The following is a 72,089-nucleotide window of genomic DNA, read 5'->3' on the forward strand; positions in this document are numbered from 1 at the left end:
AAAGCACAAACTGTAAAACAGGGGGTAAGAATGTTTGTTTAGAAAAGAAGGAGCTTGAACTGTACATACATCTAAATGCTTGCAATGTACAATGGCTCAACACCAGCACTTCTGTCAAAAATGTATATTGTAACATAGAAATCTTAAACATAAACTTAATGACTAGCATTGCACTGACCGTCTACCATTCCATTCCCATGTAAGATTGAATGACTCTAGATTACTTTGACACTGGCACCAGTATTCCACATGTAGAGCCACCAGAATTACTAAAGTAACATTTGCACTGGATTTTTGATGGTGCACTTTTGCTCATGGTGTGTGAGCATCATCAGACCCCTTTGTTTAACAACCTCTGTATTACAGTGCTTCAACCGTGTAGAGCAGATTAAATAAATATGCTTCAAATGTTCATGACCTTGTAGTAAAAAAAAAACATGAATTATATTTGTAAAGCAAAGGCGTATGGGTCAACTATTTTGGAAGAAATCAGCTTACAAAGGGTTACAACTCATAAGGTCCGGTATGTAAAACAGCTGTTAATGCCACCAAATCCCTGTGCTTACTACAGAGACCAATCTGATTTCCCTGGCATGCAAAACAGTTTTAATACCATCCAATCCTTGAGATAAACACAGGGACCAATTTGCATGTGCTCCTTAAAATTTAATTTAGTCAATCCATCTGATAGTCCCACACCAGTTTGTTGAACTACTTAACAACAACCTCTGTGTCAATATGCTAATGTGGAGTTCCTTCTCCATAGCAGATTATATATGCAGTTGCAATGTTTTCTGAGCAAGTGATGATAGTTAAAAAAAAGTTTTACTATTATGAATAGCCTAGACTTTTGAGTTTCTAGTTAGGATTACATATTCTAATAATCAGTCTTTATGCTTACATCTGCTAAATATATATATATATATATATATATATATATATATATATATATATATTTTTTTTTTAGTTGTTTTTTTTTTTTTTTTTTAGTTTTGAAATTGCTATGAATGTAAAATGTCCACTGGGTATGGACCTTCTGCTCATTTTAGCTCCATCATACAGGATTATTTTTAACAGTTGCTATGTGCTGTTCATTCCTGATTAGCGCTACTGCTTAGTTATTTCATATGATCTGATGACGTCTGTTGAAAGTGTTCATCCTAGTAGATGTGGATCAAGGAACCCTTATAATGGTTGATCATTTGGCATTTACTTCGAGTGTCCTGCAGCATTTTATAGGCTGTTTTCTGGACTTCGTACTTTTACCTCTTATACCAAATTATATTTATGCCACTCATGGCTAATCCTTTCTAAGAATGGCACTCATAGTTGGGGGCTTCACATTTTCATAGGAGTGATCCATGAAGAATGACAACACATGGATATGCAAATCTTGGAACTTCAGCACGAATATGTATATGCAAAGGAGTTGTTGTAAACATGCCCCCATTGAAAAAGCGTAACATGCTTAACTCATAAGCGATAGGATGACAAATTCTATGGTGATAGAAGACCTTACATGTATGCATTTGAGTATGATTCATAGACATGAGTCTATAATGAGCATATCTGCATACTATATTTGTAAATAGTCCTGAAGTTATGCCAGTAAGCAGCAGTTTTCCAGGAGAATATGGAGATGCAAGGAAAGATCAGCTGATGCTTGTGCATACCCGGACATTTTACTGAAGAGGTCATTTGGAGAAATGGCTCACTTTGGTTGTTATGCATATGCGGGCATTTTACTGAAGGCACCAGTTGGGTGAATGTTTCATTTTAGTGCTTGATACGTGGACATTTTACTGAAGTGGCCACTTGGGGAAATGTTTCATTTTGGTTTTTCTGTATACCTGGAAATTTCACTAAAGGGCTCACTTGGGTGAATGTTTAACTTTGGTGCTTCTGCATACTAGGTCATATAACTGAAGGGGGTTCTTGAGAGATTGTTTCATTTTGGTGCTTTTGCATGCCTGAACATACTCTTGGGGAAATAACTCATTTATGTGTCAGGGAAGTGATTGTGCATACATGGCCAGACTGCTGAAGTGATTGCTGGGCAAATTAATTTATTCTGTGTAATTTTAGTGCATGTGCATACGTAAGACAAATAAATTAAGGAGTTGATGGGGAAATAATTCATTTGTGTGTCAGAGAAGTGCTTGTGCATACTTGGACAAACTACTAAAAGAAAGGCTGGGGGCAAGTTCACATATTGCAACTCCAATATCAAAAGCGCAGCATCACTTTTAAAAATGGATGTACGTACCGCACGCATGTCAGACTATCAATTGCAAATCTGCCTTATTAGCATACTGCACTTTACAGCATTTCTCATTTCCATCTTATTATTTTTAAGACCTTTTGCATTACCATAAATGGTGTCCATGAATCTTGCCTTTGGTACGCTCATTCATAAATATCAGGAATGACCCTATCACATTTGTGCAAGTGACTATGAATTTCAGCCTCAGTTTTCTTCAGTTAGTCCTGAGCTGGGACCTTCAAGCCCTACCAGGTTTGTGCAAGCAAAACTAAGATTTTCTCATATACAGATGAAATGTGAAATGCATGCATAAAGCAGTATGCTTGGTTTGATGATGGTCTGATTCTTGATTACCACTATTTTGTGTATTAAGTCCGTGTTAAGGTACATGTGCAAGTTTATACTATGCAAATAAAGTTCAGCACAACAGAATGCAAATAAGCTTCCACTATGCTGTAGAAGACCTCCTAAACTCTTAAAATAAAGCATTTGGTTGACTGTGCATTAAAATGTGTGATGTGTGGCCTATCTCCTGGATCCCCAAGTACAGTGGAATTCCTAATGATCTACTAACATTAACTGCAAAGGAAGAACATATGAACTTGCACATCTCTTCACTGGTATCCTGTGCTGGGAGGAGAATAGTCGTGACTGTGTGTACTTGCTCTGCCCTTAACTCCTACTGTTCTGCGGCAGTCCTTCCTACAATGCCTTGCATATTATATTGACCGACTGCTCCAGTGCCTTGGTAGATCAGTGATTTATAAGTAACATGCAAAATGATTCATGTCTATGAATCAAAGAAGGTGTTTGAAGTTATACTAGCCTCAGTGGAGTCTTTTTTTGCATGTTAGCTTTACCAACAAAGGTGCATACTCAAGTTTCAAGTATTGTAATTGCAGTTCTTAGGACAGAGGAATGGGAGTCACAACACCCGACTTAGGCAGGGGTACTTTAAAAGATTACCAATATCAAGGAAGTTGAGAATTCACTGCTCCTTGTCAGAATCACACTTCAGTATCCAAAGTGGTGAGTTATAGCATTGGATCTCACACTTCTTGTAGGAACAATTTCTTTATACGCCATTGTTCTGTGGTTATATGGGTGTTTTCAGTTATTAGTGGTAATTTAGTTATTATCAAAGCATTGCACAGGCACACACACACACACACACACACACACACACACACACACACACACACACACACACACACACACACACACACTGTACCTTTCTACTGTCCAGATATTCACAGAATGTCCAGATTTCTGCTCCATATTTTTGATTTGATCATCATCATAAAATTTGTGGTTTAAATCACTGAGGACTGATGTCACTAAATAATGATGTACATTTGAGTTTCAGACTTCATATCCTTTGGAAGAATGCACATTAACACAAATCTTGTTATTCTAGCAAATTTCTGAGTTTATAAGAGCAATATTAAGAATCTGTCCATATTTTTTGGACCTTTGTCCCCATATTATTTTAAGTTTTGCCCAGATTTTCTACACTAAAAGATTGGGAGATATCACACACACACACACACACACACACACACACACACACACACACACACACACACACACAAATATTGGGTTTCAAACTGTTACAAGTACTTGTAAGAAAATCCTGACATCTTCAAGAAATGCAAGGAATATGAGTAACAGAATGACATGTGTCATTCTGCTCTTACTGAGTTCCTTCTAAGTAACAAATTGCACAAGCAGTTACAATTACTTCTGACCAAGCAGTACAGTTAAAAAAAAGTTTTTTTTACTAGGAATAGTGTTGCATTTTGACCTCATATTTATAATTACACATTCCATTAATCTGTCTTCATGCTTGCATTTCTGTTAGTTAAGTCTCTGAGTATTTATTTTTTTAGTTTTGACATTGCTATGAGTGCAAAAACATCCACTGGGTATGAGTCTTACAATTTTTATAGTCCATCATACAGGATTATTTTTGATAATCACCATGTGATATTCCTTCTTGATTAGAGCTTCTATTTATTTCTTTTATATTTATGTATTTATGTTTGGAAAGACAACGGGACAGTGATTTAGAAATAAATTCTGGTAAAAATTTGCAATCAGTCATCAGTCAGTCAGACTGTTTATAAGGCTGCTAGAAAAATATTCTGCTTGATAGATAAAGCCAACATATTTCAGAGGTGAGGTATAAATTAGCTTAGGAATCTGTCATGCCATCTGGTCTTGTTAATGTGATAGTGTAGGTTTAGGTCTCTAGAATGGGGGTTTGCTTTGCCACTTGTTCTACTTAGGTTTAGGAGTTCAAAGAGTGTTGGGTCATTCATAGCATGGAAAGCTGAACATAAATTACCCCCTAAGGAATCTGTATGACACTGAGTATAGTGACATAACTTTTAATCTACAAGATTAACTAAGGGTAATGAGACCTTAGATCTTTTTGGAGAGGAAACATGCCTTTGTCAAATTTAAGTGGAATGTTATCTATATGGTAAGCACTAGTGATGCTACATTTGCCAAAGGAAACTGCACTTCATTTTTTGGTGTTAAGGGTAAGACCATAATTAATACACCAAACATTTCTTTGGTCCAGCCCTTTCAGGAGAATTTGAGTATCAGAACGGGGTTTAATAAATGATCCCTGTTTACAATTTTCAGCATATCTGGTTATCCCAAGGTCCGTAATATCAGTGTTTATGTCACAGAAATATATACCAAAGAGGAGAGGACTTAGAGGACAGAGCCTTGTGGGACACCACTAGTGACATTTTTTGTCAAGAATAAATACCATCAACCTTAACATTATGGGTTCTGCCAGATACAGTCAATTACCAATCCAGTGAACTATGTATGGCTTAATATTGAGTTGGGAGAATTTCTCAGTAGTAAAAACATGGGGGGGGATAGTGTCAAAGGCCTTGGCAAAGTCTAGATAAGCAGTGTGGACTGTATGTCTCTTATCTATTGTCTCTGTAATCCTTTCAAAGAAATCAATCAGGCTGAGCAGACACAATCTGCCTTTTAGAATGCTGGACTGATGTGTACTTAGGGATATAATGTCCCTGTATCATTGCTTATTTGTTCAGCTATAATACATTCCAAGGCCTTGCAAATAGTAGTGAGACTAAAAGGCTTGTAACTTCTGTGGTCAGTAGAGGGACCACATTGATGCAGGGGTATATCAATTGCCATTCTCCACACCTCATTGAAATAACCAGTGGCGAGACCAAGGTTGAAGAGCTAATGGAATGTTTTTGTTAAATAGGACTTTACACTTTTCAGAAAACATACAGGAATGTTGCTAGGGCCCATGGATGTATTGATTTCAATTTTGGCAGGAGCCAGTAGGACTATGTCCAAATTTATCTCATGAGGGTGAGTGAGAGGGGAAATGGAGGGGAGAGATGAAAGTGTAGGTGAAGTGATGTTGGTAGAAAATATGCCTGCAAGAATATTAGCAATGTTCTTGCATTCAAGGATGGAGGTACCATTTGAAGTAAGTTCAGTATTTTCCATATAGTTCAGCATGGGACTGCATGTCTGAGAGATCTGTAACAGTTAGGAATGACTGTCAAAAAAGAATGGAGAATGGATTTAAATTAACAGATGCAGTGGCAATTGACACAACACCTGTTCTCATACAGAAATGGGAAAAATGGAATTGATGATGATGATGGACTAAAGATCTGGATAGTCCAGTAACAGCAGCAACCCCACGTAAGTCATATCTCCTGAGTCTTGTGCGCTAATTATTAAGCACCCTGACATGACTTGATATGGTCCTCACTACCAACATGGAGTTGGAATGGCAAGCGATTTGTTTATGAATCCAAGGCAGAGGTCAAAGCCAGAAATGGACTGAATTAAGTAATAGACTTATCTGTGAAATCATGTACATATTTCTGCCTTGCAAACCTAGTAGTACTGTCATAACTGGATCTACCAAAAATCTCTGAATTGTGATATTCCAAAAGAATTATTATACTATTGTCATTTGTGAGAATTAATCAAATGGAAGTATTTTTGATGAAATACATAGATCTGAAGTGTTGAAATACAGTAAATCAAAACAATGTGAGAAACTTCTCTGTGTGTAAGATTTTCGGCTCATATATATCTAGATAATAACTGTATATTGTATATTTCCATTCGAAAATCCTTTATTACACACACAGACTGTCTACCCTGCTTGGATTACTTTTGAATACTTAGTAATTTTGTATAATATTTCAGATTATATTTTTTATTATTTTCTGGCTTAGTTTAAGTTTGCTACTTCTATTACCATTATCTGATCTTATTAGTATGCAGTGATTAACTCGATATACATGAATTCAAAATCTTCCACGGAGAAAAGTTTCTTACACGGTTTTGTTTTTGGACCCGCTATACTTGTTTAGTGAGTTGTTTGAGACTTTGGGGATACCACGGAGATTACTTGTTTTTTGAAATATAGTAAATAAAGATCCTACCCTCTTCTTTTTTGGGTACATTTTTCTATAATTTTCTATTAGCAAATGTATTATGCAAATAATCAATAGGATAGGAAATACAGAGAGAACCATGATGGAGGAATTATGAATGACATAAAAAGGAACATATTTGCAATGTACTGACACATTATTCAGCATGGAACTGCATAAGATATTTACTGTTTGTAACAAATATATGCTGTGAATGATTAATTGTCTATCAAAATAAGAACAAAAATATGCATTAAAAGATACATGCAGAATACGATTCAGTCCCTTAAAGATGTTTAAAATGGTTGTTAAAAATCGTATTAAGCTGCATAAGCAAACTTGTTATAAAGTTTGATTGTGGAAGTTAGTTCACAGCTATAATTAACAAAAAAACACTGCTGGAGGAGGGGCAAACTGGAATTGCCATTTTATTTGCTCATCACATCCTATTGATTCTGTGTATGTTAAAGACCAATTATAATATTTCCAAAGCATCGTCTGCAGCCTGCTGAAAATAAATCAACTAAATGAAAACAAAATACATGAATGATAGCCCAAAACACACATTTTTGGTTGTTTTAATGCCTTAGTCATACTATATCAGATAATTTACAGACAGGGAGAAAGGGAAATGTGATACTATGTGAAAATTATAACTCTACAGTCTCCAAAGTTCTCTGATCTCAGTAACAACACTGTACTACAGCCTGCTATAAAACATGTTTGAAGAGATATTAAGTAAAATGGTTCCTTTGACAAACTAGAAACCAGACATTAAAATAATCTATAAACTGAGAGGTTGTCACTGAAAATCAGGATAATATGCATGAAAGCAGTTTGTTTTCTATAATTTCAGGCCCCCATAGTACTGTATAATAAATTATATTCCTCTTAGATTCAGAGCAACTATTTCAGTGTATGCCTAGTGACTTTTTTATTTCAAGTTCAAGACTGGGCAATGTAACTTTAGAAAGGTGGAGGTGGTCTGAATCACATCGGTGGTAATTTCCATTTTATAGATTACAGTGATTATGAATTGTAACTTACCTTACCTGCGTAATGCTAGGAAGCCGTTTACATTACTGTATTTAACTGTCTTGTTGCTAGTAACAGGAAATGGATCAATCCTTTTTTTTATTTTTTAATGATGTCTAAGTGGACAAGGATGTTTTTCAGGGCAAAGTGCTTAGATATGTGGTTGTTAATTGACAGAGGAAGCAAATAATATATGATTTTTGACAGCAGAGATATAGAAAAACAACAATTCTGTAAGAAACTTAAGGAGCCTGAACAAAGAAATCTGTTACAACTTAGGAGGAGTTAAACATATTCTGCTTAGAAATTATAACTAACTAATTTATGGAATAATATGAGATGGCTTGATAAAATAACAAATTAACAGTAAAACAACTTTTAAGTAACTAAGCCAGTTTGTGCAGGATTTATTTACTGTAAGGGATCTGACATTTTCCATATAGTATTAATAAGATCAAATCACATTGTACTTCATCTGTTGTCTAATTTGTAGTGTGTGCAGTTAGGAGGTTGAGGTATTCATTACGTTTAAGATACATAAGGCACAAGTACACAGTATGATAACTCTTTACCTGGTTTAAAGAATATACAATGACAATTGACTATAATACAGGTGTAAGGCCAATTATTTAATTAGTGTTTATCTTCCCTCGGCTTAAGGTGAGCCATAGAAAATGCAAACCACTTACATTCTTGATGAGTTTAGCTGTATGAAATAGTCTGAACTGACAGTTGAAGAATATAGCCAACTAATATAAGAAATATATTGTGTTAGTAGCCTCTATCAGCTATTACCTAGATGTTATGGTTATGCTTTGTGTGACTTAGGAAGAGGAGCCATAGAAAATGCAAACCACTTACATTCTTGATGAGTTTAGCTGTATGAAATAGTCTGAACTGACAGTTGAAGAATATAGCCAACTAGTATAAGAAATATATTGTGTTAGTAGCCTCTATCAGCTATTACCTAGATGTTATGGTTATGCTTTGTGTGACTTAGGAAGATGGCTTTACAGTCTGTTCCATTACTTCAGTCAAACAGTAGAAAACATAATTTTATAACAGATGCTATTCATAGTTTTATATGTCAGTACTAGGCAGACTGCCCTAAAGGGTCTTTAAGCCTAGCCAACAACTTGGTGTCATAAGCAAACTGTGTGCCTCGTGTTAACAAGGTAAGGTAATAATGACCTTACCCATTATGTCAGACCTTCCTACTATTGGCATAGCAGCATATCTAAGAACATTTACCCAAGACACTTTTGCTTTTTGTGATTTCAAACGCCAACCCAGGTTTTAGGGACACTGTAGAAGATGTTCTAATGTATGCTGGATTATTTACATTGCATTATATTAGAGATTTGCAAAATGGACAGCATAATGTAATCAACTGCCTACTTCGGTGAATGGTGTACACTCAATGTGCCTCTTTATTGGGTTTGCTGTTAAATGGACAAAGAACTTTCTATTTAAGAAATAATAAAAAAGAGGGCAGCTTCTTGGCAAAGTACAAATTTGCAGTATGATGCATTGTGCATGTTTTATTATACTGTTAACCATATGCCAAAATATGAGTGTTCTGATGAGAGGTTTACTATATTATGAGAGATAATAGTAAGATTTACATGCAGTATATATTTATCATGGGGTTAATGGGTATCCTTATTCCATAGCTTTGTACTGTTCTGCTGCCTCACAGGTGAAGTGTCTAGATATTGTGGAGGAAGGAATGTACTGAGACCTGCTCTCTGGAGAACTGTCTGACCTAGCAAGGACATATGATTTACTGACTCGTTTTATTCCTGGAAGAAATCAAATGTGTTTCTATACTGGGTGGTGACAGTTCATGCAAAATAATGATTTTTTCAGCTACTTTGCTTATCAAACATGTGGCAGTCCCTAGAGTATGAATTTATCTCACATGCTTAGTTCATTTTAAAAACAGTCTTAATTCTATAATAAATAACAGGTCATGCAGCAAGGTTAAGTTGATCATATTAATTAAATGTTGTAAATATCTAAACAGTATAGTACATATATGTTAAATATTAGAAGATTATATATATAGATATTAGAAGATGCAGCTTTGTTTGAGGTTGGTTCAAATTCTATATATATTTTCAGTAAGCAGACATACATAATTTATCTAGTCATATCTTTATTCATCATTTATTCCTTTATATTGCAATTGCTGTGTTGTATTAAACATGTCTCCAGCTTATAAATATATCACACAGATATGTAATATCACACACACACATATGTATATATATATATATATATATACATAGAGAGAGAGAGAGAGAGAGCAGTTTTAAAGTCATGCTTATGTGCGTAAATAGACCATGTTGCCATATTTTCTCACTGGCTTACAATTATGACCTTATAAACATTGGTGCATCATATAAATATAGACAATGCAATTGCACTTAATAGAAATTATCACGCTGCCTAATTTTGTATTCTTTAATTATATCTCTTTATACTGGGGACATTTAGAATTTAATGATAGTCATTATGGTTGAAAACAAACAAGCGCACAGTGTTTGAAACAAACTAAACAGTGAATAACTCAGTGCAAGATTTCATTCAAATCGTATTGTCCATTTAGTACTTATTCTCAAATTATGATGAAGTGCAGTTTTACAATGAGACAAACAAACACAAGTGCATGTGGAGAAAATAATGAAAACAGTAGCAGATGGTACATCACATGTATAACTCCTTCATTTATCCTGCTTAGGCACTGGAATTATCGCAGTAAGCATCACATTTTAATGCAGTGCTCAGAGGTTCTGACTGCCCCCTGGAGAGAGCCCTTCCTAAAGCATGCTGAGATACACCACTGAAGTTTAAAAGCATCGCATTTCTAATCTGTAGCTGTGAAGCAGTGATGTGAAAAAACAAAATATTCATTGATTCATTAGGCTCCCTGTTTCATGAACTAAGATAAATAAAATTCAGCAGAAGTAATACAGATGTTTTACAATAGTACCAACAAGTAATAGAAAATGGGCAAATGTATTAATATAATTTGTCAGAATTAGTACTATAAATTAAAATTTGTTTTTTGAAGCTTATCCCTTTCAATCATGAAAAAGACACACATTTTTATTCATTCTGAGCCTAATTAACTTGCTCACAATGGAGGCCTCTGTAGCTGTTTGAAATGTATAACAACAGTCTATAAAATTTGCAAGCATAAGAAGCATGCTAAATGAAGACGATCTAGTTTGCAATGCATTCTTAATTGTCTCAATAAAAGATAAAGTGGCACCTTTAATATCTTATATATGTACAAGAATGCCCAGATTAATCAGTTATTCAATAATATTTTATTAATGACTTCAGCAAAACTTATTTCAAAACTGTTAGTTAATAATTAATATGGAACTGCGGCAGGTTATAAGAGCCATCCAGCTTCCAAAGCTTCAGGGCATCTTCCATGAGCCCAAACTGTGAAGCAACTCAACCTAAGCTAAAAGACAAGTTTCAGTGTGAAGCTCTTCAGAGCTTTACTGCCACCAAAGAATAGCTCCTCTGATGATTTTGAGGATTGACGGTCAGCTAGTTCTTTCCTTGGCTGGGCAGATAAGTTCCCTTTGGGGAGGGGGATATTTTCTTATTTTTACTGATGTTTTGTTACTTTCCTCAGAAGGAAAGTTATTTTAAATCTATTGTGTTTTAATAAACTGTCTGGGGACTGTGATGTAGTTTTAAATGGAGCACTTGTTGTTTCTGTCAGTTTAAAAGTAATGTTATAGGTTCATAGGTTCATAGGTTGGTACTAGGCTATCAGCCCTAGGGCCTATACAAGCCTAGCCATAACAATTCCCTGGCTATTTCTTCCCACATTATTTACTTTCCTGGACCCCTGTCTAGCAGGGTGACTGACATGATCCCTTGGGTGAATTTCCTTTCTCCCATCCAATCGTCAAGGTTCTTCTTGAAGAGGTCCAAAGAGGCACTCTGCTTGACATGTATGGACAATCTATTCCAGAGTCTGGGGAGTCTCTAGGTCAGGAACCTATCCCTCCAGCATGTTTCATTTATTGTGATGACAAGGTTTAGATCCCTGGAGCGTGTAGCTCTGAGGGATTGGGATTTCTTTAAGTGTAGCATGTCTAACAGCTCTGGGTTTGACATGGCCTTGTATGTTAAGCAGAGATCGCCACTGAATAGACGATATGCGACAGAGTATAGCTGGAGTTTTTAAGGCGGTCAGCATAGGGCATCTGCTTTAGGCCTGTGATTCTTTTAGTGAGGTATTTCTGAGGCCTTTCCAGTTGTTGCAGATGTCTTGAGAGATACATACCAAATGGGGCGTTGTATTCTATAATGGGTCTAATGAGGGATGAGTACAGTGGGACAATGACCTCCTTTTTTCTGGATGAAAAGCCCTTCGTGATGAGGTGTGCCACATAGAAGGATTTCCTGACTGTTGTGGCGATGTGGTTATCGAAGCTGAGACCACTGTCCACCTGTGTCCCTAAGTCTCTTATCACACTTTCTGTGTTTATTGTACTGCCACCTATATGGTAATTCATGGATACATGTTTTTTTCCCAAAGGGGATAACAATACATTTCTTGGCATTGAGCTTGAGCCCATGGCTCTGGCACCAAGCATCTGTTTCTGTAAGGCCCTTTTGTAGAATATCCACATCATTTGGGGATTCAATAATGGCTCCCAGTTTGCAGTCATCTGCAAACTTTGTTAGCCAGAGTCCCTTAGTGTTGACCTGTACTTCAGAGAAGTAGATGCCAAACAAGAGCGGCCCAGGACTGAACCCTGAGGTACTCCACTTGTCACTTGTCTGGAGCTGGATTTGGAGTCGGCTACTTTTACAGTGTGGGTTCTATCAGTAAGCCATTTAGCAACCCATTGGGTGACATAGGGATTAATGCCCAACTTAGTAAGTTTATCTATGATTCCAGAGTGGGGGATGGTGTCAAAGGCCTTGGCAAGGACTAGATAGGCTGTGTGGACCACCTTACCCTTGTCCATGGCTCTGGAGACTGATTCAAAGAAGTCAATCAGGTTCAGGAGACAAGATCGGCCCTTCACAAACCCAAACTGGGTGGGGTCCAGTGTTTGAAGGTCGCCAATGTCTTTGTTTATAAGTTCCATGATAATACGCTCCATGGCCTTGCAGATAAGTCTTGTCAGACTGATGGGACGGTAGTTTCCGGGATCCAAGATCCAACTGATAAACTATTTTCTGAGGAGAAACTACTTTTATTTTAAGACTGTAGAGCTGCCATAGTGTTTGATAGTGCTGTTTACTGTATTTTTACCTGTTAAAAAAAATTAACTTTGTGGACAGGTAGTTTTACTGGCATTGTTGCTTGTTTTCCCAGGGATAGTGACACCATTCTTGGCTTGACCATGGAATAGATTATCACTGTTGTGTTTGAATGCTGTACCCATCCCTGTGGAAGCAGCGGCTGCCATTAGTAACATGGTTGGCCCCATTTTTCTTAGAAAGAAAGAGAATTCCAAGCATGTATCTACTCCTTCTAAAATTTCTTTGTATAGGAATAGTTTACTGGGAATGGCGTAGAGTTTGATTTAGGCTATTGTTCCTTCTAATAGAGTAGCTTCCAGTAAAAAGAAAAAGGGATGCCGCCTTTCCTGAACAGATTCATTATTCTGAATCTGAACCGAAAGGTGCAGGAACAGATTCAGGGATTTGTCCCCATATTTCTGATTCAGACTCAGAGGATAGCTCACTTTCTGATTATCCCTGTGTGGGTTTTTCTTTCTCTGAGACTATAGCTAGAATGTTCCAGTATTTTCCTTGTAAGAACAATCAGGTTTCTCAGTCTCTAAAAAAATACTATGAGTTGTTACAGAAGGATTTTTCAGAACCTACACCCTTTCCTCCAGACCCACCTGCTTTAGATGATGTGTGTCTTACTGCATGCAATTTTCCTGATAGACAGCCAGCTGTCCCTAAAAAGGCAAGTAGGATGTATAATATTCCTTTTAAATTTGTGTACACTATTCCCAAACCTGACCCAGCAGCTATATCCTCAGTTGACCCCTTTGCTGCTAAGCACTTAGATAATTGCAATTTACTCTTTCTAATAAAGATGTGAAAATTATTGACAAGTATGGGAAAAGTGTATACTTCTGCAACTGTGAATTTTAAAATTTTAAAGTGTATTCTGACATATTATGAAAATATAAGGAATGTTTTATCTACAGTTTCTTCTTGTGAAGAAAAATCAGCTTTAAATAACTTAGTTTCTTCTATTGCACAGGTCACTACTCATTGTTTGCAGTGTGTGTGCATGACTCTGTTGATATTTCTTCCAGGGTTATGGAATGGTTTTAAGGAGGTTTACCCTGCTGCAATCTCAGAACCTTCCAGATGATTTTAAAATGAGAGTTTCAATTCTCTTTTGGATATAGATTTAGTGTTTGGGCCTGCTGCAGAGGTGATCAAAATGTGTGATGACAGGTGCAACTGATCTAGGAAATCTCAAAGATTTTTCAGCCCTGCTCTTGGAAATTGTCCAATGGATTTTTTACTTGTTTTCATGCAGTTTCAGCAAAAAACAGAATAAAAACCCTCAACAGAAATAAGGTGAGGAGATGCTTAAGAAGAGGCTATGAGATTCCAGAAAGAAGTTTCAAACCTCCCACAACCAAGGACAGTTTAATAAGTTTGGATGACTATTTGAGAGGCCTTCTGAGCACCCCCATCTGTCCCCTTTCTCTTTCAGAAAGTCTGAATCTCAGATTTTCCCTTTGCAACAGATAGTTTCAGACAAATGGGTTCTGAAAATCATCCATCAGGAAATTCCCCTTTTCCAGAGGTTCATTCCTCTTTCTGCAGATTAGACTGTTTTGTTTCTTTCCATTCTTCATCACATCCTGTACCAAGGAAAGATAGACAGAGTTCCTCCTTCCCAGGTGGGGAAGGGATTTTATTCAGGGATGTTCCTATTCCCAAAGAAGAAAACACTTGGAGACCTGGTCTGGAACTTTCTTTCCTAAACTGTTTGTTTCGATAAACGTGGATTTATGGATTTTATCCTGGACTGTTTGTGAAGTTTATAGTGAAGTATAAGTGCAAGCACTATGTATTTTTATTTTGTGTTTCTTTTGAAGTGCCTGATTGTAACGGAATTATTTGTCCCCTTTGTAGACTAGCCATGTTGGCTTGGCATATAGCTTTACAACACAATCTTGGCACATCTTCTCAGTACAATCTCACTCTACAGGCATTTTGCATTCCATAAGAGCAAAATTGTTTGGCAGACAAACTGAGCAGGACCATGGCAGACTCTCACAAATGGAAACTAGATCTGGGGGTCTTCCAAGGTTAGATATGTCTGTGGACACTTCTTCAAGTAGACTTCTATATCTCCTCTTGGAGCAATCAATTGGAAAAATTCTGTTCCATGTAAGAAGGCTTGGAAGACAGATGCCTTTTCTTTTCTTTGGACAGGTATGTTCATGTATGCCTTCCCACCATTTCCCCTAATACCAAGGGTACTTCTGAAGATTCAGAAGGAATTCCCAAGATCATTGTAGCAACTCCTTCCTGGCCCAGGCAACCGTGGTTCTTCCTTCCTTTGGAAATTTCCAGGGGCAATTACCACAAGCTTCCTCATAGAATGGATCTACTCAGGCAAGTAGAGACGTGTTTGATACAACCTGACATCTATCATTTTCAATTGACTTCCTGGATGATAGAGTCTTAATTCCTTTTAGTCACCTGTTTTCTGAGTACATACAGGAGATACTAATGGAGGCAAGAAATCCTGGTACTAGAAAATCATATATTAGCAAATGGAAAAGATTTTCTAGTTGGTACCAACAACATAACCATCATCTATTCAGGCTAGTTGTTCTCTGGTTTTATAATATTTGTGTGAGGTAATATCCTATGTCCTTTCTTATTGCATTATCAAAGTTCATTATCCATTATTTCAATATGTCTGCCCATGGATCTTCCTCTTTCAAGCCAGTCACATGTCAAAATGTTCTTGTAAGGGTATTCCATAATACCTCGAAGTAAACCAGTGGGTCCTCCTTGGGATCTTAATCTGTCTGACTTGAGGTTCTCAACATGAAAAACAATTTTAATGAATGCTCTGACCTCTGAAATAAGGGTATCTGAGTTGGAAGCTCTTGTGGTGAGTCAACCATACTTCATTTTCTGTAAGGACATTGTTTTTTTTAGAAGTAATCCTTCTTTTATGCCTAAAGAGGTATCTGAGTTTTACTTTAAATCAAGCTAGCCATCTCCATGTTTCATTTCCTGAACCTAAAAACGAGAAAGAAAGGATAACCCATAGCTTGGATGTCCATAGACAACTCAGCTACTATCTTGATAGAACTAAATCTTTCAGACCATCGGAACATTTGTTCATTTCTTGTGAAGGTAAGGAGAAGGGACAACTGAGGTCAAAACAGACTATTTACAAACTCATCATAACACATCTATCCCAGGCAGGATCAAGGCCCAGTCTACAAGGACCTTGGCTTCTTCTATGGCTTTTTGGAAAGGGTTGTAGGTTGTATTCTAAAAGTATTCTAGAAGCTTATACTTGTTCCTCTGCTCATACTTTTTCAGAGCACTGTAAGCAGGATTCTTTCTCTACGAATAGCTCATGCTTTCCGAGGACAATTCTCCGGGGCTCCTGGATTCTTCTCCTTCCACCTCCCAGATATAATTAGCTATGTTAACCTAACCAAATAGCTACTGCAACAGTGATCAATATGAAGAACAAAGTACAGTTCTGTAAGCAGAACATGACCTAACAGTAGATGTTCAAATGTTCACTGCTGCAGTAGCCATTCCCTCTCTCCATCCCCCTTGATTTTAGTGTGTTTTTATGCCAGGGTGTGGACCTTTATTTTTCTTTCTGCTGGCTGGACAGCTCTGAAGGTCCTCATACCCAAACTTATGTTTTAATCAGCTCAGCTCAAACTGCTTAACAGTTTGGAAATGTGGAAGATGCCCTGAAGCATTCAGTTCTGGCTGGTTGTTATATTCTTGTTAAGATATAATCTATATAGCTAAAGCTACTGCAACAGTGATCATTGGAACCTCTACTTTTTAAGGTAAGTTCAACTTACACAGCTGTACTTTTTAATGATCAATTAATCTTACTAACACTAAATAATTAGTTAACCATTTCAGGGATAAAATATTAGCAAAAGGAAATACAGTATCTATAGCAAATAATCTGTCTGTATTTTGACCTAGTCCAGTTCTTAAATTTCATTTGATGACTTTGTAAGAATTATGTATTTAAATGTTCATTTCCTGTCATTTATTTTCTGAGAAAGTCTGACTGGGGCCACAGGGTATATATTTTTAGTAGAGGTATGGGGAGAACAGTTCTAGGTTACAACAATATTATACATTACAAAAATGCTGCAACAGGCATAGTACAATACAAACTCATTATGACATCATGCAGTCAACATTATACAGTAATGAAACATTCTGTTTACAAATATACAGCAGTAAAAAAAGATTCTACATGAATGGTGACTTAGAAATAATGGAGATCAATAGGAGATATTGAGTAGGATGCCTGTCTATCCATATGTATATTAAAACAAATTCTCGTCATCCATAAATTAAAAGTAGAAATCAGAAATGTGGTACACATATGTAGGGAAGACCAGAATGTATTTTTCTTTTTAGAAGAGTCAGATAATGTGGAAAGCAGATATTATAAGAAAGACTGATAAGGACAACACAGTAGAGTTGGAGAGGAGCAGGGTATATGAAGAAGGTAAAGGGGAAAACTATGGGATGGAGGTCCAGACTAGGGTGCCACAGGAGCAGAGCTAGGAGTTAAAAAGGGAGACTTTTACAGTACATTTAAAAGCATAAAAGTTAGAGGTTGTCCTTATGGCTAAAAGTAGGCAGTTCCAAATGTTGGCTATGGAACAGGAGTAGAGACTGCATTGTGAAAGGCCATATTCAGTGCTGTATCTCCCCCTTAAGCCCTCACTTTCTTTCTCTTCCAAACTCCTCTGACATTCTCTGCATCCATTTCCTGATCTGCCTACTGTTGTAGCTTATTTCTTATTCAGTATGGCAACTCCCTTAACCCTACTTATTTCACTATTATACAGCCTACTGTCTCCACCAGAGTACTGGGTTTGCACACTGTAAGACCACAAATAGGTTGCCATGACATTTTTTTGAATATAAAGGCAGTACACCTGTGTAATTATGGGAAGTTCTTGATTTATACTAAGACTTTCACTCTTACACTTGTATCTTCCCCTTAAGCCATCTCCTAATTTTTCCTCCTAACTCTTCTGACATTCTCTGCATCTGTTTCCTGATCTGCCTACTATTTTACCATATTTCATATCCAGTATGGCAGCTAATTTAATTCTACTTACTTTACTATTACATAGCCTACTGCCTCCATGGTATACTACTTTTGTATATTATAAGACCAAAAATAGGTTCTCATGACATCTTTTTTTATGAGAAGACAGTGCACCAGTACATTTAGATGAAGTTCTTGATGTATAGTATGACTTGTCACTCTAATTTATTTTGATCTGTATGTAAATTGACATTATTGCATATCTGAAAAAAATGTTATCTGTCTGAATGTCTTAATGCTGTATGAATTCATTGTTATTCTTTATTGTACTTTGCTTGTGGTAAATGTCCAGGCTTGGTATGAAAATGAAACATCAGTACTAGTACTCTACACCATTAAACAAATTCAAGTAAAAATAAAAATAAAATTAAGCATGATGCATATCACCATGTGAAGGCTGATGCAACTGCAGAGACAGCAGAAATTTTACTGTACTCCTTCACCCACAAAATACTTGACTGATTGTTAACACACCTAAGAATGTATATTCCCAGTATCTTGGCAAATCAAGGATGGTACTAAAACATAAAGCAGACATCTTGTGCAGCATCTTCTTCAACTGCTCTTAATTCTACAACAATAAAATTCACAATTGACAGCAACAACTGGAGTGTCACCATGACAAACACTAGACAATATGAATGAATGTCATCAGATCATAACTATTACTGAGCTGGTCCAAATGAGTTTAGGCAAATGTATGTTGGACAGAATTGCTGATGAATAGTTAGCAGGTGCAATCGTCAAAAAAAGGAGATTAAAAGAAAACAAATCCACATGTAGATATGAAACAATAACTGATTTATATAAAACTTACCTCAAAGAGTAATTCAAGTTATCCATATTTTTCTTAATTTAAAGAATCACAAACACCAATTTAATTGAAATATTTACTAAACACTTTTATTCTAAAGAAGACAAAAACCCTCAAAAATGTTCTTCGTATAGCCTATTTTCTATTAAACATAGATTATATTATTTTTATTTTAATCTATGCTGAAAGGATGACATCGTGTTTACTTACTCTCTTTACAGCACAAAGATTAAGTAGAATTATTTAGTAACAGGCAAACTCCTGTTGATATTAAAATATTAATAAATTAATAGACCATGCTGAGAATTATAAAGAGGAAATGGACATTGTAAGACAAGTTTAAAAAAATTGACATATTTAGTTGGGTATTCTAAGTATTATAACAGTTTGGATTTCTAAAAATATTTATTATCATAATATCACACTCACACATGCACACACACACACACACACACACACACACACACACACGCATACTCACACACACACACACACACACACACACACAGACACACACACACATAAGTGAAGCTACTTTTTATTACAATTTGATCAAAATTAAAAATGGTATGAAACATGAATATCCATGTCCACATTAATATTTGCATTAGTCACAGAAATACTGGCTAACTCAAAATAAATCCTGTTGTAGGAAGTGGTCAAGCAGATAATGCATATTAATTCAAAATACTTTTACTTGCAGTTGATGACTTGATAGCACTAACACATATAGCTGTGTTCATGCATCATTTTCAAATTGCATTAAAATTTTGAAGATATATTTAGCCTTAAATTTAAAATTAATAAAACAGAGAAAAAACATGACTATAGTAATAAAGCAAAAGCCATATTGTACTTCTATATTTTTGCAATGTTATAAGTGTAAGAAAAATTAACATATTTAACAATCACATTAAACTCAAACTTGAATTAATGCATTTCACTTCTGATGGTATTATTGAATAATTTAATAAAACCATAGCAAAATGGAAGCAAGTCATATTCATATTAAACATAAACTATTCTTAATAAAATGATTCTGTTGTCACATATTCTGTACTAATTACAAGGAATTGCCTTAGTTCCTGACAAAAATAAAATAAATAAATAAATGTGTTGTTACTAGCTGTGCTATGGCAACCTGATGGATCAATACTAGATTATAAGAATCAAAATTTGTGTTGAGAGAGGAAAGAAATAAGCTAGGGTAGGGATATAATTTAGATCTGATTTATTTGTCTCAATTAAATTGATAAATAATGAATAGAACAATAACTGGAAAAAGAAAATATGCATATGAGTTAAAAAAATAAAATTCTAGAATACGATATGGAGATAATAAATCGTTGTTTATGGTTATACATTTTTTATAATTTTAATTTTTAATTTTATGTGAAGAACCAACCTCTTCGTCAATGAGGAGGTTATCAGAACCAGCAACACAAACAACAGAACTGACAGAAGAGATAATTTCAACCTTAAGCAACATAGAAAAGATAGTGTTTTTGAATAAACCCATTATTTTAACTAACCAAGCAGGTGATTTCAAGATATATAACTTTTCTTCCGTTGATGTGCACCAAGACATTGTTGAGACACTTGCTAGAGGACTTACCTTTGTTCCTTCAGTATGAGCGGATTTAGGTAGAACTTTGGTGGACTTGAAGATATTTCTTCGTAAGTTAAATTTAAATATACTCTTAGGTAACAATACAGAAGTTATTAATGATGTTAGAGTTTCTAGTGTCTTAAATCCACCTATGCAGTCTACTTTATTAATGTTTGAAAAACTTTGTGAAATGGTTATTAGATCCTTGTTGAATAAATCTAATGGGAACAACAATACATTTGATATTACTTATGGATGAAAGGCACACATTACAAATGTTAAGAGAATTTAAAGTTAGAGTCATGAAGCCTGATAAGGGAGGGCAGGTTAGTCTTTATGAATGAAACCGATTATATTGCTAGGATGTATCTTATTATGAATAGCCATACTTATGAAAAGTTTCCCTTAACAAATTAAATGGAGTTTATAAGTGTGTCAGATCTGCCATAAATTATTTATTTATTGAAGATTGTATTAGCATTGGTATGTATAAGTACCTGAATATGGCAGCTCCAGTGACACCCGTGATTTTTAGCACGCTGAAAATTCATAAAGACCTCAACACCCCCCCCCCCCCACTTCAGCCTATTGTTGATGGAAGGAAATCCATAACATATGCATGTGAGAAAATAGTTGACAATAAGATAAAGAAATCATTGCAAACTGAATCTCAAATTTGCCATGATTCATTGAGTTTTTTAGAGGGAGTTAATGAGTTGGAATTTAATGGTAATTACAACTTCCTGACGGTCGATGTTAAAGACCTATATACCGTTATACCCCATGTCCTAGGGATAAGCTGGGTCTGTGATTTTTTACTCTTTAAAGAGGTAGAGGTTAAAGAAATAGATTTGGAAATTGTTTTATCCAATAACTTCATTTTGTTTAAAATGAGTTCTTCCTCCGGAAAACTGGAGTGGCAATCAGTTTACCTTGTGGGGGCAGCTTTGCCAATTGTGTGATGGCATATTGGGAAAGAGAGTATTTGTTCCAAAATGCTGATTTTATTAATAAAACATTTTGTTATACCAGTTATCTTAACAATATGTTTTTTATATGGAAAGCGGACTATAATTCAGGTAAGGAATTTATAAATAACATAACTGGAGTAACCACTTTCCTATACTTTACATTTCAATTTGAAACGGATAATATTACCTTCCTAGATGTGCAATTATCAAAAGATAAAACTAATAGGTACTTGGCTAAGATTTTTAGAAAACCCAACTACTCCAACGCATTCCTACACTTTGAAAGCAGTCACCATTTCCATCAAAAGAGGGCTGTCGTTAAAGGACAGCTGCTAAAATGATTTCTTTAGATGTTGATTTTCATGCTGAATGTGTGGTGCTCAAAAATATGTTCCTTAGAAGAGGGTACCCTGATGAATTAATTGAACAACTAATAAACAAAGTTGTTAGGAAAAGGGACTCTGGTCACTTCAAACCTATCTTATGGAAGGAAGGGGAGATTGGCGGATACATTGAAGTAAACACTATAGAGTCCCAAGATGGTAATGTAAGTTGTCATAATTTTGGTGGCAGCTATAACATTAGTTTTTTAACCCCCTTCTCCATTGATGGCCATAATTTGAAGAACATTATTACACAAAATTGGGCATTGATTAACGAGGCTGTATCCACTAGGAATATCTTGGGGGATAGGCCAAGAATTATTTTTAAAAAAGGATGTAAACTGAAAGGACTCCTCGAAAGGCATGTACCACCTAATTTATTTAATGCAGGGATGGTTAAATGTGGATGTTACCAGTACTATAGATATATTGACATTATAAAAGAATTTCAGATGCATGATAAGAATTATAGGATCAAGGGTAGATTTAATTATGAGACTTCAGATGTGATTTATCTTGCTAAGTGCCAACTCTGTGACGGCTTCTAAATAGGGAAGACCAAACGCCCATTTAAACAATGAATATATCAACATCAATATCACAACAGTAGACAGAATGCCACCAATGCATTGGCAAAGCATGTTATTGAAAATCTTGCCCACCATTTTAGATATTTAATAATAGAGAAAATCGGTAGAACTATAGGAGGTGGGTCATGGGCTCTCAAATTGGAAGAAAATTAGCTTCTATGGCAATTGAGACTTAATGCACATGCCTACCCAGGCTTAAATGATTGCTGTTCGATTAAATGTGTCCTAAAATTTAAATCATTAGAAAGGTAAAAATATAATTTTTTGTCATTCAATAATTTTTTTTCTTTCAATTTTTGGTTTAATAGAAAGAAAAAATATATATGTGTGTGTGTATATATATATATATATATATATATATATATATATATATATATTTATATTTTTTACATTTAGTAAGTATTACTACCATTTTTAGGTGGTTGTATTATACATGTAACTTTGAAGGTTTTTATTGTGAGCTTAATATAGTAAGCTATTTAATTATGAAAGGTGTGAATATGTGGATTGCTCTTTAAAAGTGGGATGGATTTAATTATTTTTTAATGAGTGAATTATTTAAGAATGATTTGTATGTGTAGGGTTTGTCTGAGGAAGTTCATTGAGAAACTTGTGAACAAAAGCTCTAACAATAAACCCATATGAAATATAAGGATACTCTGGCGTGACATCTTCTTTTTGTTTTTTCAGAAATTTTTATTCTAAAGAAGACAAAAACCCGGGAAAATGTTCTTCATATAGCCTGATATTTTCTATTTAACATAGATTATATTATTTTTATTTTCATCCATGCTGAAAGGATGGAATTTTGTTTACTTACTCTCTTTACAACACAAAGATTAAGTAGGATTTTTTAGTAACAGGTAAACTCCTGTTGATATTAAAATACTAATAAATTAATAGATCATGCTGAGAATTATAAAGAGGAACTGGACATTGTAAGGCAAGTTTTAGAAATATGTTTTGACATATTCAGTTTGGAATTCTAAGTATTATAACAATTTGGATTTCTAAAAATATTTACTATGATAATAACAAACACATACACACACACACACACACACACACATACACACACACACACACACACACACACACACACACACACACACACACACACACACACACACACACACACACACACACACAACTTCAACCTAGCTCTAAAACAGCTAGTTCCTATACCCCAACACTCATACCTGCAATGTTCCCACAAACCGTACCTACTGTTAAATCACAAATATAACACCCCCCCTCCTACCAGCTTAAAGAAAAGAGTAGCAGTCAGTCTTAATAACCTACCCATCACCCATTCCTACCCCACCATAACTTCAGAAGCATTACCTTCCTTGTAAGAAACAACTAGTCCTACAAACTGAACCCCTCACTCCTTGATTCAATAAAAGTCCTTAAGGAAATCCATCTATTATCCACATAACAAAATCAGGCTGCTGCAAATACCCAACATGCCTTCCTCATCTATCACCTGTACATCCATACACCTACCAACACACTTTGATTGTACAAACTACATGCCATCCACAAACATAAACACTGCCCCTTGTAATTAGGTGATACAGGGATGGAAAGGCTGTATCCTACTGCAAACAAACCTCCATGCTCTACATGAAAACTTTACCCTAAAGGAAATTAACACCACAAGATCCCCTCTCATGAAAAGGACTAAAAGCAACCTTATTCATTAAGACAGTACACCATCGGATGATGGGCCACAAACTCCCCATAATTAAACATTAACACCTGCTTCACTGATCTACTGACATATGTTATACTTACTTGCCATGCCCACTCACACCAAAATGAGGAAATAAAACTGTATCACTACCTGGGAGCACAATCCACACAGCTCCATCAGTCATAACCACTATAGAGCAGCATTCGTCACCTGATGAGACCACACCCTTCAAACCATCAGCTGATATGATCTCTGCACTGAACTATCTGTGACCGCATTGTGTAACACTCCAACTGGTGAAAGACCCATCATAGCACCACCATTTGCAAAGAAAATGAGGTGTAAAGCTTCTGAAATAGAAACACATTCTGACACAACCTAGCCTCCCTCTAAATGCCCTCAATAATTCCACCTTCCCTTGCCACATCCAAGGCCCTATTACTACTTGAAGGGGATTATTATACTAGTCCTTGTGTATACACCAACTGCAGAATAGGGATGCATGTGCAAGTAGTGAGTGCTCATCTTGCTTGTTTACCTATGCATTGTATGGCCAGGCGATAACTCTGCCACTGAATTCCAAAGTGGCAAGAAATAATGGCCAGTGTTTTTCTACCTCCTCAACTCTTAACCAGCTTCACCATAAAGAACTCAACCCAGTGAACACACTCTCCCAGGCAGTCAAACTCATAACCCATGAAACACCCTCTCAAAACCCCCAACTAATTTTGCCAGTGGCTTCTGAGCACAGAGAAATAAGTTTTGTATGTAATCTTCCCTGCCCCATACCGTTCATTGCTACTAGCACAATGAGCATACATAACTAGCAGCTAACACTCATGGGCACCACAAAGGCAGTGAAAATGATTGTACAAATGCAATGCAACCACAAAGTTGTTAAGCCCAACATTTAGCTATAGAGAGAAAATCCAGATAATTAGAAATGTATCTTCCAACTTCTAAATGTAAAAGTATGGGCACAGCCAATTGCTTCCACAAACTTAAAGTTGACTTAGCAAACAGGCTTTGCACTAGGATGAATCTCCCGAAGGGTGCAAAATTCAGAACTCAAATGCCTGCCATTTCTCCCATTCCATTCATAAAGGTTGACACCAGCTTGCTGTAAAACCACCAATGCTACCAAAAGTACAGTGCAGACTGAAAGTGCATTACTTACATGAGTTCCACCCCCACCATACTGTCCATAATCAGGACACAAATGCTACATTTTAAGTCATGAATATTTCCAATAACTCACAATTGCTGTACACCAAAACTATTTTTCATTTACTCGTATAAACCCAAGCATATCTGCTCTAGACAACTGTCCACCAACATGTGCTCCTCCTTCAGAGACACTCCTTTTAACCCTGACTCCTTCTCCAGTCCCAACACTGCACCCAGTATTGCCACCAATTAGAGACTTAGTTATATTTTATTGATTTAACTAACTTTCATTTTAACCTGGATTGGAAAGGCACTTCCCTCGTGATGAAATGCACCATTGTTTTGCCTTTCCATAGCAGGTGGAACACAAAACTTCCAAACGTTCTCGCATTAGTATGAATCTAAAAAAAAAAACAAAAGGTATGAATCTGAAATGCATGCTTATTTTCTCTTTTATTTATAACCTCACTCTTCAAAAAAAAATTCTAGAGACCAAATTAAGAGGGAAAATCAAGACATTCTGTAACGCCCCCCCCCCAAAAAAAAAAAAAATCTGTACAATTGAATGGAATGCACCACCACCACCACTGAACAGCATAAATGAGAAAATAAATTATGATATAAACATTTAGGTACAAATTTGAGATGACTGAAGCATGTGAACTCCCCCCCCCAAGTTGATAACTATGAAACTTACATATGCCATGTGTCATTATGTTGAGTATGCTATAGGCCAAAGATGATCAGCTAATGACTGGCACATAAACATCCATCCAACATTCTTATTTGGGATGGTCATCACCACAACATGCATGTGCAAGGGGGGGGGGGGGCAGAGAAGCAACTCAAAGCCCATTAAAAACATTACCTGACTCAGCTACCAGGACCCCAACACAGAAAGCCGTAGAATCCTATCATCACCAAGTCTCACAAAGGAATTAAAACAAACAAAAAAAAAAAACAGTATAGCTGACAATGCAAAATGGCACCAAAGAAACAAAAAAATAAGAACTAATATAGAAGAATTCTGCTTTAAATGATTTAATTGATTGATTAATTGAAGTTGATTATTGTATATATAGGCATGTTATGAGGTTGTATTTTTACTCTGTAAAGGCTGTTACAGCTGAGGTGCTAGGAGATTTTATGGTGAAACATTCATTGTTCATTTTGCTGTGGAATTCACTGTGGAATTAAATAGATTTTTATTCAAGAAGAAGGCATTACTGGTTCTTCAGACGTGGTATATATTTATTCTTTATCAATGTGGTTCAACTATAAGTATGACCAGTGACTCTTTTTCTTCCTTACCCCGCAATTTTCGTGAAGCGGGTTGGAATTTACTCACAGAAATGAACCTGTTAATTTACATGTTGATCCTAAAACTGCACCGAATGGTGGGGATGAGACAACAAATCAACAAAGCAGTGGTTTTGCTGAACAACAATCTAATAGACAAACAAATGTTTTTAAAAAAATGGGAGAAATCCAGGTTCCGCATTACTATTAATCCTTTTGCAGCAATAGGCAAAAAAACAGAACTGTCTGCTTTCCCTGCAGCACAAGAACCTTGTTCCCAATTGGAAAAACTGCTGCTTAAGGAAACAACTACTTTTTATAATTTAAACAGCTTACAAAGATACAATGAATTACAGATTACACCAAGGGGGCTTACAGCTATCAAAAGTCCCTCTGCTCCGTTTGAACTATCAGAGGAACAAGAACAGAGGTTCCATAATAGATGGATTGCTGCAGCGCATCGATGCAGTATGGAATGGGTTTCCATACTTATAGATAGAGACAATTATAAAAGAAATAAGATACTGGAAGAAACTAAAAAAATGTGTGAGGAGGTGATTAATGCAACATCTAATTTGGCATTAGAAACTTTTTTGTCAAGTATTAATGACCACCTCACTACCTATGAGAAGGAATTAATACAGAGAAAGAAAAATAAACTCCAAAGAGATCTGATGGACTATGAAAAGAAGAAGGCAGACATTTATATTGTCATCTAATCACAGTCCAAATGGCGCAGAGTTAGTTTCCAAAACCAGGAAACTTATGATCAGCAGAATAATCATAATGTGTATTCAGCAGAAAGTGGGGCATCTTCCATGGAAGAAGAGGAATGTATAGATCAGGAATATCCTTCACTACCTAGACCTGGTAACACTGAATCTTTTCAACAAAATTTTCGTGGACCAGGAGGTACAGGTTATGGCACGAGAAAACAAATGTGGCAGGGAAATGGTAACTACAGGGATCAGGGCCAAGGCCCATATAAACGAAGCAGATGGACAAATTAAACAGGTACAGCAAGATGTATTGAATTTTTAGGTAAAACATGATACAGTGGACTCTTATGTAGTCAATTTATCAAATTATGTGTTTGATACTGATGAAATGTCAGTTTTACAAAAGGGGCTAAAATTTATCCCTACTGTTTTTCCAAGAATGCATGAAGTTAAAGTAGAAATATTTAAACTAATTCGGAAAATGCATTTGAAGGAATATTTTTATAATAGTGTACCATATAATGTGAATATGATAAATGAAGAAACAGATTCATCCAGTGACAGTAGTTTCTATTCTTGTGATTCAGTTGTTGAAAATAATGCATATATTCTGTTTGATACAAATAAAATAACAGTCAAAAGTACTTTTATGCCACCCTTTAAAAATGTTAATATACAAAGGTTTAGCAATGCTATTAATTTAGTAATAGAAAAAGAATTGAATTAATTTAACAATATGAATAAGAACTATAATTTGTCAAAGGATGAATGGTATAAATTGAAACAACTTAGCAAGAATGACAATATTGTATTTAAGCCATTAGACAAAGGGGGTAACTTAGTTCTTATGAATTCTGCAATATATTATGAAATGTGCATGTAACATTTAAATAATGAACAGATTTATAAAAAAAGTAGATATAACAGTTTTAAATCAGGCTCAAAAAGAATTTCAGGCTTTACTGGCTAAAGGAGTGAGGCTACATTACTTTTTAGCCTCAGAAGTAACAAAAAAATTCATAAATAAAGAGGGCACAGTAGCTAGATTCTTTTGTGTACCTAAAATTCATAAGGATCTACAACACCTTCCGGGTCATCCTATAGTTTCGGCTATTGGATACTTTACACATAATTTAGGATGTCTTTTACATGAAATATTGTTGAAAGAAGTACTAAAGCTTCCATCTTATATAAAAGATTCTTTTGATTTTTTGGATAGGGTGAGAGAATTAAAATGGAAGGAAAACATGTATTTTGTTGTTGTAGATGTTACTAGTCTATATACTAATATACAACATATATATATGGACTAGAAGCTATACAGTTTTTCCTGGGAGATAATCCCAGAACACAATATATCAAAGAGTTAGTATATTTCTGTCTGAATAACAACATATTTGAATTTGAAGGAAGTCTCTATAAACAGAAACAGGGTACAGCCATGGGGGCAACCTTTGCCCCTATGTATGCAAATATGTTTATGGGATATATGGAAATCACCCATATATTCAGAAATATATTTTTTCAGAGATATGTTAAACATTATTTTAGATTTATAGACAACCTTATATTTATATGTTACGAAGGTAGAGAAGAGGTATCTGAGTTTTTGAATTTTTTGAATAGATTTGGAATTAAGTATGATCAAGCACAAGTGGGATTGAAAGTTAATTTTTTTAGACTTTACTGTGGAAGGAGTGAATAATGATAAAATTAAAACTAAAATTCATAGAAAATGTAATCAACAGAATTTAATGTTACAGGCTACTAGTTGCCATCCACCACATACCTTAGCTTCAATTCCATATGGAGAATTGTTAAGAATCAAGAGACTATGTAGCGATGTTAATGACTCAAAAATAGAAGCAGCAGCTATGAAAATGTTCTTGGATAGGGGATATGAAGAACAGTTATATTAAGATCTATGAAAATCATAACACTAGAAAAAATAAGGGCCATATGGGTAATGTTGGAAATAGAAATATAACTGCAGAAAATTATATTATATTTTTTGTTACTAAATATACAGTTTTTTCAGATAGATTTAATAACTTATTGAAAAAATACTGGAAATTAATAAGGAGACAAGTATCCTGTTTGTCACAAGTAGAACTTAGGGCATCTTATCAGAGAGGACGTAATTTACAAGATTTTTTGGTTCGTAGTAAATATATCAGACCAAAAGAGTTAATGAACAGAAATATAAAGAAATTGGGGACAAGCCCTTGTGGTAAATGTTCTATTTGTCGATATATAGTGCCCACATTTGATAAAATGAATGGAAAAAAAAATTGAAACACAGGATTGTTTTTCCTGTACGACAAAGGGAATAATCTATGCAATCAAGTGTTCTTGTAATTATTTTTATATAGGTGAAAGTAAAAGAAGTATGAGTAAAAGGACAAAAGAACATGCTAGGGATATAAAATATAATAAAATAATAAGCCCTGTAGCACATCATTTCAAAACAGTACATAAGGGCAATATTGAAAGTTTAGAAGTAACAGTTTTGGAACATATTTCTTTATATTTTACTGGTGATGATTTATTTAAATATTTATTAAGAAAAAAGGAATCAATTTTCATTGTTAAATATAACACCATACAGCCTTACGGGCTAAACAAAGAATGTCATTGGCAGAGCTTTATTTAACTTCCATTTTAGCTTGAAGAAATGTACATTCTGCTTTAAATGATTTAATTGATTGATTAATTGAAGTTGATTATTGTATAAATAGGCATGCTATGAGCTTGGATTTTTACTCTGTAAAGGCTGTTACGGCCGAGGTGCTAGGAGATTTTATGGTGAAACGTTCATTGTTCATTTTGCTGTGGAATTTGCTGTGGAATTAAACAGATTTTTTTAAGAAGTAGGTGTTACTGGTTCTTCAGACGTGGTATATATTTATTCTTTATCAGTGTGGTTCAACTACAAAAAATAAGAACTGGTCCAAGTGACACAATCACTCCCATTCTGTCACACCAGGTTTCCTGTCTGGGGGCAATCACTGCAACAGAAAATGTGTGACCGAATTCCCATCTGTTGTAGTATTAAATTTTGTTGTAGAATGCCATACACACTGAAATTTTCAAAAGCTGCCAACAACCAGACCCCATTACCAGATTGTAGACAAGCAGGGACAGCAACGACAATACTACCAATCCAAAGTCACTAACCTAGTACTAAACTACTGGGAATGATCATTGACAACAACCTCAAGTTTAATGCTCACATAGACAAAACTATTAAAAATGTTAATAAAAAATGAGGCTCTTTATACAGGATCAAAATATTCCTAACCCCATCTGCTAGAACTGTTATTGCCCATACACATCTGCTATCGACCTCTATTTATGCCTCACCCATCTTCATAAACCTAAGGAAATCAAACCTCAATAAATTTATTAGGTGCTACAATAACATTGCTAGATTTGCCGAGCAGGACACATGCCCCAAAGCCTGAGGCAAAATTCAGGCATCGTAGAAACATACACCCTTCCTCCCACTGCAAAACTTTCCCGACTTACCAAAGCAATAACACAGCAAAGAAGCCCTCTGACTTTCTAAACTAGTTCGAATGTATGAATTCACAGCAACCTATCATTCAACCACCCTTTCAAAAAAAAAAAAAAAATATATATATATATATATATATATATATATATATATATATATATATATATATATAGGTTCAAGCCAAAATGTGGCTCCTTATCCAGTCACATGTGCATAAACTCCTTAATCCCCTCCCTAGCCTTATTTCATTTCCTCCCAATCAACCCTCATTCCCATTTTAACTATTACCTCCTCCTTACCCTCTAAACTCCCATTAATATATATACATATATTTATCTAACACCCCCCCCCCCTACTGAAGATCTCCCTGGACAAATTGGTTTGTTACCAAACGTCATTTATCATTTCATATTATATAATGCAAATAAGGTGATCCCTGGCCATCCTGTTTCATTTTAAGGGTGTATGAGGTAAAACAAGATAGATATTGTAACTCATTATTTAAAAATGGGACATTAGAATACACAGATAAAGATACATACTATTTTTGTAGTAAAAAGCATTGTGTTCTACTTTTTGAAAAATGAATACATAAAAATTAATTCATAAAGCTTTCTACACACTAAATAGATTAAAAAAGTTCTTTAAAAATAAATATTACTGCTTGTTGGAGGTGTAATTTAGACATGTAAGAAACACATTTCCAAATTCACCTTTTTAAAGACTTTTTTATTAATTTAACATATTTACAATATATACACAGAAAGGAAACATTCAGCTTCACATATTGTTATACAATGATAAGAATACATTGAATCATCAAGGTAATCTTATGGAGTTAACACATTAAGAATCTTGATAGTTCAATAGCAGCATTTCAAGGTTATCCCAACACCTAATGGTCTTACTATGACTTATAGATCTTATCTGATCACTTCTTTTTTTCAGTTTTCCACAGTATTCTGTTAAATTTAAAAATTATTTGAATGAAGGAACTAAGGTCAATTTCCATTTTTTTTTGTAATTACTTCTTTAGCAACTGTCAAGAGAGCCCAAAAGTGTATTTGCTCTTTGGCTTTTACAGATATAGGAAGTCAACATTCATTAGTATTGCTAATCTAGTTGAAGAACAGTTATCAGACCATAACCCCTAAGAAAATGTACTTATTTCTTGCCAATAGACAGTACATTTTATTTTTCACATCCCATAAACATGTGTCCAATTAGCTTTTACATCTTTACTACATCTCAAAAAACTGAATAAGTCATTTTATAAAACTAAGAGATTTTATATGGAGAAACAAACGCTCTGTGTATATATTTCCACATAAAATATTTCCAGTGTAAAGTTGAATATATTTAACTAACTGATTTGTGTCAAAGCTTGATTGTCACCTTCTGTTGAATCACTCAATCCACCACTATCTAAAAGTTCCATCAAACAATAGGACATATGTCCCAAAATTACAGTGGAGTCATCACATACAAGTTGAGGTGGGTATTTAGTGTATTGTTGGAGATATGGTGGGGGGAGAGAAAGATGTCAATTAATAACTAGTATATTCCTGTAGTTCGCATTACTTTCCTAGTCAGTGATTTTATCTGTACCTTACAAGTATTACTATACTACCCTATTCCCTTAGTTTGGACAGTGATGTGGCTGTCGACAACTATATACATGGACTGGTTTTACCTGCAGTATACACCTCTTACCTGGTATACCTGTGGAGGCATTGATTTTTAACACTGTTTCTACACATACTCCCAGATTCCAGGTTGATGTTATGCACATACCTGTCTGTCTCTTTTTGCACAGACTCTGGCCATGTCTTGACCATATGCAGGTGAACTGGGACATATGTAGATTATTACCCTTTTCAACCTTTAGTGACTTACAACACTCTTATACAGGATTTCCTAGTCAGTTATATTATATAGCACAGTGTGGATGACAGTGATCAGTGATACCTTATTATTCAGAGCAACTGCTACACTCACAATGCCATACAATACCAGAGTAAACAGTACCAGTACAGGGTATCAATCTTTCATTTCTCAGCACAGTGTTCGTATCTGATGTACCTGTGGGAGCAATGTTTATTACCACTACCTGAATGTTGCCACACAAAGTACCAGATTTCAAATTACAATTATGCACATACACCTCACTCTGTTACTGTACATACTCTGTTCACAGCTTGACAACATGGGGTGTAGATGGGACATACATGGTTTATTACTTTCATAACATTTTGGGGAGTTGCTAGTGTGACATGTTTGTTCTTTTAGATGTGTGAAAATCAGTTGTATTTCCTGTTTGCTGCCTAAACATCTGGGATCATCCCACTGATTTCCCAGGGGGACAGGGTGACAGGCACCAGGTATGGGCCAATATACTGGACATTCTGGACTTATCTGTACAGTTGTGGAGTATAATTCTGTATGCAGCCTACTTCCACTCCCAGGATGCAGACCATGGCTGTGTCTGCTAAAACTAAAACACTGTCCATCACAGTTGAGTGTGCTATATAGATATTGCTGTATATCTCCTATCTGATTTCTGTCTTATAATTCTCCTGTGGTTTTACATTCTGACCTTGTATTACAACACTCTTATACAGGATTTCCTTGACAGTTATATTATGTAGCACAGTGTGGGTGACAGTGATAAGTAATACCTTATTATTTAGGGCAACTGCATCACTCACAATGCCATACAATACCAGAGTAAACAGTAACAGTACAGGGTATTAAGCTTTCATTTCTCAGCACATTGTTTGTATCTGACATACCTGTGGGAGCAATGTTTGCTAGCACTACCTGAATGTTGCCACACAAAGTACCAGATTTCCCATTACTATTATGCACATACATCTCACTCTGTTACTGTACACACTCTGTTCACAGCTTGACAACATGGGGATGTAGATAGGACATACTTGGCTTGTTACTCTCATAAAAGTTTGGAGAGTTGCTAGAGTGACAGGTTAGTTCTTATAGATGTGTGAGAATCAGTTATATTTCTTGTTTGCTGCGTATATGTCTGGGATCATCCCACTGATTTCCCAGGTGGACAGAGTGACAGGTGGCAGATATGGGACAATTTACTGGACATTCTGGACATATCTGTAAAGTTGTGGGGTATGATTATGTATGCAGACTACTACCACTCCCAGGATTTGAACCATGGCTGTGTGTGCTAAAAATACAACAGTTCACGTCTCAGTTGTGTGTGCTATTCAGATTTTGTTGTCTGTCTTTTCACTGTTTTCTGTCTATGTCTCTCTCAGTTGTAATAAATGACCCATGGGGATTACACCAGTCATGCTGCTCAATGCTGCTCAATGCCAGAAGTCTCAATCTCAAGATGCACGCACTCGAGGCCCTTCTCAGTATGGAGAACATCGATGTCTGTGCTGTGACAGAAACCTGGTTCAAGGCTCCTGAGAGCACCCCAGCACTAGCAGGTTTCACCTCATATCATGCATTTCGTCCCCAAAATCCGGACAACACCAAGAAAGGAGGGGGGGTGTCCATATTCATAAAGGACACCCACACCTCAAGGTTGGTGGCAACGCACGATGCATTGGAGACCATCCAGGTGCAATTAACCATAGGCAAGACTGCTCTGCAATTTGTAGCATGTTACAGGCCACCCTCTCAAACTCAGGAACCTCACATGGCCTTCCTGAAAACAATGGAGGGGATAAATGTATCTCCAAACACCATCATACTAAGTGACGTCAACTACCCTAATATAGACTGGGAACACTACTCAAGCCCAAACACTCTAGCCCAAAGGTTCCTGGAGTTCATAAACTCAAATGCCATGGAACAACTAGTCACCATCCCCACAAGAGGAGAAAACATACTTGATCTCATCATCACGAACATGGGATCAAAATGTTCAACACCGGAAGTATACCCCTCACTGGTGAGATCAGATCATAAACTAATCTCACTGGAGGTCCTCATCCCGCCCCCACCTGAAATAAAAAAGACCACAGTGAAAAACTTCTCAAAAGCCGACTTCACACTTCTAAAAACTAATGTGGTCTCCTTTAAGGCCCCTGAGCCAGTGGTAAACATTACTCAAACCGCTGAATCACTTACAAATGCCTTCTACCAGCACCTACAGGACTGCATGGATCAGGCAATCCCAAACAAAACTAAGACTCTTTGTACCAAAGGCAAGCGTCCAGTCTGGTGGACCCTAGCCATAAACAAGCTCTACAACAAAAGGAGGAAGCTACTACAAGATAGAGCAAAATCCTTGAAAGGTAAGACACCTTTGATCATTATAAGTAAAAAACTAAGAGCTCTCATAAAATCATCCAAGGCAAATTTTGAGAGAAAAATCGCCAAGGACTCAAAAGACAACCATAAGGCCTTCTTTAGCTATGTTAGAAACCTAGGAGGAAACTCCCAGATATGCTCAGAATTAGTTCAAAATGATGTGAAGATTACTGAACCTACACACATTGCCAACATACTGGCTGACAGGTTCAGTGCAAACTCCCCCCCCCCAAAAGGAGAGATATCTATACCAGAGGTTTGTAGCCCCCCAAACATCTCCAACGCCCAGGTGAGAACTGCTCTCTCCAAAGCAAAAAACACAGCATCCATGGGACCGGATGGTGTCCCCAGCTGTGTGCTCCATGAACTCAATGAGGAATTAAACCCGCAGTTATGACAGCTGTTTAATCTTAGCCTCACCTCAGGATACGTACCCAAGGAGTGGCACACGGTGACTGTGGTCCCACTTCACAAGGGCGGTGCCTCCACCGACCCTGGAAATTACCATCCCATTAGCTTGACAAGCCTTATCTGCAAAGCCATGGAGAGGATCATAATGGAACTCATAAATAAAGACATAAGGAACTTGCAGACTTTGGATCCAACCCAGTTTGGCTTTGTCAAAGGCAGATCATGCCTTTTAAACTTGGTTGACTTTTTCGAGACAGTCACCAAGGCCATTGATGAGGGAAAGGCAGTCCATACAGCCTACCTTGACCTGGCAAAGGCCTTGGACACAATACCCCACTCAGGTATCATCGAAAAACTCATCAGCTTGAATGTAAACCCATACATCACAAGATGGGTTGCAAACTGGCTAAGTGACAGAACCCACAGGGTCAGAGTTGCTGGAGCCATGTCAGACTCAAAGCCTGTCACAAGTGGTGTCCCACAGGGATCAGTCCTGGGTCCACTCTTGTTCGGCATCTACTTTTCTGAAGTACAAGCAAACACAGGAGGGTTATGGCTGACAAAGTTTGCAGATGACTGCAAACTGGGCCATAGTTGAAAACACATCTGACACAGATATCCTTCAGAAGGGCCTCACAGAAACGGATAACTGGTGCCAGAGCCATGGCCTAAAGTTAAATGCCAAGAAATGCATAGTCATACCCTTCGGGAAAAACAAGGTTACCCTAGCTACCATATAGGTGGCAATCCACTGAGCACAGAAGAAGTCATCAGGGATCTGGGGACCCAGGTTGACAGTAGCCTTTCGTTTGACACTCATGTTGCTAAAGTAGTTAGGAAAACCTTCTACATTGCCCACCTGATCATGAAGGGATTCACATCTAGATCAAGGGAGGTCATCGTCCCCCTGTACTCATCACTCATTAGACCTATGATTGAGTACAATGCCCCATTCGGAATGTATCTGACCCGACACCTGCAGCAGCTGGAAAGGCCCCAAAAGTTCCTCACCAAAAGGATAAAGGGTCTCAAAAATATGTCTTATGCTGCCCGACTGAAATAACTCCAGCTCTATTCAGTCTCATACCGCTTGCTCAGAGGTGACCTGTGCCTGACATATAAGGCCATGTCAAACCCTGATTTGATGAATATGCTTCACCTCAAAAATCTAGATCCCTCAGAACCACAAGGGCGGGAGACTTAAACCTTGACACGGTTATTAATAGAACGTGCTGGAGGGACAGATTCATCACCCAGAGACTCCCTATGCTGTGGAACAAAATCCCGGTACATGTGAGGCAGAGCACCTCGCTGGCCTTGTTCAAGAGGAATCTTGACCAATGGATGGGGGATCGCAGATATACCCCAGGGATTACTTCAGTGTCACTGCTTGACAGAGGCACAGCAAAATAATAGGCATAGTTTTATTCAAACTAAAGGGGTGGCGAAAGCCAAATAACTATGGGCTAGGCTTATAAATGCCCTTGGGCAGATAGCCTAGTATGAACCTATGAACCTATGAACCTATATACAGACATTCTTACACATTCTATTTATGCTGCACAGTGTGAGTAACAGTGCTTAATACAACAGTGATTACAAATCTACATTACCATATGATACTAGAGTATACACATGCAGTCCAGCAGTTAGATCTTTATTGTCAGGCTATTATGCTTTTATTTACATACAAACTATATGAGACTCTTCCTGCCATATTCTCAAGTGTATGCAGTATTTGCCTTAAACAATATAGGTTTTATACTGGCAATTAACTTACTAATACTTTTAGATTTATTTCCTATGACAGTACATGCAAGAGTATTACTAACCTGCCTCATGTCACAACCTCTCCAGGCGACATCCATGGGCCTCCTGGTTCGCGGCCCGCTCACTTGCCACTGTGAAGGACATAAGAGGAATATTTAGCCATACCTATCCATAATATACATGAGCTGGCAATTATTAAACAGGTAGTGAAGTGATACTTATACACAGCTCAGACAACTCCTGCCATCCTAGCCTCTGAGATCCACTCATCCAAGAGATCCCCCTTTCACTGCTTCAGGTCGACATAGTGATGCATGACTTGCTCACCAGTTCGGGGTATGCCAGTGGCACTGGTGAGATGACGGGCAAGATGGTCCCAGGCTTCTGCCTTATATTGGGAACCATGGTACTTGCCCTGCAGCAATCTCTGCTCATGGTCTTTGACAAGGAGTTCTGCCATGACTCTGGACTCCTGGATGCCCCAACGCTGCACCCGAATGCGCACTCCCTCTCCCATTCCTGACATTATGCCTGCAAGGGGACGCTACAACCACTTGTGAGATGCATTCCAGCCTGTTGGCTTTATGTAGGGCCAGTTTGCTACATTTTGCCATCACTGGACAGTTTTGAAAAGGCTAAGCTAAGGGCAAACTTGCTTACCTAAGGTTGGCATTGTTTAAAGGGGTATACCATTGGGCAAATTGAGTTAGCTGGCCTACACATTGCTTACACCTACTAAGCTGGCCTGTGCAATTCTTAACATTGCTTATTATTTACTTTGCATTGTATTTGCTTTTTGGCATTGATTTATTATTCATTACATGTTAAATATATATATATATATATATATATATATATATATATATATATATATATATATAAAATAAACACCGTGCACTACTAGCTCAGTATTAATTACTATGCCTAAAAGAAGTCTGAATTTATATATATATATATATATATATATATATATATATATATATATATATATATATATATATGTCTGGTATACATGATTCATGTCTACATACACTGTATGTGGTCCTTGTGTTTAATAGGGGACTTCAACACTCTATTACCATTACACCTCACATCTGGGCTTACGTCTGTACTCCAGTTCAATATTTATGTTATGTAATAGGTTATAACAACATATGACTGTATACTGATTCCTTTCACATGTTCAGTTTGATTTTACTATAGTGAGGATTTGTTTGGTGATACCTCACTTTTATGTACTGCTGTGATGGTTTGGTGGTTAACTACTGTGACTATAGTGTATAGGGTCCTAGGTTCAAGACCTGCAATGCTGTTTATTTTGTTGCTGGGCAGAACAGCAGCTTTTAGATACAGTGTGATTAAGGCACTTTTAAGCACTTGTAAGCAGGTTTGCATGGGTTTGCGTGAGGGTAAGCTATGCTAACCTTTGGTCAAATATGCTTATAGAGAGTTACCTTCCATATTGCTTGTGTGCGCATTGCTTACCCCAGTGCAAATGGGCTTAAACCCGCTTACTGGTGCTAGCATATGCTTAGTCCTACTTACTACTGCTTAATAGTGCTTACACTTGCTTACTAGTGCTTATTACGGCTTACCACTGCACTACTTTAGACAGTAATGTCTAATGGTTCTTGTGAAGTTGGGGGATTTGGAAGCTGTATGGAGATCATTCATTACACACTGTACCTTCCATTTGTATCCCTGATTCCTGTGTCCATATACTGTATGGGGCATATGTGATTATTTGTGGACTTTGCAACATTATGACACTGACACCTCACATCTGTATTTAACGCAGTACTGGTGACCCCTAACCGGGATAAGCTGAAAGACACAACAACAACAACAACAACAACAACTCCAGTTAACAAATATATGTTATTTACTAGGTTATGCAACTAAAAATATTGGTCATAACGTGATTTGACATGGAAAATGGAATATGCTGCAGTGGGACACGAACTGGGACTCACTGCTCATAAGGCAAATGCTCAGACCATTACACTATTGCTATACTGCTTCATTTGCATATATCTTCCTTTTTATCCTCTTTTGCCATTTAAGCTGCATTAACCGTAGTTAAGCGATGGGCAAACCCTCACACCCACCGTTAAATTTCATCTGTTTCATAAAAAAAAAGTATCTTTATATTGTTTACGGTTACTATTGCTCTTGTACACATGGGGGGATGTTGCTGGGGGTATGCGGACACCTATGAGTTGTCTCGCTCATTCTTTTATGGCTTTTTGCTGTTCTTCATTGCAGGAGAGTGTATATTCTCAGACACACCCCCTGCACTCTTACACGCTCTGTGCATGATTAGGAGCTCATGCAGCACGCCTTCATTAATATGCATGGCGTGCTGCAGTCCTACTCCTAAATGGCCTCTTCCGTGCAGGACTAAGCTAGTCCTGCATGGAAGATTAGTAAATCCAGGGGATTGTAATTGCAGAAGAAGAAGAGCAAGTCTCAACCATCACTGCTCTCTTTTCAACTTCTTTTTTGCACCCCATCCCCCGAACTTATACAAACTAACTCTGTGATCACCACCTTTGGAGAAAAAAGGAAGATTCCAAGAATTGTCCATGTCAGAGTCCATTTATGCAAGTCCAATTTTGGCCATTCAGTCTTCTTGTTTTGGGTCTTGTTCTAGAGGCTCCAAACGTGAAATCATTACCCTGCAGTATTTCATAGCTGTTGGAATTACTCTATGTCAGAATCATAGCTTAAAGTCTGTTATGAAAAGTTCATTTGCTGTATTTGTTATGCATTGCAGCTTGGTTGTGCAATTTCATTCTTATGGTAGTAATAATTGTTCCATATTAGTAACTCCATAAAGTATAATGCTTAGACATTGGTAAAATTCAAGTTGTATTAAAATGTAATATCATTATCTTGTAATTGCGTGTAAAATATTATTTTTGGTGATACCTAAATCTTTTATCCACTTCAACAATGCCTGCATACACCAAGGCACCGTATCCAGGGGGGGGGGGTATGTAAGCTTTATGTCCGGTTTTCCCCAGACATGTCCTCTTTTTGTGCTCCTGTCTGGGCGTCTGGGCGTTTTTAAACTTCTGAGATTTGTCCGGGTTTTACAATCCCGAGTCAGATTTCAAATCTACGCATTCGATGAAGGTAGAAGAGCTCGTGAGAGTCACGAGAGTGGAAAGACTGTGTTGTTTGCGCGGGGATAAGCAGGACTGTATGTGTCAGGGAGGAGGACCCAGCCACAGCCGGTCATCAGTCACAGAGTCGGAGTCTCCGTTTTGGATGTTTTTTCGATTTTTCACTACTTCTGGTTAGGTAAAAATGTTTTTTTTTAAAGTTAAAGTGAGTTTATTGGTGTGTGTGTGTGTGTGTGTGGTGTGTATATGCAGTATTGATCCCTTTCTACTGGTGACATTGTGTACAGTTAACTACACTCTTAGAACCTGTTGCAGATCTGACATAAAGGCCCTGCTGCCATGGATGGGGAATGTCAGGCAGAGTGAGGCATCCAAGGATAACACTGTTCTACGGGAATTTTGCTTTGAAGGCCAAACTGAAAATAGTCAAAGGGTATCCTGTGCTTATCAGGACTGAGAACAGAGAAAGCATTTTGTATCTTTGTCAGGTAAAATAAACAATGCCTCAGTGAAGTAGCAAAGTCATATTTAATGTTTTTTAATGGAATTAAGTGAATTAATTGAAAATCAGTTAAATAAAATTAAATTTAATGAATAACACTGATGGAATGCAAGCTTTACTGATGCATGTAATTCCTTATCCTGTGCATACTATGAACTGAATTTGATAACATACCTCTAAGGTGTAAAAGAAGAACCCCACACCTGCACATGGATGAATGACATGTGTGTGTGTGTGCGTGTGTGTGTGTGTTCTAGTAGAAGAATGTTGCCGGTGTATAATAACATTCATTGAGGAATAGTCTTCTTCCATAAAGTGAAAGTCATTAATTAATAAACAGAAAATTAGTATACCTGGCTAAACTGATCTCTAAGGGACACCTGCCTGCACCAAATGAGCTGATTGTTGAAGGTTGGTTATTTAAATGGACTTTGTTTGCAAGACAGTTTGCAAATTAGCAGTTTTGATTTATAGTTCCAATGCCCTAGGCCTAGTCATACGTATAAGTCAGCTGTAATGCAGCCATTGTTGATATTACTATAGATATAGATTGCATTTATTGCTGAGAGAAGAACTGTAGTGGAAAGGTATTTCTGTAGCCATGCCCCTTATCTGAAAGGAAGCCATAGCTATTGATGTGCTTAAACATTTGTTTGCAAATAATTATTTTCAAAGACTTTAGCTATTGAGCAGAGATTGAGTATTATTCTATAATCTTTTGAATTTTGGGAAGATGTACCTTTGGAAAGGGAATAACGGTAGTGTGCTTTGGCACTGGGGGAATATTCCTGAAGTAAGTAAAAGACTGAAGACAAAGGTAAGATGCTTTTCAGTTTTATCCTCTGTTCTCCTATGGAACATAGGATGCAGAGTGTTGATGTTTTCTGGGAGAGTTTTATGTTTTTTAATACCTTCTTAATTTTTTTTTTTTTAACAGAGATCTCAGAAAAAAAGAAAGTTGCTGTGTAGTATGTTAACAAATATAGTCTTGATGATGAGTTGCAATTTAATTAATTGTGGTTTGAAGTTGGAGAGACTGCATGATGGCTTGAATGGAGGCAATGTGAGAAATTCTTTATAGTCATCTGCAGATAGGCTGCTTGTATTGCTCTTTCTGGGGGTGATAGAAGGGCTGGAAATCAGCCTCTAAGGGATTTTATTTCTATCCACAAATTCTTGGGCAGTCCACTGTCCGGTGGCTTTTTTGCTTTTCCTTTTCGAATGGTGATGATTTATCAAAGTCGGCTGCAGTTCTGGATTGTTTTCTAATGGGAAGATAACCTTAATGAAGTTGATAATTGAGTGCATTCTGATTGTTCAAGCCTTGTCTCTTTGTTTAATTATATTCCTGATTTTGTTTGAGTTGTTGTATTATCTCACAACAAAAAATATATCAGCTAATGAAGGAAGCCTTATCATAGCTCTCAACCCTCCATCTCTGAAACAAAGAAAACTAGCCCTCAAAATATAGAACAAATGGGCAAAATGTGGAGCACATACTAGCAAAGTACTAACAACTTCAGCTAGGAAGATCATACAATGGTTAAAATATTCTGATTTTACTCATACAAAATATATTTTAATGAATTAATATGATTATTTTCTATTTACCATGGATATCAGTTTAAAAATTCTTAATGAATGTGTGACAGAGCCTTTCAATGTGGAACTTTGAGGAACATGAACTTTTTAAGACCCCAAAATAGGTATGTTCCTTGTAATGAGGTACACTTGAGCGGTTTGAGTCTCATCATATCCATTAAAAAATAACTTCTCTCATAGTTACTGGGAAACTGAATTCCAAATGTAAAGGCAATAGTAAACAAAGTGACCATCAAGACTGTATTGTTATGTTATTACAGACATCTAATTTGTTCAAGCTGTAAGAACAATGCTACCACTGAAAGAAAAAACAACTCAGTACAACAGCAATTGAAAACTGACCAAATTCACAAAGAGATTATGATTTGATAGCAAATATTTGCATTTCAGAGATTTCTGGGGTTATAGCCACTGCAGGCATCCCAGAGCAAGACATTCAATATTTACATTTATTAAACCAGTACCAGGCTGCAGTCAGTCATTCTAGAGACTAGTAATGTTTAATAACCTTCTTTCCGCATATAAAATAATGCATTATATATACCTTCTCTATTCTTCACACTGAATCGTTGTTTGTATTTGTAATTTGTTGCATGGCCAGGGGTGCCGAAAGCAGAAGCTATTTTTATGGTTGAAAGACTGTGTAAGTATTGTTATTTAACAGAAGAGGGTCTGTTGTGCAAGTTTTCGGGCCAATCAAAAAAATCACCAAACATGGAGCTACTTGTCTTTAATGTGGAACTGCGATTTTCTGCATTATTAAAGACTAAAAGACATTTTTTTTTTTGGTCTTCATCTAGTGTGAAAGACATTTTGCCCCGACAAAGAATCTATCATCCTCTTTTTCATATAACCAAATATGGTAACCCTAGGTGTATGTGCAGAAAGTGGCTGCTAATATTGAGAATGATCAGACACAAGCAAACTGTAATGCTTTAGGCTATTTTGAATAGCATACCTAATTAAAATGAATTCACGTAGCACAGAATTAATGCCAAGTGTATATGCAATTGAACACAGTTGAACATTAATAGGAATAATTCATTGCAGCTTTGATTGGTCAGTTTGAAATTGTTTGTGAGGTTAGGCAAAAAGAGCAATAATGTGGTCTTCCTAAAAATTGTCTCCTGTTGTTGTCATGGTAACATACCTTTCAGAAACATATCAGTAAAGCAATGGCCATCCCCCCTCACATATTCTATGGTGCCTCTGAGTACATCAACTCAGGAATTTTCAGTACTGCTTGTAATAATGTACTTATGTTGAATACCAACATCTTCCTGAAGAAAATGCTTATGTCATGATAGCATTTCCAGGATGGATACTGTCTCAACTTTGCAACAGTTTTGAAAGACACTTCCGCAAGATCCATTCACAGGTGCTCATATGATCATTCTGCATATCTTCAGAAAAATATACTAGTCTGCCTCTGGAAATGGTGAAGGAATTGGTGAGGGGAGCTGACATCAGCTGCAACATTTATTAATAAAAATAACATAAGCTAAAAAATACTAAATAGCTTTTAGCAATGATGCAAACAAAAATGGAATGAGTAAGCAGCTTTCTTTTTCTCCTGTTTTATTTCCTTGCTTTTCCAATGTACAGGATTACATCCAATATAATAGTCAATACCACTTGCAGCGAGTAGCCAGGCTGGTGCAGCACACTCATTAAAAATGAAAAATTCCGAATAGTAAATTAAATAAAATATATATATGCCATTCAAAAATAGTACCTTTAATTACTGCAGTGCCAAGTTTCATTTTGATAGATTTTCACAGCAAGACCATCAGACATAAAAACAGAGATATTAATGTGTTGTACAGAACTAATGGAGTGGAAGGAAACATAGTATAACAATAATGACTACTTTGGTAGTAAAAGTATTATCGGTCACTGAAGCAGCAGTCATTACTATTTAATGCTGAATTAATTCATTGCACATTGTTTATAACACCTATTTTCAAGTAATAAACCAGTTATTAATTCTTATCACAGAAAAAGCAGGATTAACAAGTAGCCTAAAAAAGTGTTTGTCAGAATCCATTCATTCCATTACTACTTGCAAAGTATGTAACATTGCTTAACAGCAATTTCTGATTAAATTAATACATGCTAAATTTGTTGGTATTAAATAAAATGTAATTTCCACAGAACACTTATGAGTGTATTTGCTGCCTCCATCTCTTTCTCTCTCTCTCTCTCTCTCTCTCTCTCTTCTCCATCTTTTATTGTTACTATTTTTCTACATGTTAAGAAGGCCCTGAAGCAGATCAGCTGCATGACTTTCAGGTCTGGAAATGCTCTCCACCTGTTTCTGCTCATTTTCATAGAGAGTGGGTAGTGACTCTACCAGTGCAAGGCAGACTGGCAAGCTGAGAATACCATGGCTATCAAGGCCTGGTTGAAGCTGCAATGGAGAGTGTGGTATAGAGGGTCCTATTCCAACTGCAATCTCTCCTCCATTAGGAGCAAGAATCATTGACCTGATCAACTGTGATGTTGAAGCCACTGTGGGTCTACTTTCTGAAAATACTGAAGCCTCCTCCCCTTGAGTCTGTCACAGAGGGGTCTTTCCATCTAGAGTAAGAGCAGGCTTGTAGATTTCAGGCCCCTCTCATTCATGTCTGTCTACCAGCTTGGTGTCTTATCCCCCTAATACCATCCCATCATAAAGTTTCTGTGTTTTCTGTATGTCAGTTATGCTTGGCTTTTCCTTAACTATTCCTCAGCCCTCTCTTCTTCTATGGTCTTTATCCATACTCCTTTCTCAGCTTCCCTCTTAGAAAAAAAACATTGTGACCCTCATCTCCAATATCCTCCTGCATGATTCTTTTAAAGTTTTTCTTCTGTGTATTTTTCATCTTCTCCCTCCATTATTTCCAGCTTCCAATCTTCCCCTTTAAAATCTTATAAAACCATAAACAGGGTATCCTTATAAGGGCACTATTTACAAAGAAAAGAATAAACTTTAACACAGTTTTGGTAATCTGCAGAACTGAGGCAATAAGCTTTTAGAAAATCTCAAGATATCCAAAACGCCCCATGCCAACAGTCCTCTGACTAAAATGCCTGATACAATACTTGACTTTATTTACATGAGAATTATTCCACACATTAACTACACTGTTTTCAACTTATTTTATGCTGGTTTAGATGTGAAAAACTGTTGCGAGCATTTGATGCTTGGCTGAGAAATTCCTATACCATTGTCCCTTGTTTGTGCTTTGTCTGATTTTAAATATTTGCAAAGCATTGGTATTTAGCAATTACCATTATGCTGATGTGAAATGTAGGACTATGAATTACACTCTTATTTGCTGAATCTCTCTGTTGAACACTTTCAAGTAAAATATGAATCTGTGGAATGAAAATAAAGCAAAATTAAACATTAATGCTTAATGCCTGATGTTTTATTAAAAAATTAAATTTGTGAAATGATGGCAAACTTTCCAGAATGTGTGAACATGAAGTTGTCCTTGCTTTGAATAAAACTACTGTGTAAGGGAGGATAGAATCAGAATTTAATCAGTTTGTTAAACACAGATTCATGGCAAACAATTCAGGGGCAACTCATATCCACAGATGTACTTATCTATAAACCTGAAATAGATGCTGTATAAGAAAATATTTTATTAAGTGTAATGTATAGTCATTGATGCTTGAGAATAAGTTCACATAAAGCAATACCAACTAGCTATCAAATGTATATTCTTGGAAAGCTTTCAAGCAGCAGTGTTATGATTAAAAGCATACTTTAATTGCTTATAAATGAGTAACACTGCCAGCTTCTCTATGAAGTTCGTTAGATATAATCTTGAAATGCCTTTTGCAGTTACCTGTAAACATTAACTATTTTTCCCTTAGTAACCTCTGCTGTGATACTGACACCCTTCTTAGATGGGTACTTGTATACATCATCATGCCATGAGTCTGACTGATCTCCAGTGTTGATACTGGTGCACAGGGGTAGATTAAACCAGAGGATCACCACTGCCACTCATGATGGTTTAACTTTTTAGGATAAACTACAGCTATAATTGCTACCCATTTTTGCATGGTGACATCTTATTAGACTGGGCAGATATACCTCCAGGCCAGCCTTCTCTTGTGTCTTTCTGTCTGAATTCTGTAAGATAAAATAAATCATATCTGTCACAAGGACAATCCCTCCCCTCCTAGGATAGCATGCCCATCCACTCCTGTCTGTGCCATCAAGTATCTGGGCCATGAATCAAACCTGTGACACCTGTGTTGAAGTCAAGACTTTATCCCCCTCTGCCACTGGTGAGCCAAGGATTGTTAATATTTCCAAGATTATTGATCTCTGCATAGCAAACCCAAGTCAACATAGACAAACATACTTCTCCAACAAACAGACGTATTCCAAATCCCCCAACATTTTTGGTCTACCATCACTCAGCTCCTACATCCTATCAGACCTTCTCAACCCAATCCTTTCCCATAGAAAACTGACTATGACACGATTCCAGTTCTCACTTTATGCACACTACTACTACTTCTCTAGCAAAGCCAAAACATTACCCCCCATTCTTCTCCACACACACTCTCCTAAACAAATATCACATCCCTTCAGTTTTCAACTCGTATCCTCCACAAACATTAAGTACTACCTCAAAAAATTAAAAATCATTACATCCACTCCTGGAAGTTTCCCACCTGAATATCTGAACATAACACAGGTACTAAAGACTACCCTGTCTTCTTTCTAATTAATAGGTCTGTCAGGGATCATACCTCTCAATATTGTAAGAATTTTACACACAACTACTGCATGAAGGTGGATCATCCAAAGAAATGTCTGATTTCAAACCAATAGCCATACTCTCACTCCCCTCAAAAATCCTACAGAAGTGCATCTACGTACAACTGCTCAAGAAACATTTGAAATCATAATTTCCTATGTCCATTGCAGCATGGCTTCTGGCCCTCCCATAGTGCTGACTCTGCTCTTTTAATACAGTATTCAAACAGAGAGATGATAAATAGTCTCCACAGTCTTGCTAGATCTATCAAAAGCCTTCAAAACCATGTCACTCACTCAGCTTTGGTTTAGGCTTTATCAGGTAGGTCTTTCAACCAAAACAATGCAATGCTTCAACTCTTGCTTCTACGAGAAAACAAAAGTGGGAAATGTCAACGCACAATATCTTCTCCATGGAGCTTTTCAGGGACATCTTCTTTTCAACATCGTCATTAGTGATCTACCATCAATAGCCAGCAGTGCCTTTCATGTCCAATGTGCTGATGACTCTACACTATCCTGATCCACTCATTCTATCCCCAAACTCCTTAAAAGAACTCAACTAGCCCTCAAAGCTAGCAAGACCATTTTAGATAAATCCAACTTGTTCTTAATGTCAATAAAAGAAAATTCAAGCTATTTTCCCCCAAAACTGTCTCCACCATGCAAAACCCTTTTTCTCTTCAGTCACCCTGTGGGACTCCATTGAATTGATCCACAATACCAAACTACCTGGATTTAAAAATGATGAATATTTGAAATTTGATTTATATGCTCAACAGTTAAAAAAGTAAACAAATAAACAAAAGTATCAAAATCCGGGCCTGCTATAGAGGACCAATACATTTTTGATAAATCACTCACATAAAGCTCCTACTCCTGCCTACCTTCTCAGCTGCCTGAATTATGCCCCCTCTATTTCAACATATGTACAATCCTCTCAAGTCTTAAAGCATGAGTAAATCTATAGCAAAGCAGCAAACTTTTGCAATAAATCTTCCAAACAGAATTAACCACTGCAGAGTTCTTAGAAAATCGAGTGGGCTTATTTTCCCTAGTTTTCTTAAACTCAACCAAAGAAAACACAAAATTCTTCAGCTCCCTAGTAAATGCCATGTCTTTACCACCTGCTAACTGATACAACCCTGCATGCACACTTCATTCCTCTGACAAGCACCTGGCATTAATGAAATATTTCCAAAATGCACATTAAGATGTTTTCTGTGCCAAATACGTAATCAGCATGTAAAACTCAATACTTGCCTCACTGCACCAAATAAACAGTCCCTCTCAGTTCAAGCATGTAGTAAATGATTCTTTGAGTACACCTACTTATGTCATTACTCTAATCCTCTTGACTAGTAGGAAACCTGTTTCACCTATCTTTCTCTTCATAAATCCTCCACAGCTTACTATTGATCTCCCACACCATACGTTAACACCAGCTCCTATATATCCAAACCATGTCCCTCTGTCCATCCTTGTTCACCACCACATCAGTAGCCCTAATTTAACAGTACATTTTCAGTGTGTACCTACCTGATATCAGTTTTCCAACTTGTGACACAGCTCAGTATTGAATATTCCAGTTCCTTTACTCCCACTGTCAATACAACATAATTCTCACTATGCCAATCCTACAGCTCAACTCCAGTAAGTCTGCTTTTTTTCTGCATGCAAACCTCTCCCTTCATTCAATAAGTGTTGGAATGTGTGCTACAGTATGCAATACAGCATTTTGGAGCATTTTTGCTTTTTTCTTTCCCTGTTATATGAATGACCTTACAGTTATTCTGATCAACTTGCAAATCTCAGTATGTGTTACATATTATCATATGATCTAATTTCCCCTTGGTTTTAACAAACTTCTGAACCTATGTTACAATATTTTGAAATAAAATTCCTAGATATATTAGAGACTCTGTACTGTGACTCACTTTCTAATTGTTTTAATCTTATCTGTAATCTCATGCTATAATACTTTGAATATAAGTTTTTCCTGCAGCTTTTCTCCCCATACCTCTGTTGAAATGGGGGCTTTATCCAGCCAAACTTTCTTTGTAAGCAAATACCAATAAATAATAATGTATCTCCTTTCTAACGTTTGACTTTTTTGAACAATATCGCATATAGTATATCTGTCTAGCAAACCTACTGACTGCACACACATAAGACAGATGCTTAACGCTATGTGATTATAGAACTGTACCATGTAAAAGTCCTGGGACTGATTGCCAGAGTGTCTGTTTGACTACAATATGTCTACATGCAAATCTGTTAACCAGACATTGGTTCCAGGTACCCCAAAAGTGATTGGTGTCCAGTTGGTTTACCCAGTTATCAACTGCAATTATTGTCACTATTAATTAACCCTTTAGTCTCCATCAGACCTCTCTTAAGTACCTTACCATTAAACTAAATGCAGGGAAGATCATTAGGAAGAAAACTTACAAACTAAAGACAAAGAATGACAATCTATGGACAATTAACCACAAAGTTATGTTGGAAAAGCAGTTCTGCTTACCTATTAACTATAACTACCCACATAATCCTTAAAGAATGGGTTTTCCCATCAGTATGGAAAATATCAAAAATCATACCATTGTTGAAAGGTAGAAACACCATAAAACTGAGAACTACAGATCAATCTTTATAATAAGATCACTTCCTATGATCCTTGAAAATATTGAACTTTGATGTTAGACCTGGCCATTGCTCCAAAACAGCCTTTGTAAAAGCTCATAAACTACACTGGGACATAGTATTACTCAACAGGCATAGATACAGTAACAGTGTAAATAAACTGGTGTGATTATGGGAAGTAAATTAAATCTCAAAGAGCATACTAATATCATTAACAAAGAAATGAACAAAATGGTGTTCAGCACAGCATAAATAGATGCCTATCTCCACCTACCAGAATAACCTTTGTAAATCCTTTACTTTTCTACAGCATAATTCAGTACAGCTAGATTCAGCAGACAACATCCTTAAACTCAAACTGTGAAATACTCATTAAAATAAATCAGGTATTATTTTTAACAAAAATCTACATTTATGCACCTTACATTTACATATAAATTACTATAAAAAGGCACTTGCCCAGGGCTTAGTTTGCTTCTTAGCAGTATCCTTCTCATAGCACTCTTATGATCTTCCAGTCGATGCCATCTTCATAAAAGTAAAATCTCCAGTGAAACAGAAAACAGAACAAACAACATCTAGTTAACTAGTGAATGGAACACTTCTGTCAGAATTAATAGCAAAAAATGAAGGCATTTATTTACCCAGAGACATAACTATGTTACTTTTGACCTGGAAATCCAGAGTGGCACCACTGAAAAAAAAAAAAAGCATTGTTCTTTTGCCATTTGCTTCTACGATGAGGACTTACAAAAAATGGTCCTTCTGATCATCAAGAAACTGTTAAAACAGGAATATAAAGCAGTAAACACACTTACTTAATCAGCCTAAGTAACTGTGATATCAGACACAGCTACTTAAATGACTGCTGTTAATGAGAGTGAGAGCCAATTAACTCTGCAGTGCAGATCCTGTCCCTAACAGCTAGAACCTAGGGCAACTATTCCCTTTGCTTGCCCTAGGCAAGGATGTGCACTTACCTTTAAATAAATATGTAAATTCCATCTTAGTCTGCAAGCACATAGCTGTATCAATTTTTAGTACACCATACGTAGAAATATCAATACATAAATTAAGAACTGCAGGTACAATTGCAGCTCTGCATTATTGTTTTCCTGTACCATCACTACCTTGCCTTTAAAATAGTTTCTTAACATCTCCATACTAAACAACTTATATATTTTATGGTCAATTAAATGAAACTAAGGAAGGAAAAGTCAATTATGCTGGCAGATCCTGTCAAGTTCCTCATCATTATACAGTAGAACCCTTGCAAACTCACACTCTTTTAAAAGATTGTATTTAAAAGATAAAAATAAACATGTGGGACAATCTGATTGCCCCTTAACTCTGTACAGTTTATTGAGTTTCAGCCAGTAGGCATCGTCAGATAATTACGAAGGCATGGAAGTTGCAAAAAAACTGAAGAAGTTTAGTGTTTTAAGGGTTGAGCAGTAACTGAATACTTTGGAAACAGCTTTCAATGGATTAAATGGCCTCTTGTGTTATTTGTTGAAGATGGGTTGGGTTATCAGAGGAACAAATGAGAACAGAGTAGTCTATGTACTATATGAGAGAGGCTTGCTGGGAAGAAGTACAGGCGTTGCATGTGAATTAATATATTAAACAGCAGGGGACCAAGAATAGAGCTTTGGGGTATACCTGTGCCAACTGGCAGGAAAGGGGATATGGTGCAGAGAAATTTAACAGATTATAGTCTATCAGACAAGTAGCTTCTGTACAAGGTGAGAGTAAAGTGTGAGAGGCCAAAGTAAGACATTTTGTGTAGAAGACTGCTGTGTCCTATAAAAAGGGCACACATTATGTCATTATCCCTACAGTTCTTGGTGGAGTCTGGGAAGGATATGAGGGTAATGATAGTATTATATGCTGCGCAGAAGCCATGTTGTGTAAATGTCAAGAGCTGTTGTTGAAGGAGGTATTGAAGAAGTTCCTTGTGGAAACTATTTTCAAATATTTTTTGAAAGGGGGTAGAATGGTGATGGATTTAAAGTTGGATATTTCTGTTGAGGTTCCCCCTTTATGTAGTATGGTTATTTGTGGCTTTTTTTCAAGAAAGAAAGGATGTAAGATTTTTGTACTATCTGATTTACGAGGACTGATACTGGGAATGTTATAGCATGAGATGATATCTTGACTAAATCAGGTGGGAGGTTATCTGCATATGGTGAGCACAGTTTCAGATTCTGAAGTATTTTTTTTAATATATAAAATAAGGACAGTGTTTATACTTAAATATAGAGTAGTAGTTGGAAGGGTTTGGTTTGGGATAGATGTCAGAGTTGTTTTTGGTAAGGGCAAATGTGCTGTCTATGAAGTAGTTATTAAACCACCTAGCAATTTCAAGTGGGGTGCAGTTTAGTGAAGGATTTAGATTTTTAGGTTTTTGTCCATGGATGAACTAAGTCTGCGATGATGGACCAAAATTCTTTGGGATCATGTGTAGGGCAACTCTGCTGATTATTATAATGTTGTTTTTTGTAACTGTTTACCTGTTTTTGTAAGGTTTTGAAGTTCTCTATATTTCTGCAAAGGTTTTTGTGTTTTGTACATTTGCCATTTTTTTCCAGGCCTTATCCTATTATACATAAGATTTCTGTAATGTTAAATAGCCAGGGGGTCTATCTGGTTTTAATTATTTTTCTTCTAAGAGATGCTAAGCTATTTAGAATACTTAACAATATTGTATTGAAAATATGGACTGCTTCATCAGAAGGGAAGATTATCACATTAGACAGGATGAGTAAAATGATTTCTACAAGCAGGTAAGGTTCTTTCCTTATAATTCATTTTATAATCTTCAGATAAGAAGACTAATGTGCTACCATTTGATGCTGGCATGTGGGTGACTGAAGCAAAGATGAAGGCTGCTAAATAAACTTTTCTTCTTTTGTTCCTTCCTTTGTGATACGTATTGTTACTACCACTCAGGAATTCAGTCTCCATAACTTCCCCGTGACCGTATTCATTCCACCTCCTCTCTACTACTTACCTGTTATTTGGAAAATAAACAAGTTGCATAACTTGTGTTCATTGAGAACATATCTGTAAAGGGTGGTTGGATATTTTAAACTTTATCTGAGCTGAATTCTCATGTAAGTAGCAATTTGTAAATCTAATACTCTGACATTCTATCTTAATCCCACCTGTAATGTGATATTATTCTGATATAGCTCCTAGTGATTACCCATTGTCTGTCATAAATACTCATATAAATACAAGGTAAAAATTAAATGACATATTTATTGCTGTGACCCATTATAAATACATGCTTTTTCCCCTGAATTCTCTTCTGTTTTACACTAAACAATGCATACAAAAGCAATTTGTGATATCTACAAAAGTACTCATGACCATGCTGATATTAGTTTAGGACAATCTGATGGATTCAAACACACACACACACTCTCTTCTTCTGGCTTTTCCCAGTTAGGGGTCACCACAGTAGATCACCTGTCTGCTCATGATTGGCAGTAGAGTTTTATGGTGTCGAGTTGCCAGCCCAGCGCCCAACCTTCCACTGAAGGCACATACACACACACTCATACCTAGGGCCAATTTAGAGTATCCAATCCACCTACAGCATGTTTTTGGGAGGAAACCCATGCGACCACAGGGAGGATATGCAGACTTCGCACAGAAGGCACCCCAGCCAAGGATTGAACTGGGGAACCTTTTGCTTTGAGGCAACAACGCTAACCACTGCACCACAGTGGCTACCTACACGCACACACACACACACACACACACACACACACACACACACACACACACACACACACACACACACACACACACACACACACACACACACACACACACACACACACACACACACACACACACACACACACACACACACACACACACACACTCACAAAGTAATAAAAGAATATTTACATCTATTAGACTTATAAACTGTGCATGTGACACCTCATAGAGGAAAGTAAAAGGAAAGTCTTTTTTTTTATAAAAATCTTTATAAAAATTCCACAGAGTATAGATTTTCAATTTATCATGTTAAAAAATATGTCTAGAAACTGCAGGATTAGGAATTAACCTGCTGCCCATCTTCTCCCATATTAAAGGCAAGCAGTACGTATTATTCAGAAGGAATGTACAAAAATGGATGCAGCATGTGTCATTTGGTATCTATTTTTATAGATAACATAAAGAAGCAAATAATATAGCAATAACTCATTTGCTGTCTTGTAGAACTCTGCCATATGTCTCCAGATACCAAACAGATATGTGTGCAGTATGCACAAGCTAGGTGAAAGATCATGTGAGAAGCTTTTTCCTAAAAGGATATTAAATGTTCTGCATGCTGTCATTCTGTTGAAATCAATAATAATAAAATAAATTAAGTTTTTCAGATGGGGCTTCATAAAACACTATCTAATATAATACTGACCATCAATCAACTAGAATGACAGCACTGAAGATTACTGAGGACATTTCATAGTGTATCATAAATATTTTAGAGAAAGTTTGCTTTCAGTGTTGATACACCTAATCAAATATATATTTAGCCTAAGGTGGAATTGGCTATGTGCGGCACATATTCTCTGAAATATTATATATCAGCTAAAGAATTAAATGAAGAAGTTGTCAGCATGACAGTCTTATGTTTTCTATTTCAGAAAATAAAACTTCTTAATATTATCTATTATTCTAAACATTTTTGATACGCAACAATATGGGTTGCCATTTGTGTAAATATTAAAACAAGAAAATGTTGTGTTTGTGTGTGTGCTTTCATTTGTGATGTTTTATATCTACTGAAATCATGTTGTAAATTGCATAATTTACACTTATTCTGTAGCATGTATAAAAATGTTTGCAGTATAATGTTCAACATGACAACATTTAATATCCACACATCTCAGTGTATATTTATTATCCTTAGGTTTTGGCTGAAATGACAGACATATTATTAGGGACAGAATTCACTTCTGATTGCTTTTTTGTTGGGGACTTACTTTTCATTTCTGCTTGTCTGCAGTTAAACTACTTTTCTAACAGTCGTTCCTGGAATCTCATAGTTCTTAGGAGTGATTCATGCTATGTTGAAAGATGATCTTGCAAAGCACTACAAGATACACATCTAAAGGAAAACTCACATATACTCTGCTTCTCTTCACCAGAAAAGCTTCACAGAAGGGCATTATGCCAGAAGTGTCTCTCTTGCTGTATAAAATAAAAGTGGATTTTTTTTTCATAAGCATTTCTGTACACACTATATATCATCTGAAAGTGGCTTCACAATAATGCATGTAGTTGAAGCTCATACTACTGGTTAAAAAAGCAAAGCTTAGCTGGTATTTCCATGACTGGCAGTGGTCCCTTCCAGCTTAGCCTTCTGATAATACAGTTCACAAATTTCAATTTTAAGAAATGGTATCTTGATTGGTAGAATATAATGGCTGTAACTATTCAAGGTGCATTAATGTACTCTTCTAGAATTAATTTCCACTTTCATATACACACAAGGATAAGTAATAATAGCAGACCGTGATCACATGACCTACCTAGGCATTTCATTTTGTACTAAATAACTTGCAGGTCATGTTTCTAAAATAGCATATAAATCTCACAATCAGTTCTATTGAAGACTTTTTTTTTTTTTACTTATCCCATATCATTGTTTTTGCAAAGGAGAAAATGTGATCTTCTACAGCTAAGTGCCATCTGGTGACTTGTACCATTACAGAATAAGGTCCATGCTGCAGGCAGATTACTTGCAGCAGAAGCATTTGCAAGCCTCAGAAGAATGGAGTATCATTGGATCTATAACTGTCATTCAGGATACTGCATACCTTGATGAATAAAATGTTGTAGTATCACAGCAAAAGTATTTCATTCCCTATCAGTAATGCAACTGGTTTGATTATCACTGGTGTGATCACCACCGTTCACAGTTGAAATTTTACAGATATTCATATAGGTCATATGAACCACTCAATGGTAGATTAAGCCATGGTACTGAGATAACACGTGTAGTCTTCAGTATGTGTATCAATTCTGTAGATGTGCTTCTCACATCTTTCAATACTCATTGGTTTTGCTGTCCATACAAGTCGTACCCTATGCCCTGTACACCACAATTTATGACATCCCAATACAAAATGCACAACAAAAGAAAAGTCTTGATATGTACTAGCTGAAGGCATATTTCAAATACTTGATGCCATCTAGTGAAGGCCTCTAGTATCCTATTAATACAACTCCCAATCAATTATTAACAAGATCTGTTGGCAATGAGAATTGACCTGAATTGCAATACAGACATTTTGTTTATAAAGAGGGCATAATGCCAGATGAGATGGCTGTCTGAGGTAGCATCATGTCAGCAGATACTGGATCTTCTACAATGGTAAAGGGATAGGACTATTCACTGTGACAGTGTTGCCCAAACATTGGGAAACTCTTACTTTTGATGATGTTTCAATTTCTGATGCTCAATGTTTAACCCTATTAAAAAGGCTATGCTTTATAATGACAAAGACAAGTGTGGGGTTGGCCTGGCGAATCCTGATGTTTTCGTACATACCTTGTTTTTGTATCATATTCTATCTTATTTCAAAATAAAGCAACTTCTTTCCAAGGTTTAGTTCTTTACAAAAATGATACAGAGATTTCCAGGACAGCTCTTTAAGGGCTAAGATGGTTATAAGTTTGCCTGTATCAGAATCACCAAAGATGAAATATAAGCTTTTATCTTGGAATGCTTCATTATCTTCTCTTTCTACAACTAGGAAGTTACTGTCTATTGAGGTTCTGGGTTTTTCTTATATTAAATGTTTTATGCAGACAGGTCTGAGTAACAATTGTTGGGGATACGGAAGAGGTTGTTCCATTACAAAGACATTTTGTAAGGACATCTCATAGCATCATTGCTTAATGAAACTCTAGTAATGCCTGAACTGAAGTATTGACCTTTTCCTGAAAGGCATTGCCCCCCAGCCTGAGCATCAATCTCTAGAGACTATTGACCACCTATTTTTTTCTTGTGTTAAAATTCAAGGATCTGGGAATATCTTCCAGCAGAAATGTTGTCCTGCCCATTTTTTCCTTTAACTTTATCTAAGTTGTTATTTGGTAGTCATGGCTTATCATGAACATTGCCTATTCAGTAGACTGATTTTGCTTTTGTGGTTCATGTGGAAAGACAGGTGCAAGTAGATTCCTTACAACAGATGTTGTACCTCTGCTAGTGACAGTGTGTTTCTTTTGTATTTATGATTGTGGAAAAGGGGTTAAGGTTATTGATTTGTGCTTTTGTTTTTTGTTTTTTGTTTGTTCTGTTTTGTTTTTTATTGTTGTCATCGTTTTTTTTTTGCCTGCTGTTGCTAGTATTAGTGTTATTTGTTCCAGAATTTAAAAAAAAAGTACAAATCAGTGGTAGAAAATGAACTGCTAGACCCAGGTTAATACTGAACCTAGTCTACTTGGCAATTCCTGTAGAAATTGCGATGTTAGTAGTGTGGACTCACCACAATGTGGATACAAGTTTGGACACTGTAGACTTAATGTGTAAGATTATGTGACATTAAGACACTAAAGAGAAAAATCTACTCAGCAATTTGAAAAGGCTTATAATGTACACATCACATTCTAGGTACATTGCAACACAGCAGACAGTTAAGCATGCTGTGACATACATTTAGAGTCTGGGGCTCAGTTGGGAGCTATTGTCACTGTCTATGTTAAGTATACATCTTTGCCACGTTTGTGTAAATATTTTGCAAGAACTCTGTCTTTCGTCCACCTCCAAATCACCATCCTGTTGATCTACTATTCCATAATGCTCATATGTTCTGCATTTATTCTTGTCTTTGTGGTTTTGCTTCAAGGATAAAAAAGGGTTATAGGTGAACAAGTTTATGCAGTTCACAAATGAAGGAAATTAAATATGGTTAAAACTAATAAAGAGAAAAAAATATCTACAAAATCTGCACAGATTGCTGATCCATGGTAGTGTACAACAAAGGGATATATCCATACAGTATCATTCAACAATAGCAATGCTGCCAAACAAAGCTGCCCAGACAGAACGACTTTCTATGGAGTGCATCAAAGTGACACAAGCAATAATAGATGCAGCATAGTGGGCAGACTTTAGTTATGTAAAGGGCAATTAAGTCTGCCAACATCGTATCTGTACCATCAAATCAACTGCTCCAATGAATATTGAAGAATAAGATGATTTGCTGAGTGAATGATTGATTTACATATTGTTAACTTAACAATAGGAATGCCATGCCAATATGCAGAAGACACTATCTAAATATATGCACAGTGTATTGACTACATGTGTACATCAACATGCACCCAGCTGATATATCTGTGCTGTGTACCATAACCAGAAATTAATTAACTAAGGAAGTCCCAAAGCAGTCACAAACTACATAATATTCATACAGAACAACAGGCTTCCCAGTGAAACTAACATATAAGGCAACAACCTGAGAGCACTGAGAGACATAGTATGCATAAGCATGAATGTCAAGGAAGGGCATGCATTTTCATAATTCTGGTAATAAATAATTATTGAATTCATTTGACATGTTTTTTCCAGTTTTCTAATACCTGTCTTCTAGATTTTACATTCTCCTTTTCATCATCATCATCACCATCATCATCATCATCATGGCCTAAGATCAAGATTTATTCTTCCATGAACTCTTTCATCTTTCGGGTCTTAGTCATATAGTCTACTATAGTAAGATATGATGCGCTATGGAAAAGGAAAGTATCCTGGTGTGGGTATAGAGGAAGGTCTATATTATAAGCATGAAAGCTCAGTTCAGCGAACATCATTTTACATTAAAAATGCCATTCAGTGAACTGTTATTGTGAGCTTGCAGTACAGTAAAGATCATAATATTCGCCCTTTCCTCACTGTAGTGCGATCTCGGAGTAAATATATATAATTAGCGTGGGGTGTGGGGGGGCACAGCCCCCCACAAAAGCAAATTCAATGAACAACATTTTCAATGTGAAAGCTGTTCACTGAACTGACTTTTCATGTTTATAATATAGATCCCTTGAGGATCCATACTTGTTACATCATTTGATATTCTACTGGGTAATGTATATTATCCCACATTTGTAGCTTGAGTCATAAGAAAATTCATAACTAACTACAGAATACAGATTGACTAAAGCACATTCAAGCTGCTCTAATTTATCATTAGATTTAAGGAAATGACTGGTGGAGTCTTAACTTTTATTTGACCATTAGCATTTTAGGAATACTCTGTAAACAGAATCTACTAACAACCTTTAGAGTAACATATTTAATTGCACAATTATGTATACCAGCAATTAGGATAGTTCTAGTTAATTAATGTCATATGCAGTCCCATAATCTCAACTGGACCTGCTAGCCCTGTTTTTCTATACCCAATAAATGCACTACTTTACGACCACTAATAAAGGTTTGTTAAAATAAATCCTTCTTGAGGATTTAATAAAATCCATGTAGGAATAGTGGAAGACCTATACGGAAGGTACTGTGGCCATGTATGTGGATCCCCCTTTGCAGCGCACCTTACATGTTAATGAAGGCACTCTACTAAGGGGGAGCTGTGTAACACAGTTAGTGAATCGGTATAGGGAGTGTGTTACAGCCTCTGGAGATGAGTACCACACTCCCTGCACTGTCAAAGTGCCAGATAGCAATGTTTGTAAAAAGTATTCAAATTTTTCTTTTCTTTTCTTTTCTTTTTTTTTTTTGTGTGTTTGCACAGCACAGTGCTTAGCAATGCACACATGCCAGACATCTAAAAATAGAAACCGGATACATTTAATTATTTAGGAGAGGTCAAGTTTTAGCATAGCTGGGTGGGTCTGCATGGAGCTAAGTGGTGCTTAGCAGTGCTTAAACATAGTGGAGAGATACATATAAAAGTATAACATCATTGCACATGGCCATGTAGCCGAATGGTTAGACTGACAGCTTTATGTGCAGTAGGTGCAGGGTTTGAATACACACAGTGGTTATTTTGTAAATAAACAGTATGACACATATTTTAAATTCCGATTTAATTTTTTGATTACACAGACAGGTTGTTAAATTTAGTTTGCAATTACACAATTTTAAAATGCGTTATGAAATCATGCTTTGCTGTCCTTCGCTAAGCTCCACTAAGCAGAGCTAAGCTGTGCCAAGCACTGCTTAAACAAGGACTGTTTTAGCAGTGCTTAGCTGGTTTGCAAATTTCTTACTGGTGTGATGCACCACTAAGCAATGCCTGTTTAAGCACTGTTCAGCCCTGTTAAATTGGTTTGTGCACCACTTATCATTGCTCAGCATTGCCATTTTAAGCACTGCTCTGCTGAGCTCAGTGGGTTTGCGTGGTGCTAAGGGAAGTGCCACATTTTTAAAAATGGCAGGAAAACAGCCTTATTTAAGTGCAACAGGCAGGAATACAGGCATAATCTATTGGAGTTTGACCTTGGCAGAGACTATGGCAGGAGTTGGAGAGAGTGCATGCTTCTGGGTGCAACGATGGGGCATTCTGGAGTCTAGGGTCATGAGTGGACTCCTTGTAAAATACCATGATGTCCAGCTGCTGCAGGGCCAGATCCAGGGGTGAGAATACAAATTAGAGGCCTGGGACCGGCTGGCACATCATCTCACCAGTGCAACTGGTATCACCCACAAAGGTGAGCAGGCGCATCATCATTATGATGACCTGAAGCATCATAAGGAGAATCTCTTGGCCACCTGGGTCCAAGATGCCAGAGATGGGAATGTCCCACCAGTTTGTAAGTATTGTTATCATTGCTTTACCAAATGTACTTTGAATGTGCCATAGACAGGTATGCTTAATGGTGTGTTTCTCTCCTCATAGCTGCAGAGGAGAGAGCCCGCAACCTGGAGGTCCATGCGGGGTGCCTGGCCAGGTTATGCCATGAGTGTGGTGAGTACAGATGCATTTTGCAATCTATAATCATATAAAGAAGAAAGAGTAATGCATTAATAACTGCCTGTAGGTATATTCAGTTTTGATTATACTATGATGAATGTGATCATAGACCTGGACTGATATGACTGAGTAATGCCAGGTACAATTCAATAAAGCTGAAAGCATGAAACTGATAATGTTAAGGAAATAAAAGTTCCAACTGCATTAAGAATGTTACAGTAATAATCCTCTACTGCATTCATAATGTTAACAAAATAAAGTTCTACTGTATTAATAATGTTAAGGAAATAAAATAAAAGTGTCTACTACATGCCATGAGTGTGGTGAGTACAGATGCATTTTGCAATTTATAATCATATAAAGAAGAAAGAGTAATGCATTAATAACTGCCTGTAGGTATATTCAGTTTTGATTATACTATGACACGGGAGTCTTTGGGTGATGAATCTATCCCTCCAGCACGTCCTATTAATAGCCGTGTCGAGGTTGCCATACTCAGTTTCATGACCAACAGCCCAAAATACACACATATTGCTATTAATAGGACATGCTGGAGGGATAGATTCATCACCCAAAGACTCCCTATGCTGTGGAACAAAATCCCGGTACATGTGAGGCAGAGCACCTCGCTGGCCTTGTTCAAGAGAAATCTTGACCAATGGATGGGAGATCGCAGATATACCCCAGGGATTACCTCAGTGTCACTGCTTGACAGAGGCACAGCAAAATAATGGGTATAGTTCCCCATACTAAAGGGGTGGCGTAAGCCACAAAACGATGGGCTAGGCTTGTAAATGCCCTCGGGCAGATAGCCTAGTATGAACCTATGAACCTATGAACATTGAGTATGGAATTAAATTACAGCTGTATTTCAACACCTGGATTATTTCAACTATTCATCAATAAAAACTGTAGATAGATACCAATCACTGCATGATGTCTCCCCTAATAAAGCTGTGTTGTGCAATATGTGTGTATTTTGGGCTGTTGGTCATGAAACTGAGTATGGCAACTGCTGTAAAGTAAAAAGAGGTGTAATACCACTAAGTGACTGAAGGTTAGCTAAAAAAGAATGTTTAGTTAAACTATAGATGTGGAGCTGTACTACAAGATATAATGCATCATGATATTTGTTCTGCAGTAAGACCTGAATCTATCTGCAGAACAAATATCATGATGCATTTAGACGCTGTCCAGTTCGATTGTCAGCTAGACCGTCTTCTGCGTGGAGACATGCGTGAATGGGCGTACCTTCGTTGAAGGTTGTGCATCAGGCCTGGCAAGCCGGTATGTAAAAATCAACTGCCAATCATTAGTGGACCGGAGTTCCGCTGTAGTGACCCCTAACCGGGAAAAGCCGAAAGACATAAACAAGTAAGATCTGAATCTATAATAGGAAAGGCCAAGGTATGTTGTGCATCTCAGGATTATTTTGTGTTAGCCATTGCATTTCAGCTGTATGCATTACTGATCTTAGTTAAGTTGCTGCAAGCAAGTATGAAACTGTTACAGCTGTAGACTGCAAATATACCATTTGCAACTGTATATGGGTCACGTAACCAACCCAGCCCTCCGATATGGTCTGCACACATTGCACATATTTCCACACCTGCATTCCATATATTAATACACAGTTCACTCACTATCTCTGTCATGCATGAATCTCAAGCATGTGCATTCAAGTGTCAATGCATATTACCAGGTTACAGGTTGTTACCAGGTGAGCACTAGGCACATATCAGTCAATCAATATTTAGCAGTGTCTCAGTAGTTCAGATTGATAAACATTAGGTGCGATGTATATTTTATCATAGACAGACCAGGTTTCAAATACAGGACATGTACTACTAAATATTTATAGAAACAGTTATGTATAGTTAACAGATGTTCTCTACACAGGACTTGCAGGTAAATAAATGGCTGTAGTAGCTGTTTCAATGGGTTACTAATGTGTGTGTCCATATGTACCAGAGGGTTAACAGCATTGCTTGTCAAGGTGATAAGATGTCAGTATATACAGTCAACAAGTACAACACAAATACAAGTTAATAAAACAAATAAAACTGTTTAATCTTGGTACGGCTGCATCCCTGGTGTGTCTGTTAATGTCTGTTGATAGTTTAACCCCATGCCTGCGAAGGACAACATGATATGCATAAACTCTCTGTACTGTGCATGACACATGTCTCTCAAGTGAAATGTCACACTGTCATGGACTGTGATCAGTGGTGCCAAATCCCTTGCACACTGATTTAACACCCACTTGATTGACGTCAATAGCACAGTTGCACATCATCAGTCCACAGTACAACTTGGTAGTCATATATATCCCCCTGGCATCTAATAGTCCCCCTGTAGTTCTGTAACTCTAGGTGTTACAGATTGGCCCATACTGTCCCATGCGGATAGCTTGAGAGGTATGTAGGTGGTACAGAAGCTATACGGCACATGTATACATAAAGTAGAGCACTCATGTACAGTATATAAGAGTACTGTTGTAAACAATATAGCTTATACTGGTAGTGATAGAATTTATTTTTCTCTCACCCCCACCCCTTATCTGCATCATAATTTATTATTGTTATACATCAGATATGGTTAATTTTAACATATGTTGTTCTCAAAATGTTATGTTGGGTCTTGTATTTTATTATTGTTATATATTACAATAGTTGTATACTAACATGCTTTTTGAATTACCTCTGTTGTTGGCCTTATGTCATAACTGTTACTGGCATGCCATTACAATACTGACTGTTATCCCACTTATTGTTGTGTTCCATATGCTATGCAATGGTATGTTACTGATACTGTCTGGGGGCACATGGTTCTCTGATTCCACAACACTCTCCTCATCCAAAGTGTTTGCCCCCTCATGTGGCATACACTGTCCCTGTAGGCTGTCTTGTCTGCCTTGTCTGTTTGCAAACGCTACATCTCCTACCCAACTTACCTCCCAACACATACCTATATCCCTTTCCCAACATTTAATTCTATCCTTAAAACATAAAAAAAAATGGGCATCTGTCTCAAAAAATATCACTCCATACATAGCTTTCCATTTTGCCTTCATGTACACTGCACACAATCAATCATTACCTCAATTAATCAACACAATTCTATTGCCCACACCCCTCTATCTGGGATTGTGAGGCTACAAGTTCTAAATTGTCCACAACCTGCACAGGTGTTGCTGTACAAGAAATGGAGAGCTATGGACCTTTCCTACACCCATCCTGCACATCCCTACCTCCCTTTCACAGTGTTTTCCCCCTGCTTACCCCCATTTCACCACTTTCCTATCACCCTTTTTTTCTTTTCTTTTCTGGAATTAGCACGGGTTTATTTAAGTGGGTATAAGCAGCAAGGTGCACTACACAAACCCGCTTAAAACTGCCTTAATCACCTTCTCGCAATGTTAGGCACATTTGCAAAATAATTACCACTAGTAAGTCTCGAACCCGGTACCCTGTCAACTAGGGTACAGTGCATTAGCCCACTACACCACTCCGCTTTGAAATAAATCAGGTGTTTCCATAAACATATCCTGGTTGACAATGACACTGCTTATACATGTAATGGGAAAAGTGACAGTGTACTTGGGACTGTGATGCAGAAACCAAACCAGTACACAGTCAAATAAATAATGACGGATGTACATGAGGCCTAGGATATTAGGTATAGCTGAGAACTGCACAGACTGTTGCAGTAGTTGTGCCACCTACTGTTGGCACAGTTGTCACAAAACCTAATCTGTGTGTTGAAGTACTGGCAAGTCAGTACAGACTGAGGTTACAAAATCATGACAGACAGTTCAGTGTTACACGTCATACCCATCTGAACACACATGCTAATGCCAATCATGTGCAACAGACTATATGCATGCACATACATCTTGCAAATACACTTGCTGCAGTATTGACTGAGGAGCTCAGTCTGTTAAATTCCTAGCATACTGTACATTTTGACACCCACAGTCCTGGGTTTTAATCCAGTCTGTTGCACGTCAATTACATGCATCTCAATAAAATAAATAATGACTGAGTCCTGCAATTTTAACTGAAACAGGTTGCTACTACTGCATTCACTGCTACCCATTTTAGCACATCAAAAGCCTGTAGGTAGGGACACACTCCACAAATATGTATAGGCTACCTATATGTCACCTAACACTGTCTGACTGGCACTGTTACAAGACATATGTATCTGAAGCACAGGCCTCACCTGGGCTGTTATGGGTACCCTCGCCCTGGCTATGCTGTAACAACAGAGCTGACACTGCTCCCTCACTAACACATACAGCTTGCTGCCCTCCAATGTATTCACACTCCCCAGTAGGACCCCTGGGCAAAAAGCAGCAGCTGCAGCCTGCAACATATGTGGCAGTATGCTCAGCTACCTGCTACAGACATACCATACCTTACAACCACCTAGAACAAAGGATCTACACAACACCCATATATAAAGGGGTGGGGGCAAAGGTCAAGTGACAGAGACATGTGTCACATTCTTCCCCTACAAACATGCATAGATGATAGACCAGCAGCTACTGCAGCAGCATGCATTTTGTGGTGCCTATAAGTTATGACACTCACATCTGTCTTTTCCCCCTTACTGAGCTCAAACAAACATTGTTTAACACTAACTTGCCACATAATCAGAAAGTCTGTTCAAAATTACCAAATATAGCATGCAAAACTGTGAACATATCACATGAATCCCAACAGTGGACAGCATTTCTACCTATCCTGTGTGATGCTGTACACTCCACACCTCCATAATGTCCATCTCACAGACTAGAAAAGGGGCCAGGGCCTATATGAAGACATTAAATATAGCACACTTGTGCCACGCCATTGGCTAATGAAAGTGCAACCAGCTGTTCTGGATGCATTTAGCAAGTCTGAGCCACAGATCAGTGCACAGGCAATCACCATGAGCATTACCTACAAAAGGCAAGCATCTACCTATGGTAAACAGGTCTGTGACTTTCTTTACAAAGACAGACTGCAATATCATAACCAATATTATTCAGGATTTTTGCACAAAAAGGAGTACAGCACTCTACCAGATATGTAATAGAAGTGCCCAGGTAATGGTATGCAGATGGGAGCATGCAGTTATGGGGAATAGGGATTACAACAGTAGGCCAGTATTACACATCTTGGAAAGACATGTTGCTGATATAGTTGTCCAGCACCTACGGGCTTCCCTGTAAACTCTGCCTGCTGTGACATAGGTCACAGTTCTAGCCCTCTGAGGCCCTCCTACTACAATGGTTGCTCCTGCATGAATGCTATTGGATTGTGCATTACATAAAACTGACAGTAAGTAATGGTGGACACAGCTGGCTTATCACATGATGTACTGTCATTCAGCTCCTCTCAGTCTGTGAATGTCACACAGGAATAGTTCAAGAATTGTACAGGTGTCCCTGACTGTCCCGGAGGTACTCTGGCTATATCACTGTGTACTCAACATCCATAGTTCATTGCTTGAGAGGTACAACTAGCATAACTGGTGACCCCCTACAGCAGGACTTCAGTAGTGGGGGAACACAGGCCCGACCTCAGTGACAGTGTGTACATATTGAGCTTGCAAAGTAAGGGAATGCATACAGTAACAGATATTACGCTAGCATAACTGCTTTCTGAGGGTTCTGGCATGTGACAGCCAAATTCTTCACAGTCTGAGCTCAATCATTATGCATTGTCCAAATGTTTGCCAGACATCCAAACCTTTCTGGCAGCAGGTCCACATGTAACAGGCACATGTACACATTATACTCAACAATGGGCCATATAAGGGAAGTATACAGAGAAGTTATAACCTCCTTATCCCTGGATGAGATATCCTTACTTATGAGGTGGGCCATGTAGAAGGCTTTCTGTACAATAGACACAACATGGTGGTCAAACATCAGGTTGTTATCAGCCTGTGTGCCCAAATCCCTTATGACTGCTGGTGTGCCTAGGTCATTGTTATTAATGTAATAATTTATGGGGATGTCACTCTCCCCAAAGAGGATGATGATGCATTTTGTGGTATTCAGCTTGAGGCCATGTTTCTGGCACCAGTCATTTGTCTGAATAAGTCCATCTTGGAGGATGTCCACATCACTAGTGGATTTGGTGACAGCACCCAGCATGCAGTCATCTGCACAATTGGTCAGCCCCAGGTTACTGTTGTTGTCCTAAATCTCAGAAAAGTATATCCCAAATGACAGATGCCCCAAGATAAACCCCTGGGGTACACAACTTGTTATGGGTCTACTGCTTGAAGTGGCCTCCCCTATTTGGACTAGGTGGGTTTTTTCGGTATGCCAGTTTGCCACCAATCTGGCAACATATGGATTACTGCCTAGTTCAGAGAGTTCATCTATTATGGCTGAGTGTGGAATAGTGTCGAAGGCTTTGGCCAGGTCAAGGTAGGTGGTGTGCACTATCTTCCCCTTGTCCATGCCTTTGGTGACTGTCTCAAAGAAATCAACCAAATTTAACAGATCTGATTTCCCCTTGACAAAGCCAAACTGAGTGGGATTGAGTGTGTGGAGGTTGCCAATGTCCTAGTTAATGAGGTCCATGATAATCCGTTCCATGACTTTGCAAATCAGGCTAGTTAGGCTGATGGGTCTATAATTTTTATGGATCGGTGGATGCTCCACCTTTGTGCAAAGGGATGACAGCAGCAGTCCTCCATTTAGCTGGGGCAACCCAGTAGTCAGCCAGTTGTGGTCTGCTTGTGTGTTGTGCATAGGATCAGAAATAAGACATGGTATGTATAATGCAGTTGTGGAACCTCACCTGTACATGTGTGTGTGGATCAGCAGACATAATAGGGCAGGTATTAATGTAGGCATGTTCTCTTCCTCCTCTCAGGTGACCGTGGGGGTTACAGTATGTCTCCCTCACAACCTGATGTCAGTGTCTAATCAGACTCTGATGATAATGATGGTCATAGTGAGGCACAGGTGGGGTTACTCGGGGCTGAATCTGTCCCATGGGTTGACATCCCACTTCCCCCCAAATGTCCCCACACACAGTCAGTATGCCTACACATACTCATTCCCGTTTACATAGATATTGGATATTCAGAATTTGGTGGCATCAAAAAAGAGAGTGTGGTGACTATGGCATCAGTGACTGTCAAAACTAGCCATATCCATACAGTTGGTGAGGTCCCACACAGGCAGAGTGACAGGGGTGCTTGAAGGAGGACTGTTGCCCATCCACCACCTGTCACAGGTGTCACATCACAAGTCACTTGATGCATGTTATGGGCCATCATGGAGGCACAGGCATGTTCTGAACGCAACACCAGGCTAATGCTCAGGATCATGGATGCATCACTGTCTGGCATCCATGACTTCATCCACAACATTAGTGATGCCATGCATCACTTCACTGATGTAGTGGACAGATGGTGGGGTAAGACATTATCAGTCCTTGACTGCTCATTGTCTGTGCTAGAACATGTGATGGGAGTAGGGCATCCGACACGTGGCTGCTGGTCAGCAACAACATCTGCTAAGACTCCATGTGACCATGCACACTCACGCTCCTGTAGTAGCAGTACCTCTAGCACTATAGAAGGGGGGTGCTGTCCACACCATGGCGTGGGAGGCCATGGGCACATGACCCTGGATCATACCACAAGAGACATGGTCCCAGCAGACACCAGTCACCATCAGCAACTAGTACTGAATCTGCCCTTGGGCATGGTGGTGCCAGTGAACTCTGGTATTTACAGTGTTGCAGCTGTCCTATGACCCTGCTATTTGGCATTCCCCTTGCATACCGCTATGGGTTTTCCAGCCCTGTGACCTCATGCATATTATGGAGTACCCAGTATTGGTCAGAGTACCTGTTGTCCCAAGTAGTTGTTAATTTTCTGCAAGTAGTGCAGCAACCTAATCTATTCCCTTAAATGCATGCAGCATGTCCATGCTTATGCTACCAAAGTCAAGAACCCCATACATTTGTAGTAAAGTGGAATGACTTATCTTGTGGACACAGCAGTTGAGAGTCCTGTGCTTCAGGCTGACTCTGTCTGATGCACACAGTGCTATGCATTGCCTCATTGCCAAGGCCAGGGCATATGGGCATGCCTATGTCTCCCTACAGGGCAGGATCAGGGTGTTCTTTCTCCAAGTCCCCACTGTGCCTGTGGCTGTGGGGACCTAGGCTCTGGTGGGGGGCTGCGTGCCCCTTCCCTGTAATGATCCTGCTGCATCTGTTTCCACAGGATCATATTGTGCAGCATGGCACGTAGTGTGAACATCTGTGCACATGTTGCTGGAGAGCACTGCAGGGCTCCACCTGATATATCAAGACAGCAGAACCATGACTTGTGCAGCCCAAACACATGCTATATGATGTTCTTAGTTTGTGTGTGTGTCTCATTCTTCTGTAGGTATGTGTACAGTTGTGATGGGTGTCATCATCCACAGTTCCAGTGCATAGTCAGCATTCGCCTGTAGATGGCCATATGGGATGTCACCCCTAGCAAATGTCTGATACAGCTGTGATGCATGTCAGATATGGGAGTTGTGATAGCTGCCAGGACTGCCAGCAGACACACTCATGATAATGCCCTGAGAATTATGCATGACGTGGCAGTTGATGGAATGATACCCCTCGTGGTTGATCTAGACTTTACCCTCCTTACCGGCTAGTGCTTAATGTGTACTTGAGTGCAGTCTATGGCACCCAGCACCTCAGGGTATTGTGCTACATGGGAGAAGAGATGCATACTGTTAGCCCTCTCCTCAGGGGTGTGGGGTAAATAAATGTACTCAATGGCATGCCTTTGCCTGACATCCAGGAACTGGTGGAGTACCCTGGATGCAGATGCCTGTGAGACCCACATTATGTTCCCGGCTGATCTTTAAAAGTACATGTAGCTAATATTATAATGGCTACACAGACCTTATTTTCTACTGTGATGGCTTCCCCTCTGTTTGCTCTGGGTCTGAGTTGTAGGCAGCAAAGCTCAGTGAGTTCTTGTAGTATGTCCCTGTCTACCTTGTAGCGCTCTACAATCTCCAGCTCATGTAGCCCCTGGAAGGTTACCTTTGACCTGAACACTCTTCTCCTTCTCAGTATTCGCCTATTGTCAGCAGCACCGTCAGCACTGCCCTCAGCTTCTAGCACATACAGGTGTAGCAGAGCAGCAGCTGCAGTCTCTAGCAGTCTGTCAGTGAAAATTCTCAATTGTGTACTCCAATGGTGCAGACTATGTGGGAAAAATCAGATTGTAGGGTGTATGCATACTTTATAGTTGTGTGCTAGAGATGTAGCTTGTGTGATTGGCTAACTATAATGCATTCCACCTGTCAGGTATATCACTGAGGGGTTTGAATGTCCCAGTGTCTGTTGAACTGGGCTTAACAGTACTTTATACATGCTTGGCTTTTCCAGGCTATTATCTTTTTTGTTTTTAAATAACTTCACTGCTAAGCACTGCAGTGTGTAGTGCAAACCCTCCCTGGTGGTGTAAACAGTACTCAGCAGTCTAGACACACCACCATCCATGGACATGCGCAACATAGCTTAAACATTTTTATTTTTTTCATTTTTATTTATTTTATTTTTTTTTGCACAATGACATGTTTGCTCATCACTGAGTGTTGTGCAAACTTGATATGGCTATTAAAAATATATTTTATTATTTTGCATTATGTTTTACACATACAGGGCATAGTTGTGAACATATCTGTCCATAATATGTGATCCCCTGACCTTCTAAAAGGGCTTTTACAGCCCCTGTTCAATTTTTGATTATTTGTACACAGTTATTGTCTGTGTACACTTCGGACACCTGCACAGAGTCTGCACAACTACCTATCTGCTTGCTGGTTTGCTGCAGCACCCTTATTTGACCTCATTTGGATGAAATTCACCTCCTTATGAGGTGATTTGCATTCCATGGATTCTTCCATGTCAGCACACTCATGCACGCTCCTCTACTCTATTTACTGGATTGAATGGCTGCCAGTTTCCATGTTGGGGTCATGCCACTCTGCCTACACAGAAAATCACTCCATGTAGGCTTTACTGAAACCCCCCCCCCCTGTTTAGTAGACCATGTAGACTAGCATGGAAATTACCTTTCTCATAGCAAATCATACAGCTATGACCAGGAGAATTCATTGCTTATCTCACTGAATTGGAGTTTAAGGTAACTTTATAGCTGAAAAAGGTAAATGTAACTTGCAGCCAGTTATACCATGTTCTATATATAATTTATGTAGCCACCATAATCATAAAAATGTAGTCTTTTTCAATACTTTCTTGTAAGTAATGTAAATATCTTTAAATTAAGAAAGCTTAATTTATGAAAAAAAAATAAACTTATTTGCTTCCAACAGAATTCCTCAAAGTCATTGCAACTGAAAGAAATGTTGTTACTCTATATCCTTGCTTACAAAAAGAAGGAGTTCTGAAGAAAATTGTCTCTCATTATGTAAGGAAAAAGGTAGCCTTTCATAGCACAAAGGTAGAAGGTATATTAAATGCCTGTAGAGTAACATCATTTACATACAACAGCTTTTCTGATCTGCCCCCTCCAACCTGTTTGCTAATGTATTCCTTCTACAGTAAGAGAAGCAGTGGATTACATCTTAACCCTAATGCTGACCCACTGTGAGTCTGAACACTGTTAATATTTGTGTCATTGAGTCCTTGTATATGGCCAGCACTGATTCGACCAGTCTTCTCAGGGCTTTGGACTTTTGCAGGTTTGCAAAAATCAGTTTTCTTGAGACCTTGACATATGTTTTCTCGAGTCTATATTAAATCAGTGTATGCTTAGAATAGCAAATGCTGATTTATCAACCCTTAAAGAGTGAATTCTGAAAATCTTGAAGACATGGAACTGCATTTTTTTTCCTCAACATTGGCTGATTTAATATAGACCCATTTCTCTAGGTTTAGGAACACTTTTTTCTTCTCCAGTTTCTTTTCTACTATGTGTCTTGCTGTAGGATTTCTGCTAGTTGTAAACAGGAACTCTGCAAACTTTCTACAATGCACTAGGATCTTCTGTGACCTACAGCATGATTCCTGGGAGGGGTATACACTGTCCTTTCTATTGCTTTCTGATTCCATAAGTAATACAC

Source organism: Protopterus annectens, chromosome 5.part1 (assembly GCF_019279795.1).
Source record: "Protopterus annectens isolate FY-2018-M chromosome 5.part1, PAN1.0, whole genome shotgun sequence".
Classification (NCBI taxonomy): domain Eukaryota; kingdom Metazoa; phylum Chordata; order Ceratodontiformes; family Protopteridae; genus Protopterus; species Protopterus annectens.